The sequence below is a fragment of the Eurosta solidaginis genome, chromosome 1 (assembly GCF_040869045.1).
Source record: "Eurosta solidaginis isolate ZX-2024a chromosome 1, ASM4086904v1, whole genome shotgun sequence".
Taxonomy (NCBI): Eukaryota; Metazoa; Arthropoda; class Insecta; order Diptera; family Tephritidae; genus Eurosta; species Eurosta solidaginis.
The window spans coordinates 106767797-106839885 of NC_090319.1; the positions used below are offsets into that span (position 1 = coordinate 106767797).

The 72089-nt window shown below is 36.6% G+C and overlaps 1 protein-coding gene across 1 annotated transcript; it reads right to left on the minus strand.

Annotated features, from left to right (window-relative positions):
• Positions 1-11996: 11996 nt before the first annotated feature.
• Positions 11997-13516, minus strand: LOC137237228 (putative nuclease HARBI1). The gene is made up of 4 exons (XM_067760628.1): positions 13324-13516; positions 12824-13262; positions 12616-12760; positions 11997-12463 (listed from the first exon to the last, which is right to left on the minus strand). The coding sequence occupies exons 1-4, from the start codon at positions 13419-13421 to the stop codon at positions 12066-12068; spliced, it is 1080 nt and encodes a 359-aa protein (XP_067616729.1). The 5' UTR covers positions 13422-13516; the 3' UTR covers positions 11997-12065.
• Positions 13517-72089: the final 58573 nt, after the last annotated feature.

The following is a 72089-nucleotide window of genomic DNA, read 5'->3' on the forward strand; positions in this document are numbered from 1 at the left end:
GCACCACAACCAACATCAGCGTCAACTTCACCGGCAAAATCAACATCACCAGTAACCACGCCGGCAGATGCCCATGGTACGTACTCTGGCGGCCATGTAAGTAACAGCCTTGTATAGACTTAAAACTAATTACCCTACAAAAAAATTCTGGTCACGAAACTTACCCACGCCCATGCAAATGTGACTAAGCATATAACCTATGACTGTATAATAACTAGTCAAACGGCGTGGAATGACGAGAGCATTTTTGCAGGGTAGTTAAAGGAACTTCCAAGTGGTACTTAGAGGGTTTTATATACCCCGGGTAAACCATTCGACAAGGATCGATCTTTTTGTCAAAATTACGACATTTTTTTTAGAATTATCAACATAAAAGATGAAAGCATAGTTTAACGTGTTATAGAAAAAAAAAAAAGTTACACATAAATGATTGCCACTATTTAAGTTTAGCTTGTATTAATTATCTAACCAAAAGAATTACTATGTGAACACTCAGGTTTTGCAACCTGACAAGATGTTAAAGAATGCAACAACAGTTTAATATGCAAAATTATTTACACATTTTAAAGGTTTGTTCACAAATAAACAGGCAGTTTTGTCTCAGTCGGGTCAAGCAGCATTTACCTGTTAGAACGCTCAACACTAATTCCAACATACTCCGTTTATTTGTGAATGCATCTTATATATAATATATCAAACAAAACTCTTTAAATATAACTAAAATTGTATTCAGCAATTTACTAGTATAATTCCATTTACCTAATACCTACCTAAGCATTAGCTTTACATAAAAAAAAGCATACATCTTTTTTTTGATCATTTTAAGAATATATTTTGTCGCATTAAAACGTTTGAAGTTAACTCTATGAATTTTATTGATAATAAGCCGTCGCTATCACGCGAAACATTTTAGCGATTCATTTTGGAAGCTTAACCATAAATTTAATGAAAATTTTTTTTGCGACAGCAGCCATTCGTCGATTGTCGAGTATGCACGAATTGGCAAAAGGATTTTGAATTCAATTTTTTTTTTATATCTTACAAATGCAAAATATGTATATATATATATATACGTATGAATCCCTATTGCGGGCAATATCTTTCGAACAACAAGACGAAAGTGATTTACGTGCACGTAATACATATTGCTATCGCAATTTCATCTTTATTGCTTTTGGTAAACACTCTTTTAGTACATATTAGATATTATTATCATTATACTATGCGCATTAGCATTATACCGATTCGATATTAGGTTACACTCAATAATGAGTTCTACTATAACATCATAATAATTTTTGTAAGTGGAGAAAAAAACAGATAACAAGTGATTATCGTAATGATGTACTTTAACGGCAACCCCTTACGATAATAACCAAAACAGAACTTTATATATATTTTTTTGTTAACCAAACATAAGCAAATTAATTTAAATACCTTTGTTGTTAGAGAGCATAGTTTATATTTGGAATTTAGCTAATGCTCCAATAATTTTTCAAAGACAAGCTCTAAAATATTAATAATGAATGATAAATAAATTGTAATTAAAATGTGAATGCTGACTTCCTTGTTCATTTGGAAGGCATAGGGTAAGGCAGGTAAGGGACCACCAAAAATTAGGTGCGTCGGTGGCCATGGTTTTTGAGGGTGGGCTAAGTACCGGGCGTCGCAACAACACCCGCGGCGCCCCTCTATATATTCGGCCATTTTTGTTTATTTTCCTTTTGGTTCTTTTATTTTATTTTCAGCAGTTTTTTTTGAATTTTGATTTCAGAGTAGTAACCGGTCATGTCCGGTTCGGTAAATTTTTTTTGCGTCAGTTTTTTTTGAATTTTTTGAATTTAGATTTTGAATGCCAACGGTCTGTCCGTGACATCCGGTTCGGCCGGATGTTGTTTTATTTTGAATTTCAAGCGTTTTGAGTCGGTCTCTGCGCTTTTTGACAGCTAGTTTTGATAGGCATGATAGGAATTTTTTTCTGTTTATGGCGCAGGAACAGTAAGGTTGGCAAGGACCCGCCCCAGCCGACAATGACTAGCCACTGTGCACCACAAAATCATGCCGACCGCCTTCCTTACTGCTTCCATCGTAAATGCGATTCCATAACAATTTTTCACTTAATCTTGGCATTTTTTAATTTGTATAACAATCAAAAAATTTTTGTTTGGCAATATTACAGCTGATAAACAATCAAGTTTATCAAGAGTATTTCTAGGTGCGTTCATATAACAGCGTGTGTAAATGGATATAATTTTACACCTTATAAGTTTATATGCTTGCATGAGTCCCCCTATTGATTTAAAATTTCAAATGATTGCACAGTTTTACAGCTCTGGTACATGCATATGTCAAGCTGATATGAAAATACATGCATACATCCATGTATATAAATGTACTCCCGAAGTTAAATAACGCAGCGAATGCTATGTGTGTACGTATGTGAAGCCATGTGAGATATCCTATCTTTCAACTGCCTGACAGGATGTTCAATATGGCTACTTTTTAGCGTTTTGACAGGGTGTTCAATATGGCGGCGCAAAGGGCCGGCTATCTCCAGCGGGTGATAGAAAGAGATACAGAATGAGGCAGCGATAATCAATTACAAATCAGGTGATCCACTCCATTTGGAATTTTGACGTTATAACAAAGAGGGTAAATACAATAAGAGCCGTCACTCGTTATTTTTTTGGCATTTACTCGATGTATACTGAGAGGTAGTCGCTACTTTTTTTTTGGGCGAGATGTTTATAAATGTCTTCCATACATTTTCGTGGGGTATTTGTGTTTATTTTTCGACTGTATTTAATTAATTTATTTAATTCTCTTTCCAAAAATCACAGTTGCACAAGGGCCTACATAGCATGGATAAATGCGAGACAATTAAAAATGTCCCTCTCAGAAAACATTCGGCATTAATTTTTTCAATTTCCAGCGAGATATTCGCCACAAAATAACGAGTGACGGCACTTATTGTATTTATCCTCTTTGGTTGTAATTTCTAGCTTCCATGGTTAATGAAACAGCAGAAACGTCCGGATTAATTATCCCAATTCTTTATTCTTCAGTCGTCAATCCAATAATGAACCGGAAGTCCATCATCTTCTCTTTTCATCCTTTACAGTGATGTATTTTTGCTTTTTCTATGAATTAATTCCCATGGTTGTATTCTTTGCTTATTCTGTTACATTAGTTGACATGGTTCCATTTATGATCTTACAACTCGGCCAGCCTGAAACTGTATCGACCTCGATACATTATCTTACACCTCTATTAAGAATTTTCATACGATAGATGATAAACGCTTGCTAGCGTATCGTAAAAAATTAGCTTTCATATTGCGATTTCCACACGCCCGATAGATGTACTATTGTGAATGACAGCAGAGTTTTGTTTACAAATTTTTGTGAATCTATACGAAACAGATAGCAAAACAAAAGGTAAATAATAATTCATTTGCCTTGTACGTGAAAGTGGCAAAAGTTTTTAAAAGCTATAATAATAAAATGTTTATGCAACCTCTGTTACCTTTTATATAAACTCAAATGAACAAATTGACGAAACTTGCATAGATGCCATAGAAAGACGAAAATTGAGAGATGCTTCCAATCCTCTTGAAATGAACTCTACACTGTAAGTCCTTGACATACTAAAAGTAAAGAAAAACTTTAATAAACAAAATTGATGTCAGAGTATGTCTTAACAGAAATAGAAGGCAGTTTGTGCGCCCGTAAAAATAGGTCATTCATCCCAAATATTTTGCTGCCACTTTAATGTTTCTTGCCCAGGGTGTTGCAACAGAGTGTTGGGAATGAGGATATAGTTGGATTCTTTTGGATTATGTAATAATTTTATATTTACTTTTATTTAAATTATTATATTCATTTGTTGTCTTCAAGACCAACTTTATAATTTTTGTAAAATGTATATTTTACAAGTTATATTCAATAATTATAAATAGAAAACGGGTAAATTAGAAAGAAAAAATTCATAGACCGTATAGCCGACTATTTCAAAACCCATGACGGTTTATCATCAGCGATCCACATATTGAAGGCTTGACGTTTTAACGCATCAGTCCACCAATGCACTTTGCAAGTTTCTATTTATAACCCGTTTTCCACTCTTAGTTGTTTATATTCTTTACCACCGTCAATTGAGTGCACCAATCAGGTGCTATTATCTCTTTAGACGAGGATTTTCGTTGCAGCCCATATGGTTTTCCTTCAAGCTCTTGCTTTTTGTTAGGATTCCAGGGTGCCTTTTCCGTAGACTGAAAGTATATAATGTTATGTTTTTGTTTTATTGGTCTGTAAATAATTAATTATTATATAATTTTTTTTTGTCTTCAAGACCAACTTTATAATTTTTGTAAAATGTATATTTTACAAGTTATATTATATTCAATAATTATAAATAGAAAACGAGTAAATTAGAAAAAAACAAAGTTCATAGACCGTATAGCCGACTATTTCAAAACCTATAACGGTTTATCATCAGCGATCCACACATTGAAGGCTTGACGTTTTAACGCATCAGGCCATCAATACACTTTGCAAGTTTATGAAGAAAACAAATTAATATAATAATTAATTATATACAGACCAATAAAACCAAAACATAACCTTTTATTTAAATAGTTCCCAACGTATCGTGGAAAAATTTATCGATAGCTAGCGTAGAAAATTGAACAGCTTATGCGATAGTTAGCGTATGGCAATACCACGATAAACGATAAACGCTAACGATCGGATTTCACATGCTAGAATTTATTTCATAATACGGTAGGACAGATTACAAGCGTTTATCGTGTATCGTATGAGTTCATAATAAGGGTGTTAATTTCTTTTTTACTGTCATACATTTCTGAATCTGATACAATTCGCTATTTGTTTTCAGAGTTACAGCTCGCACTGTATTGACCTTGATACATTATAACTTAATTTCTATCTTCACTATCGTACATTTCTTAATCTAATACCTAATCTAAATCAAATACCTAATCTAAATCAAATACCTAATCTAATACAATTCGCTATTTGTGCTCAGAGCCACAGCTCGGCCAACCTGACACTGTAATGGACCTCGATACAGTATAACTTAATTTCTAACAAATATTAGTCTGTTTCTACTATGAAACATCTTCTTTGAAAACGGCTCACTAATACCTTCAACTCATAAAGTGTTTTGGCCGGTAACAGTAGATGTGCATTTAACACTACATTGCCTATGCCGTCTATTATGAAATCGATGATTTCAGTTTCGCAGTTTGCCCGTTTTCCTATTGTCTGCATGAATAGAACGTAGCAATTTAATGACTCCCTCTTTTTGTCCCACTTGCGTCTTGCCAACATCTTATAAACTTCGTTCCTCTGTATCGGCACGTCAAATTCCATCGTAAGGGCCTTTTTAAATCGGCAAAGCTTAACGCTTTGGTGGTGGTAAGGAAAACTTTGGCTGTTCCCACCAGGCAGCGACGAAAAGCCAGCAATTTAAATCGTTCGTCTACTCTTGACGACTCCATTACTTCTTCGAAATCTTGAAGAAAATGTTCCACCGTCACTGATATATCATCACCACTGAACTTGGGAATAGCATGCTCTATATCGGCAAAATCCAGTCTACGTTGCTGTTGTACCCCAGTACTAGCTCTTAACTCGTCGATTTCCTTCATTAATTTTAACATTTCCATACGTTTTCGTAGCGCCCCAAGTTCGCCATTCACACTTATGGTCGTGGCTCTTACGTCAATTGGGGCAGAGTTTGATGGGGCGGCAGCAAAAACATCGGAACAGCAGGTGTTGGATTGAATTCAAAACATCGGTAGTAGAGGCAGTTGGAATGGCAGTGGCGGCAGTATGAACGGCAATGGCGGCAGTATGAACGACAATGGAGGCAGTATGAACGTCGGTAACGACAGTGGCGGCAGAGGCATCAATAGAAACGGCAGCTTTTATCTCAAACATTTCGTCCGGAATGTTCTCCAATATATTCGTGTTCGGAGTGGTATTCATCGTATTTGCGGAGCTATTATCTCCCACGCCAACTATATTTTGCAGTAATCTGCGTAATTGTGTAATGTTGGCAGTAGGAGGGAAATCCACACTATTTTCAGTTAAAACCTTGAAAATGTTCTCTCGAGCATCCATTTCACAAAATAGTTGTTTATAATGGTACGCGAGGTTCGTTAGCACACCTGAGATGTTATTTCTAGCTTAGATGGTTAATGAAACAGCAGAAACGTCCGGATTAATTATCTCAATTCTTTGTTCTTCAGTCGTCAATCGAATAATGAACCGGAAGTTCACCATCTTCTCTTTTCTTCCTTTACAGTGATGTATTCTTGCTTATTCTATTAATTAATTCCCATGGTTGAATTTTTTGCTTATTATGTTACATTAGTTGACATGGTTGCATTTATGATCTTACAACGTCTATGCAGAAGATATCACACTTTGTTTGATTCACAATGTGTGAAGCATCATCACTCAACCGAATTTGCGTGCACAGTTGACAGCAAACAATCACACGCACGCACAAATCACACACAGAAGATTGTGCATTCACGAGTTCAAAATTGCTTCGTTCTGCCCATCTACGTCACACTTGACTGCTTCAGCGAATGACAGAAAAAGAGAAAAAACAAGAGCTGAAGGAAAAAGACGTAAAAATTGCCCTTGAAAAACAGATGTTTACATGCGCAATGCGCCACCTTTTATAATTCCATTATGACACGCACGCATTTTTTGGTAAAAATAATACTTTTGGCTGATATAAAGGAACCAAATATTTTTTTTTTTTATGCAGAACGAAGGTAAATATTTCAAAATTTTACGGCAAAGTAGAACTTTTTAAATCCATCCATCCGTTTATGAGTTATAGCTGGGTAAACACAAATTTTATGATATTTTACTACATTTTGACAATTTGCCACGCCCCTATAATATATATCCGCATGGTTTAATCATTAAAGGTTACCCATGTATCCCTAGACTACCCTGTGCTCTTCACATTCCAAACTCCTAAGTCGCTCCTAAAATGAAAAGTGTAATTTCTTTTCAAACTCCTTTCTGAATAATGAACAAAGCTTAAAAACAGTCTGAGTTTTACTTTTCAGAAAAAAAAAATGTTAATTGGGTATACTTTTTTAGTTCTCATAGTTTCTTTTGATAACATTCGTGATAAATTTAATCATTTTGCTATAAGTTTTGGGTAAATTACATATATAAGCGCAATTTTGTAACAATGCTGATTAATTGAGCTTTGTATTTAATTGCAGATGCCACAAATAAGCGCAAGTCCTGGTTGCTGTGCTGCCCCTATGCTAAAGACCCGCAAGTAGAGAACGAGGTGCTGTTTTGGCGCACTTTCTTGCTGCTGGTCAACATTTGGTTCGGCCGTTTGAACTTTCTGATCTGGTAAACGGAGCACTAAGCAACTTCCGGAAGTTCCGGCTGTGTGTAACTGCCAATAGTTTGAAGCCTAGCGTGTGTAGTGTAGTGTGACTGTTTCTTTGCAGCTCATGCCAATGCTGTACAAAAAAATATGTCCTTTCTTTTGCATGCGGGCCAGCGGCAAGTGATTGTGGCAATGATTCTAAAGATTTATTTTAAGGGGAGTTAAGTGTCATGAGCGCTACTTGAGTAAATGCCCAGAAGTCTTATTATGTAACTCTATTTATTATTTGATTTGAAAGCTTTTGAATCGCAATTGTCTTCGAATAGAATTACAGGATAACACCCCAGGACTTCTGCTTGGAAGATACTTGCCGAGTTTGAAAGACGGGCTGACAGCGACAGCTAAAGTTGCTGAGAAGACTTCAGCTCCAACACCGCGGTCCATCTAACCCTCTTAGGATTTATTTAAGACGCGTTATGCACACCATCGGAAAATGATGTCAGCAACTCAGTGTGAAATGTGACGAACAAGTTGTTTACTACGGCCACATTCTCTAAAAAGCCCTTTGCTAAAGCTTTATCAATCATCGTGCCTCAAAAGGGAATGACAAGATTAAAAAGTTGCAAGAAAAATCTTGTAGTGGAAAATTTCCTGAACGTGATTTGATGCTTCACTGTATTCCATTATTAGCTCTATTTGTTCCTCTGTCTATCCGAGTTAAAAATTTAATTTGCCGTTATGCAAGCTTACTAGTTCACTGTTTTAAACTTAAAATTTATACTTTATTTATTAAGGTAATCCTTCACACTACTTTGCATATATTTTTCTCGAATTTGTGCCATTTTGAAAAAGGGGATTTAATTTTTCCCTCTTCTCTGCTCCTTCTAAAAAGAACCACGAGTGCGGAGTGTCACACTTTTAAAAAAGTTACGTCCGAGACCTTATGTAATAGAATCATGATATACCCTCATATTAAATTGAAAATATCCATCTCACGTAGCTAAGCTTTCAAATAAAAAAAGGCGTTTTAAAATCAGAGCATTCTGTGTGAAGTGATGTGCGTACAATGACTTTTAGCGACTTTAATTGATAAGATTTATAGATTTTTCATCAAATTTTTATCACAATCGCAGCAATACAAATAACACGAAAAAATAATTGTGCTAATTGGTTCATTCACAAAAATCATAAACAAATGAGTCAAGATCTGGAATTGTTTTATTTGTAATCTAATTTGAAAAAAAAGTTTGATGACGTAGTTTTTCGATTTATTACTTTTCTCTCATATTTCGCTACCACTGTTCGGAGCATTTAAAACTATTACCTGAGTAAACGACTACGCCGGAGAAAAAATAAAATTTTCGGGGTATATTTTTTCTTCCTTTTTGAAAGCAGTCGAACAACTAACTTCAAATTGATTTGGTGGCTTGGCAATTCCTCCGATTGTGTTTTTGCCATGAATTGTTTCCCAGCAAAAAAGTTATCTGCCTTATCAGACATGTAGGATGACTAATTAATGCTCCCATAAGCACACCACATTCTGGAAGAAAAGTGGGCTCTATCTCCGTGGATATTTATCACGAAAAAATATTATTATTTTCGCTCTATCCATACATATTTAATGCTCTTTTAATGACAGAAGGTTGAAGGTTTCAAGACCGAGGCAGATTCCTGTAGAAACGATAATGGCGACCTGGTAGCTGACGTATAGAGTGTTGGAAGACGAAACCGATACCCCGATTGCCGATGATGAAAAGACGTTCCGGCATCCAACTATGGCGAAGTGAGAATGGCAGTATCACGGCTAAAAACTCACAAGGTGCCAAGTAATGACCGGATACCCGCCAGGCTGTTCAAAAATGGAGGCGAAAAGCTGGTATAAGATGAAGCAAAAAAAGTAGGTCTTGCAGTAAATGTGGACAAGACGAAGTACTTGCTGTCATCGTGGCCACGTCACTGTTGACGGATATAAATTCGAGACTGTGAAGGATTTCGTCTATTTAGGAAGCAGCATTAAAAGTCAAAACAATATCGGCCTAGAAATCAAACGGAGAATAACTCTTGCCAACAAGTGCAATTGAAAACAATTGAAAAGTATAGTTCTCTCTCGACAAACAAAATTCTCGCTCTACAAGTCACTCATCATACCTGCCCTGATGTATGGCTCGGAATTATGGAAGGTGTCGAGAGAAGATGAGACGGCTCTTGGAGTATTCAAGAGAAAAGTTTTCCGGAAGATTTATAGTCCTATCCGTGATGTCGACGGCGAGTATCGAAGGAGGTATAATGATAAGCTATATGAGCTTTTTGCAGATATGACGATAGTGCAGCGAATAAAAACAGAAAGCTTCGCTAGCTAGGTCATGTTATGCGGATGAACGAATAAGCTCCGGCAGTTTGTAAACAGAGGAAAGAGTAGACATTCACTGAGTTGGGAGAGACAGTTGGAGAAAGCTTTGACCCCCTTGGTGCTCCCAATTGGCGACTGTTATCACAAAACAGGGTTAGCTGACCTCACTGACTCAACGTACTCCATTTTTATATAAAACTTCAATAAGTGCTGTATATTGAATTTTAGCAGACTTTACAGATCGCGTCCGGACACATATTTTGCTTACATTTTACTACTTTCATTCTCATTCCGTGCGAAAAAAGTACAAAAACTGGGAGTAAAATGTGAACAAATATGTCTTAAGACACGAAAAATGAATTTGCGTCATTTCATCAAATCGTCACTTGTAAACAATCAGCTTTTCATACGTATGTTATGAAAACTTCAACCAAAGGATATTAGGTAGTAATACTATTTACTAGTAGGAGGTAAGGGCGGATCAAAATACCCCGATTGGAATAAAGTCTGAGCACTGCTTCAGCAATGAAACATGTTGCAAAAAGCGTGACGTCACACCGAGAAAATTTATTTCCCAGCCAACTATGATCTTTGTGCTCTTTTAATGCGGGATGTGTTTATTGGTTCATGCACAAAAACATTGATTTTAAATGTGTATTTGTGCACAAAACTTTTAACTAAACACAAAATTTTCATTTTCCAAAAAAAAAAAAAAAAACGGCCGAATGTCAAAAAAAAAAAAAACCAACGAAATAGAAACAGGATGGCGGAATCACCAGGGGGCCTACTCTGTATTGCGATGCGAAAGCAAAAATACGCGAAATCGCAAAATCGGTACTCTGTATCTTGACATTCGCATGCATATTTTGACTTTCGCATTCACATTTTGCCCATTCGCAATTTTTCTCCCTTTTCGCATTGCCGGCACTCTGTATTGCGAAAGCGAATGTCAAACAGGATTCATTTTCGCATTTTTCTTGCTACAAGTAATAGGCATTCGCATTGTACAAATATGTAAGTATTAATTGATGATTTTATAAATTGATATCTTTATATTCATTGTACATTCTTTTGAAAATATATAGGACAACTCAAAAAACAAAACAAACACAAAAGCAACAATTCGAACTCCTAGTGGACTTCATGGCAATACACCCAGATTTGGCCAAAGGGTTACTTAAAACACCCAACGCGAAAACAACGGCCAATAATTTGTGGAAAAAAGTAACTCGCCAACTAAATGCAGCTGGACCACCGATGCGTGATATCACCGGCTGGAAAAAAGTAGGTTGGGTGATATATGTGTACTTTTAATTCTATAATGGGATTGATAAAATTTATAGGTTTGGGCTGACTACAAAGTCCATTTGAAGGCCAAAATGCATCGCAATAAAACCAATATTGCTTGTACGGGGGGCGGCCCATCTGTTTACTCCGCACTCACGCCATTGGAACAGCAAGCTAGCGATTTGCTGTCGATGGACCAAGCAGTCGACGGGATAGCTGGCACGCGGGAGTTTGGTGCGCGGCAGGCTATGACGGAAGTACCAAGTGAAATTTTGGAACCTGCTTTTAATAACGACAGCGATTCGGTTGAAATGAGTGAAGAGGAGAACGAGGAACCTTTCTTGCTACAACAACAACAGGAACCTTGCTGCAGCCGATCGGTACTTACTCCACGCAAGAAGCAGAGTCTATTGGAAAGGCAAGTAGACAACCAAATTGAATACCAAAGCAACTCAGTAAAAGTGCTAAATGAGATTAATGACAATTTGAAAAACATTGCCAGAACGATGAGAATTACATTAAAAATAAAAAATAAAAAGTTAAAGTTCGCCAAAGAACTATTTGTCCATAAACAAAGAATGGACCGTGAAAATTTAAGAATCAGATTAAACAAATTAGAAATTAAAAAACAAATGTTGGATGTGGAGTTACAGACCAACAAAGCAATATCCAGAAAGTAGTATCAGATACACAACATTTTTTTTTTAAAGATATGTAGACACATAATTTATGTACTACCAGTGGCTTAGTTTTTGTATTAAAATTTCCTTTTTATTTTCTATTTATTTACGTATGTACCTGCACATACACAGTGCATTACCGAAGTATAGTTTGGTGCACTTTTCAGTATGTATGTTATTTAGATACAATTAGTATTAATTTTTATATATATACACACTTTGTAACCCTTACTTAAATAAAAGACTGAAATCGTGAATTTAAATAATACTGAATTATATTTAGTAGTTTAAGTTGTAGGCCTTAGCAGCCGTAAAAATACATAAATAAATAACGTTAAATTTAAACCACTTTTTTATAAAGCATTTCTATTGGAAATCATGTCATTTTTTATTTGGTCTCTGATACAACTAGCAATATTTCCCATTCTATGATTTTCCACGTTTTCTGCATTTATTACGTTCACTTCTTCCGGTTCAATTTCTGAACTGGGAAGATTTTCAACTTTGAACATTATACAAATATTGTGCAGGGCACAACAAACATTTAGTATTTGCACCACTTTTGCTGGAGCATAATGCAACTCTCTTGAGGCCAAAAGGCAGCGAAATCGACCTTTCAAAACACCAAAAACTCTCTCAATGAGAGACCTTCCCTTTGAATGTTTTTGATTGAAAAAATTCTCGTCAGAATCCTCCGCAGAATTCCTGTATGGGGTAAGAAGCCATGGTTCCAACGGATATCCTGAGTCACCTGCAGATAACAAAAACATAAAGGTATTTTTAGCTGAATAACATTCATTACCATTTATTATATGTATATATATTATGTTATATATTACATAAGTAACTATGTTAATGCGTGTATGCTACCATTACATTAAATCGATATATTAAAAAGCTTACCGAGAATTCGTTGGCCAGTATCTCCATTTTCATAGGCAGTCCTTAAATATTCGCGCTCAGCGGACAAGTTCCATATGTGCGAATCATGCGATGCACCTCCAAATTTACCATTGACCGCTCTTATTTGCATTTTGTGATCACATATCTAAAATAGAACAAAACATGTAGGCACAATAAAAGTAATCTTATTTAATCGAAATACACTTACGATCATTGCATTTATGCTGTGCTTAAGCTTTCGGTTAAAAAATAGATGTTCGTCTTTTGATGGCCTTATCATTTGAATGTGCGTTCCGTCTACAGCTCCGATCACACCCGGAATTCCGCATTTAGCATAAAACCTACGGTTGGCATCCTGTTTTTCGCGATTGCTCATTGAAAAAGTAATATGCTTTGGACACAATATCGTTTCAATTGCACTGAAAACTTCCAACATACAACTCGAAACGGTTTGCTGTGCTAATCCCGCGTGACGGTCTTGGCCAATCAAGTGTTGGTATGCGCCCTGACCAAGAAACTTCAACGTTGTAGAAACTTTTATTATTTCAGGAACTGCCGTTGCTCTCCGTGGGGTTTTCAACTCACTTTTAATGCTATTTAGCACATGCAAAAAGGCTTCCTTATTAAGCCGAAAATTCTGCACAAAACTAATGAATAGAACATAAAGCAATAGTATATGTATGAGTAATTTTGTAACGTTTAAATTACCTTTGATCGCTGAGACTCATAATGTTGGAGTTGTCCCTTATAATCCTCCTATCAATTCTTTCTTCATTTAAATCGTCCCATAATGCTACAGAATCCATTTTTTAATTTGTTCAACAAAAATTAATCTTTAGCCGAAATTGTAATCGCCTTGTTTGTTTTGTTCTCTTTCTTTGACTTTGGTCAGTGATGCATACTCAAGCAAAAAATTTGCGAAAAATAAAAAAGCGACACTGTTAGCAATGCGATAGCGCTACAGAGTTCCAATTACCTTTCGCATCGCAATACAGAGTAGGCCCCCAGGTGGAGCATATGGAAAAAAACAACATGTACGCTATATGAAACGGTACGCGTGTATTTTCAACGGGTAGACGCGGGTAAAATTGTTATCCACATTTAAAAAAATAGGATTAGAAGCATAAATAGTCATTAAAAAACTACATTTTGCTGCTTAGCATTGCCACCTAACGGCAGTGCATAAGGGGATACTTAGGCCCAGTACGAGTTTATATTACTGTTAGCTTTGAAAACAATTAAAAACTCATGTTAACTGAGCGCAACTTCAACTTCAGTTCAAGCTTTCAATCAAAACCCGGGCATAATAGGGAGTGGTATTTGTAGGGTATTAGTAATGGATTAATTTTATTAATTTAACTTTGGAAATTTATTACTTTGAGTTTTTGTAATTTTCAATATGTATCGAAATGTTATTTTCAAATGTTGAATTCTGTAATACAAAAAATTTTCATTCCTTGAAATTTGTTAAACAAAAAAAAAATTTTAAAATTGTAATAAATTATAATCGAAATATTAAAAAAAAAAAATGAATTTTTCTTTGTAACCAAAATTTGGCGATCCCGCCTGTACGCCTAAAAATGTGCTACTACAAACTAATATAATTAATTACTTACTTACTTAATTGGCGCTTAACCGTCTAAACGGTTATGGCCGTCCAGCAAGGCGCGCCAGTCGCTCCTTCGCTCCGCCAACCGGCGCCAATTGGTCACACCAAGGGAGTTTAAATCGTTTTCCACCTGGTCCTTCCAACGGAGTGGGGGCCGCCCTCTACCTCTGCTTCCATCGGCGGGTTCCGATAGAAACACTTTCTTGGCCGGAGCATCATCTTTCATTCGCATAACATGGCCTAGCCAGCGCAACCGCTGCGTTTTAATTCGCTGGACTATGTTGATGTCTGCGTATAGCTCGTACAGCTCATCGTTAAATCTGCTTCGGTACTCGCCGTCGCCAACGCGTAGATGTCCATAAATCTTTCGAAGAACTTTTCTCTCGAACACTCCCAAAGCCGCTTCATCTGCTGTTGTCATGGTCCATGCTTCTGCCCCATATAGCAGGACGGGTACGATAAGTGACTTGTAGAGTATGATTTTCGTTCGCCGAGAGAGGACTTTACTTTTCAATTGCCTACCTAGTCCAAAGTAGCATTTATTGGCAAGATTGAATCTTCGCTGGATTTCAGTGCTGATGTTGTTGCCAGTGTTGATGCTGGTTCCCAAATAAACGAAGTCTTTTACTATTTCGAAATTATGGCTGCCAACAGTAGCGTGGTTGCCAAGGCGCGTATGCGCTGACTCTTGGCTCGATGACAGCAGGTACTTCGTTTTGTCCTCATTCACCATCAAACCCATCTTTACCGCTTCTTTTTCCAGTCTGGAGTAAGCAGAACTAACAGCGCGGGTGTTTAGGCCGATGATATCAATGTCATCAGCGCCTAAAATCAGGCAAAAGAGAAAATAATTGTCAATATGTATCCAAATGTTATTTTTCAATGTTGAATTCTGTAATATCAAAAAATTGTCATTCTTTGAAATGTGTTAAAAATTATTAAAAAGATTTTAATAAATTATAATCGAAATATTAAAAAAAAGAATTTTTCTTTGTAACCACAGTATTATCCACATATATGTACGTATATAATAAATGTATGTCAGTTATTGAGTTGAACGTTATACTATGTCTCCACGGCACCAAGATTAAGTTTATTTAGGAAGATTCTTAAATTAAGCCGAAATTTTCTCGAAATTAGCTAATTTCGTTTTGTGAAAACTGTCAAACGAAATTAGAAATTCTTCTTATTTCATCGAAATAGGACCGAAATTATGTGCAATTTACTGAGCGACTCTGTGGTCGATTACAATTTACACAAAATAATCGATGGTCTGCCCGCACTAGCTGTCAAATTTCAAAAACATACGTTTATCTTGAACGTTTTAATTCGGCTGTGGGGAAAAAGAAAACAAATGTTGTTTGAAATTATGCAAAGGAAGAAGCATAATCGTATGGACAGGAATGGGTAATAGTCTAGTTGAGGGGTCGACTGCTAATACGCTACCAAAAATATCGAGGGAAGTGTCAAAAGACGCGTATTAATCTAGAGAACACTAATCCGATGGCGGAAAAGAAAAATTTTATCTCTGTCCGGAGATATTTGCAGTTGAAGTTGGCGATTTGCATGTGGTTGTTGTTGTGTTTGTACCCACAAAAAAAATTGTGCATCACCGTGGCGGTAGCCAAGGTTATACCACACACCCGGACTTGGCATGGCGTAGCCCAGGGTTATTTTTTATAAGCGCGGCCGAAGGCCGCCAACGCAGAAAGGTGTTCTGCGCAAAAATACTATGGATCCGACCCCCGGTTTCGGAGGTACCCGCGGGTCTTTTTTCGGTTTTTTGTTAATATCTTTTGAACGAGTTAATATTTTTATTTTCCGCCATCGGATTATTAATACTGATGACAATACGCGTCGTTTGACACCTCTCTCGATATTTTTGGTAGCGTATTACCAGTCGACCCCTCAACTAGACTATTACCCAGGAATGTAATTTACGAAATCATACTACCGAAATCGTGTACCGTGTAGACATCCCTGCAAAAATTGTTGGATTACGTGTTCCATTTCCTTCATGTTGGAGTACTCTAACAATACTCCTTTGCATTGCGTTTGCGGGCCACCATCAGCCGATCATTGCTCGTTTTTTAACGACCGTGATCACGACACGATGACGATCGAACAGAGTTGCCAAAAGTAAAATATTGCATACAAATAACTCATAATAAAATTTTACTATTGCAACTCTGATAAAATGTAACCGCGCACTGGTTTTATGCATGGTTCAATTATATACAGGTTGGCTCATCTCATCAGCTGATTTTATTTATGTCATTGCATGGTCGAAGGGATTGTCAAAAGGAGATGGCAAACTCAAAATGAAACCAACACATTGGCAACATTTTACTTACACATACAAAAACTGCTAACTTTTATGTTTCCATTCCATACCATTCGCACCAACACCAATACACACATTTGGACAATTTGAACAGACATATTTTGTTGCTTTACAGATGAGCCAACCTGTATATAGTTGAACCATGGGTTTTATGTATACATACAAGAGCTGTAAAAGTGTGCAATCATTCGAAATTTTAAATCATTGATTTAAGAATGCTGCTTCTTCATTCTTTGTTAAGGAATGTGGTTTAAAAGTGAACCCATTCTTCATTCAGTAGTGGGAAAAAAGAATGCACTCTTGAACTCATTCGAAGAAAGAATGAAGTAATTGAATGAAACACAAACAATTTTCAACATAGAATAAAGCGGCAATTACCCACCGACGTGTGCCGTACGTACGGACGTTTGTCGTACGAAACACGTTTGAGCGAACCCTCAAGCCCGTAGGAATCAATGTGTGCGTCTGTGTACATGTACATAACATATTTCTGTGTATTGTTTACAGAAAAGCACTATTGCCATTGACCATTTTGCATGCATGCTTATGGAAACACCAACTTTTTCCAATTTAATTTTTGATGTTGTAAAAGGCTGGAATTAATATTAAATAGATCACATATTTATAATCTGCACTTTTACATAATTATTTCGAATTATTTTCACAATTTTTCAAATTTAATTAGGTGTTTTTGCACAAAACTGCAAACGGTCAAAAATTAGCGCACAAAAGTTTACTAGGCAACTCTGTCTAGTGAGAGAGAAATCAGCTGACACGTTCTTACAGAAAAAATCAAAATTGTTTTGATTTCTCGTTCCGGACTACGTACGTACGGGCGTTGCACGTCGGTGACTTTTCGTTTACATTGCACACTCATAAGATAGGTCGTGTCAGCTGACTAGTTTATGGTACGTACGTTCGTAAGTAACTGCCGCATAAGCATTCAAATGAATGCAGCCCTTGGTGAGTGTGCACACACTTTTCTAGTACCAATCAGTTATGAAAAATGTCGTACATGCACAAAACCCGCTGAAATATCACATGGTTGCATTGAATTAAAGCCACTTCAAAATATCTACACAAAAATTTAATTATTGGTTGTGATGACCAGTTTTTTAGATATTTAAATGGTAATAAAGCACAAAGAAGTTAACTGGAAAAGTTATCTTATTGAAATTTTCTTAAAAATTTATAATAAAAAAGCAAATGACAAAGAATCCAACATCTCTGTTCCGAAAATTGTCATCATTCTAAATAAGTGTTGCCAATGTGGCATATAAAAGGCTTGAAGGAAAAAGTACTAATCTACATTTGAACGTCCTCAATTGTTGATTAAACAATTGAAAGGTATATATTACAAAAGCTCTTAAGTTCCTTCATATTGTCACGGAATTAGCATCACTAAGCTATACCATCACTAAGGCGATGCTAAAGCGCCAAATACACGACACGAACATTTCCGCGAACATTCCCGTTATGTCATGTTTCTGCGACCTTTTCTGTCGTGTATGGTGGTGTTTGCCAGTTCGCGCAAATGTTCGCAAAAAATCAAAATATTTTAATATTTGCGCGAACTGTTCGTGCGTGTATGGCGAAATAGCTCATAATCGCTGTCTGAAAGAGAACTAATATTCGGCCAAAAGTTCGTATGGTGTATGGCCAAAGCTGCGAACAAAATTGTGGAATGATCGCGGAAATGTTCGTGTCTAGTATTTGGCGCTTAAGGCCATGCTGAGCGATATTTACGTCAATAATCAAATCATGTATACACATATATAAGTCAGCCGAGAAATGTCACACACAGATGCATTTACTTATACGCCTATGTGTGCGCGAGAGACTGTAACCCTGTAAAAATCGTTGGATCATGTGGTCCACTGGAGAACATACCATTATACTCCACTGTAATGCAGCAATGGACCAACTCATGTTTCTACACGAACATATTGTACGCCGATCATTGCTCGTGTTTAACGATTGTAATCACTACACGATGTTTGTTGGACTGTGGGTACTCCATGGATTACTCTGATGTAATGCGGAACTGGAGTATATGGTCCAGTCCTAGGACATCGCAGTGTTAATTGGACCATATTTTTTGTATGAATTGTGGTTAATTTTGGAGCACTCGCTTGGTCCATAGCGAGTACTCCATACATGCATGCATGGAGTACTCGCGATTTTTGCAGGGAAACTATAAACATTCACATCAATAATTCAATCATTATGTCCACACATATGTAGGTACACGCAGCTGAGACGCAAGGCACAACCATATGCAGACATCTTATTTGAGATGCTCCTAAATGTAGGCAATTATAATTGTGGAAGTGTCGCTCACACATACAAGCATGGGGTATGAGAGAAGCTATAAAATCGTGCAATTTTAGATATAGCTGAGAAGTTTGAGAGCTCATGGACAATGCTAGTAAATTCTAGAAGATGCGAATGAGGAAACTAGAAAGTATAAAAGGCCGCAGATGTAGAGGCGCTTGAATTCAGTTTGATTTGAGATTTCGATTAAGACGCTATCTAGCGAGCAAGATCATTATTATTTTGAATAGTAGACTTTGATTTGAGCTATCAATCAGTTTGGTTATTAAGCAAGCTATTCGTTGCACAGTTTGAGTGTTATTGTGAAGTACTTTAATAAAGGCCATTTTGCATTATTACGTATTGGAGTTATTTATTCAATTTAGTGATCGAACTTAGCAGAAGGTTGCAAATAAGAGGATTTGCAAGTAAATTCGTTACAATTGGTGTCAGAAGAGGAATTGTTCAATAAATTCCAGAGGGCAACAAGGACATGGTAAAGTTCAGTGAATTCAAGATCCAGCAACTGAAGAAGGAGTTGGAGAGCCGTGGATTGAATACAAGCGGCATTAAACTCGAACTTCAGGCACGACTACGAGAGGCAATGGAATTAGAAGGAATTGACGTGGAAGAGTATGTCTTTCATCTTGATGGCGATGAGACAACAAAATTGGAGGAGAAAAATGAAACACCGCAGACAATGGCGAACACAGACTTGAACATGATATTGGCTGCAATATCGGCACAAATGTCCGAAATGTCATCACAAATATCCACCAACATGTCATCACAACTGGAAGAACAGAAGACATATATGGCATCCAAGATGGAATCACAGGAGACACGTATTGCAGAAATGTCATCTGAAATAACAGTGAAGATTGAAGCACAAGAGGCACGAATATCCGAAATGTCGGCGCAAATTTCAGCACAGATATCATCGCAGATCTCTGCTCAACTGGAACAGAAAGAAGGACGTATTTCCTCGAAGTTGGAGGCGCAAGATACAAAAATTTCACAGTTCGAAGAAAAAATCGAGGCCGAGGTGGATGCTTTGAGAGGACGTATCGAGCAGTTGCAACTAAATCGCCCAGCAGTTTCAGCGAGTAATCCAAAGGTAAAGACACCATCCTTTGACGGTTCTGTTCCTTTTCAGGTCTTTAAGCTACAGTTTGAGAAGACCGCAGCAGTGAACCACTGGAATGCTGAAGATAAAGTTGCAGCTCTGTTCGTGGCACTGAAAGGGCCTGCCGCGGAAATCTTACAGACTATTCCAGAGTACGAACGGAACAGTTATGACGCATTGATGGCTGCTGTAGAACGAAGGTACGGAAGCGAACACAGGAAACAGATGTATCAAATAGAATTGCAAAACCGTTACCAAAAAGCTAATGAGACTTTGCAAGAATTTGCTTCGGATGTTGAAAGGTTGGCTCATTTGGCAAATGCGGACGCACCCGTGGAGTACACCGAAAGGGTAAAAATCCAGAGTTTCATAAATGGCACACGGGACGTGGAAACGAAGCGAGCTACATACGCAAACCCAAAGCTGACATTTGCTGAAACGGTATCACATGTATTGACTCAGGAAACGGCCTCACTATTGAGTAAACCAGCATACAAGGCTCATCGTGTGGAAGTGGAAAGACCAGATTGGGTAGACACAATTTTGGAAGCACTGAAGGGATCACAACAGAAAAATGACGGAGTTATTAAATGTTTCAAGTGCGGCAACCCAGGTCATATTGCACGACATTGCAGCAGCGGTCCCAATAGCTCCAACAATGTGGGTGGTCCTAAACGCAGAGCAGAAGGTGATGAGCAAATATCCAAGACCACTCAATCGTTAAACTAAATCGAGTCAGCCGCAAGGGGCGACAGCTGGCTCCCGCAATTGAATGCCCCATAATCTCTATCTCGCAGATTGGAAGAAGATCGAGCAATCATACTATTGGAGGACATGTGGACGGAAAGGAACGTTTACTGACTGTAGATACGGGTGCATCTCATTCCATCATTCGAGCGGATTTAGTCAACAAAAAGATAAGACCATTGCTTGGAGCAAGATTACGTACAGCCACGGGAGAGGACACCCAGGTAATTGGAGAAGTAGAATGTGAAGTCGCAATTGTAAACGTCACGGTAGTACACAATTTTATAGTGGCAGAAATTGTTGATGAAATCATAATTGGAGTGGACTTCTTAATCGACCAGGACATCAAGATCGACATGCAAAGCAAGACGATGCGATATAAAAACATGGATGTACCACTTAATTTCGGCTACGAGAGAGGCTACAGCAGTAAACGAGTGCTGGTGGAAGAGAGTCAGCAAATACCACCAAAATCCGAAGCAGTCATCTGGGCAAAGGTTGATGGAGATTGTGGGACAAACAAATTGTGGATTGTCGAAGCAGCAAACAAATCAGCACTAAACATACTTGTAGGAAAAACCCTGGCGATGACAAAACAAGATGGACGTATTCCGGTAAGAGTACTCAATGAGTTCAAGTCACCACTCAAACTGACTAAAGGAGCTAAAACAACTGCTCCTAAAGTACGCGAACATATTTGACCAGGATGATTCTAAACCAGGCCGCACCAACGTTGTGAAACATCAAATTGACACTGGAGATGCGAGGCCGATCCGTCAAGCTCCACGTAGTGTTCCACTGGCGAAGCGGGAAGTTGTGAGTCAAATCATTCAAGAAATGAGCGACAGCGGCGTCATCGAACCATCAGCTAGTCCATGGAGCTCACCGGTAGTACTTGTAAAGAAGAAGGATGGAAAAATTAGGTTTTGCGTGGACTACCGGAAGTTGAATGACGTAACGAAAAAGGATAGCTACACATTGCCAAGAATTGACGCCACTCTGGACTCGCTATCTGGTACGAAACGGTTTTCCACGCTGGACTTGAAAAGCGGCTACTGGCAAGTGGAGGTGAAGGAGGAAGATAAAGAGAAAACAGCCTTCAGTGTTGGGGATTGTCTTTGGCAATTAACAGTGATGCCTTTTGGACTTTGTAATGCACCAGCTACTTTTGAGAGACTCATGGACCAGGTACTGAAAGGACTACATTGGAAAATATGCTTGGTGTACCTGGACGACATCATCATATTGGGCAAGAATTTTGATGAACATCTTAGGAACTTGGAGGAAGTTTTCCAAAGAATAGCTGGCGCTGGTCTGAAGTTAAGTCCCAAAAAGTGTGCGCTGTTTAAAAAGGAAGTAAATTATTTGGGTCACAAGGTAACGACAGAGGGCATCTGCACTGCGAACGAAAAGATAGAGGCTGTAAAAATTGGCCAAGACCACAGCACCTACATGAATTAAGAAGTTTCCTTGGGCTGTGCACATCTTACCGCCGATTTGTACCAAATTTTTTCAGCGTAGCCCATAGCCTCCATGAGCTTACAAGAAAAAATAAAGCTTTTGAATGGAAGAAGGAGCAAGGAGTGGCTTTCCAAACATTGAAGGAGCGTTTGTGCACTGCCCCAATGTTGGCATATCCGATTCCAGGAGCAACATTTATTCTAGATATAGATGCGAGTGGATATGCTATAGGAGGCGTTTTATTACAACTGGTCGATGGACAGGAGAAGGTAGTTGCATATTACAGCCGTTCGATTGGAAAACCAGAGAGGAACTACTGTGTTTCGCGGAGAGAGCTGTTGGCATTGGTAGAGTGCATTAAACATTTTCACAAATACCTCTACGGCTAGCGATTCCGTGTCAGGACAGATCACGCAGCGTTGAAATGGCTTCTGCAGTTCCGTAATCAGGAAGGACAATTGGCACGGTGGATCGAGCGACTACAAAGCTATGACTTTTCCATTGAGCATCGAAAAGGTAGTACCCATGGAAATGTCGATGCAATGTCACGAAGGCCATTTAGTTTGGAATGCAAGCACTGTTCAAAGGCCGAGGCTAAAGAAGACATTATAGATGTCCGGCTAATGACTATAACGTGTACGGATGAATGGGACAAGGAACAACTAAGAAAGCGTCAGCTAGAAGATACAGATCTGTCACATGTTATGCAAGGGCTCGAACGAAACGAAAGACCAAGCTGAGAGGGATGTCAGCAGAGAGTCCCATTGCGAAGTCATATTGGGCACAGTGGAACAGTTTAGAATTGATATCCGATTGCTTGCATCGAGTATGGGAGAGTGAGGATGGTCAATGCAAGAAGAAACTGATAGTTGTTCCCAGAAAGGGGATTCCTGACGTGCTCAGCGATCTGCACAATGGTCCAAGTGGAGGTCGTCTTGGAATCACGAAGACACTCGAGAAAATTAAGCAGAGATTCTATTGGGTTGGGTGCCGTCAGTCGGTCACCGAGTGGATTGCCAATTGTGAGGTATGCAACAGAGCGAAAGGGCCCAAAACCCGAAGTCATGGCCAGATGAAGCAGTATATTTCAGGTGCACCATTTGAAAGGATCGCCATGGATGTCGCAGGCCCATTTCCTAATAGCAACCGCGGAAACAAATACGTACTGGTGGTTATGGATTATTTCAGTAAATGGCCAGAGGTATACCCAATCCCAAACCAAGAAGCAGAAACAGTAGCAGAAGTGGTTAAAAACGAATGGGTTGCAAGGTATGGTGTACCAATGGAGTTACATTCTGACCAAGGCAGGAATTTTGAATCAGCTGTGTTCCAAGAAATGTGCAAGAAGTTGGGCATTCGAAAAACACCGACAACTACATTGCATCCTCAGTCCGATGGTATGGTGGAACGTTTCAATAGAACATTGGAGGAGCATTTAAGGAAAGTAATATACAAGTACCATGAGGACTGGGATACACACATATCATTATTCTTGATGGCCTACCGATCGGCAGTACATGACACAACGGGCCAAACTCCCGCAAAGGTAATTTTTGGCAATGACCTTCGACTGCCAGCTGATTTGAAGTATGGGATAGATGCCGATGCGGAGAGGAATGTCAAGAAATCCACTGTTGTCTTGGAAGAAGAGCTGAGAGAGATGCACGATCTGGTAAGGCAACGAGAAAAGATTATGAGTGACAAGATGAAAGCGAGGTACGATAAAGCAATTAATTCAGAAGGGTTTCAGGAAGGAGATTTGGTGCTGCTATACAACCCACAACGAAAAAAAGGTTTGTCCCCGAAATTGCAGTGTAACTGGGAAGGCCCATACAAAGTTGCAAAACGGATCAACGATGTAGTGTACCGCATACAAACCACTACCAAACCACGAACTAAAATGAAAGTGGTTCATTTGGAGAGATTAGCAGCGTTTAGATCGAGAGATTTGTCTGATCGGGACGATCAGACTTAGGTGGAGGGCAGTGTCACGGATATTAGCATCACTAAGCTATACCATCACTAAGGCGATGCTAAGGCCATGCTGAGCGATATTTACGTCAATAATCAAATCATGTATACACATATATAAGGCAGCCGAGAAATGTCACACACAGATGCATTTACTTATACGCCTATGTGTGCGCGAGAGACTGTAACCTACAAACATTCACATCAATAATTCAATCATTATGTCCACACATATCAAAAATTTTTGAATATAAAGATATTGCATGCGCGAACTTCGGTGGAAAGCAGCGGAGCGTAACAAAATTCTAGTAGGTCCCTTTCACCACACCATAAACTTTAACACAATTTTTAACATAATTTAAGCACAGAAATACACTGATTGGAGTTTTAGAGAGTAAAAATGTGAATTCTGAACACATTAGCTGAATAAAAAGTGTACAAGTAATTGTTAAATAACAAATACAGACAGTGGTAGTTTAACAAATTCTGCTGTGGTAAGTGGTGAATGTGACCTACTAGAATTTTATGAAGCTTGCCTCACACGATTTTTCGTCTATGCAATGTCTCTATATGATATCGTTTCTGCACATATGTACATAGGTACACGCAGCTGAGACGCAAGGCACAACCATATGCAGACATCTTATTTGAGATGCTCCTAAATGTAGGCTGTAAGGCAACCATTATGATAAGTGTTGAGTGACCATAACATCAATCATTATATATTAACCACGTCAATTTTTTGACCACACCAATCACTCACAATGAGGGTTACCTTCCTAAGCGTCACTTTGAATGACGCCAATTAATTTCGCGCATTCAACTCGTCAAGAAGCAACAATTTAAGCAGCTCACACATATACATATATATATGTGTTAAATTTCTAAATTTGTGAACATTTTTATATTCAACAAATAAATTTTAAAAAGACGATACTTAAAAAGTAAAGTTCATCAGTTCTTGTGTTTTATATTGAAATCGGTGTGTGTGCGAGAAGTCTACGCAATTAGTATTGTGTGCCTTACTTAAGTTGCGTTAAAGCGTTTGGGCGATAACCTGCGTCAACTACGACGCAAGAATAAAGATGACCACGATGGTCATCTTACATGGCGACCGTGGACATGCCTGCGGCAAAAGGTGGCGCCGGGGAAGAAAAAAAAATTCCCCGCAGTACAAAATCAACTTAACTAAAGATTTTTAAAATAAAATATGTGCGTGGTGGTTATGAAAAAGTGCGGTGGTGGTTGTACCAAGAAAAGAAATAAATTTACAAACACAAAATAAATAAGACGATACAAATTACAAACATTTTTATTGCGAAACGTTATATGAAGTAGCATCTAATTTAGTTTTGCCATAATTTCAAAAAATTTACAAAAATTACAAAAAAATATACAAAATATATATAAAATTCCAAAAAAAATTACATAAAATCTCAAAAACACAAAAAAAAAAAAAAATATAAAAATTCAAAAAAATACAAAAAAAAAAATTACAAAATTTCAAAAAAAAAAATTCAAAAAAAATATAAAATTACAAAAAGACTACAAAAATTTTTTTTACAAATTACAAAAAAAAACTACAAAAAATTAAATACAAAATTTCAAAGAGACTACAAACAATTTTCAATAAAACTTCAAAAATACAAAAATCATAAAAATTCAAAAACTACAAAAAAAATTATAAAATTTCAAAAACTACAAAAAAAAGTATAAAATTTCAAAACCTACAAAAAAATCATAAAAATTTCCAAAAAAAAAAAGTTATAAACTACAAAAATTAATACAATTTCGAAAATAAAACTTTCAAATGGTAAATAAAAACCAAAATTACATATACTTTTACAAACAAAACGTACGAACAAAAGTTGCGGTGGTACATGCACAAATACATATATACATGTATGAACAGAAATTTTGAACTTTTGAAAATGCTGTACCACGCCATAAATCACAACCACCCGCTACGTCTTTAATACGCACTACCGTTAATAGCGGTAAAATAATGCCAGTTACTCAATACCATAAAATCAACCAGAAAAGCATACATAACAAAAGTGAGAAGAAAAAACCAGTCAGCAACAGCATCACTTTGGACGGCAACAGCTACATAGGCAAGGAGCGGAAAAATACCAACAACGCATACACCAGCAAGCAGGAAAACACAAAGAGCGGTACAGTAGAGTAGATTAGAACATACGTATATATCTAATATTTCATATCTGTGTACAAATAGACACTTTGCTTCTGTATGTAATCTTCTTCAATACCTGTATACTATGCATGTAGCAAATCAAGTTGACACTTTTGCCTTTGTACATATGTACTTTTTCTATAAACATTTGTATACTATGCATGTAGCAACAAAAAGTGACACTTTGTTTCTAACCATTTGTATACTGCGCATGTAGCAACACATTTTTTTTCTCTAAACATTTAAATATCAAAAACTTTTTATACTCAGTTGAGCAGAGCTCACAGAGTATATTAAGTTTGATTGGATAACGGTTGGTTGTACATATATAAAGGAATCGAGATAGACATAGACTTCCATATATCAAAATAATCAGGATCGAAAAAAAATTTGATTGAGCCATGTCCGTCCGTCCGTCCGTCCGTCCGTCCGTCCGTCCGTCCGTTAACACGATAACTTGAGTAACTTTTGAGGTATCTTGATGAAATTTGGTATGTAGGTTCCTGAGCACTCATCTCAGATCGCTATTTAAAATGAACGATATCGGACTATAACCACGCCCACTTTTTCGATATCGAAAATTTCGAAAAACCGAAAAAATCCGATAATTCATTGCCAAAGGCGGTTAAAGCGATGAAACTTGGTAGATGGGTTGACGTTATGACGCAGAATAGAAAACTAGTAAGATTTTGGACAATGGGCGTGGCACCGCCCACTTTTACAAGAAGGTAATTTAAAAGTTTTGCAAGCTGTAATTTGGCAGTGGTTGAAGATATCATGATGAAATTTGGCAGGAACGTTACTACTATTACTATATATGTGCTAAATAAAAATTAGCAAAATTGGATGAAGAACACGCCCACTTTTTAAAAAAAATTTTTTTTAAATTCAAATTTTAACAAAAAAGTTAATATCTTTACTGTATATAAGTAAATTAAGTCAAAATTCAACTCCAGTAATGATATGATGCAACAAAATCCAAAAATAAAAGAAAATTTCAAAATGGGCGTGGCTCCGCCCATTTTCATTTAGTTTGTCTAGAATACTTTTAATGCCATAAGTCGAACAAAAATTTACCAATCCTTCTCAAATTTGGTAGGAGCATAGATTCTGTGACGGTAACTGTTCTCTGTGAAAATGGGCGTAATCGGTGGAAGCCACGCCCAGTTTTTATACACAGTCCACCGTCTGTCCTTCCGCTCGGCCGTTAAGACAATAACTTGAGCAAAAACCGATATATCTTTACTAAACTTAGCCCACGTACTTATCTGAACTCACTTTATCTTGGTATAAAAAATGGCCGAAATCCGACCATAACCACGCCCACTTTATCGATATCGAAAATTACGAAAAATGAAAAAAAATGCCATAATTCTATACCAGCTACGAAAAAAGGGATGAAACATGGTAACTGGATTGGTTTATTGACGCAAAATATAACTTTGGAAAAAACTTTGTAAAATGGGTGTGACACCTACCATATTAAGTAGAAGAAAATGAAAAAGTTCTACAAGGCGAAATCAACAGCCCTTGGAATCTTGGCAGGAATACTGTTAGTGGTATTGCATATATAAATAAATTAGCAGTACCCGACAGATGATTTTCTGGATCACCTGGTCCACATTTTGGTCGATATCGCGAGAACGCCTTCACATATACATCTAAGGGCCACTCGCTTTCAAAACCCTCATTAATACTTTTAATTTGATGTCCATATCGTACAAACACATTCTAGAATCACCCTGGCCCACCCTAATGGCGATATCTCGAAAAGGCGTCCACCTATAGACCTAATGCCCACTCCCTCTTAAAATGCTCAGTAACACCTTTCGTTTGATACCCATATCGTACAAACATTCTAGAGTCACCCCTGGCCCACCCTAATGGCGATATCTCGAAAAGGCGACCACCTATATACCTAATGACCACTCCCTCTTAAAATGCTCAGTAACACCTTTCGTTTGATACCCATATCGTACAAACATTCTAGAGTCACCCCTGGCCCACCCTAATGGCGATATCTCGAAAAGGCGTCCACCTATAGACCTAATGCCCACTCCCTCTTAAAATGCTCAGTAACACCTTTCGTTTGATACCCATATCGTACAAACATTCTAGAGTCACCCCTGGCCCACCCTAATGGCGATATCTCGAAAAGGCGTCCACATATAGACCTAATGCCCACTCCCTCTTAAAATGCTCAGTAACACCTTTCGTTTGATACCCATATCGTACAAACATTGTAGAGTCACCCTTGGTCCACCTTTATGGCGATATCTCGAAAAGGCGTCCACCTATAGAACTAAGGATTACTCCCTTTTAAAATACTCATTACCACTTTTCATTTGATACCCATATCGTACAAACACATTCTAGAGTCACCCTGGCCCACCCTAATGGCGATATCTCGAAAAGGCGTCCACCTATACACCTAATGCCCACTCCCTCTTAAAATGCTCAGTAACACCTTTCGTTTGATACCCATATCGTACAAACATTCTAGAGTCACCCCTGGCCCACCCTAATAAAGATATCTCGAAAAGGCGTCCACCTATAGACCTAATGCCCACTCCCTCTTAAAATGCTCAGTAACACCTTTCGTTTGATATCCATATCGTACAAACATTCTAGAGTCACCCTTGGTCCACCTTTATGGCGATATCTCGAAAAGGCGTCCACCTATAGAACTAAGGATTACTCCCTTTTAAAATACTCATTACCACCTTTCATTTGATACCCATATCGTACAAAAACATTCTAGAGTCACCCCTTTCCCACCCTAATGGCGATATCTCGAAAAGGCGTCCACCTATAGACCTAATGCCCACTCCCTCTTAAAATGCTCAGTAACACCTTTCTTTTGATACCCATATCGTACAAACATTCTAGAGTCACCTCTGGCTCACCCTAATGGCGATATCTCGAAAAGGCGTCCACCTATAGACCTAATGCCCACTCCATCTTAAAATGATCAGTAACACCTTTCGTTTGATACCCATATCGTACAAACACATTCTAGAGTCACCCCTGGCCCACCCTAATGACGATACCTCGAAAAGGCGTCCACCTATAGACCTCATGCCCACTTCCTCTTAAAATGCTCAGTAGCACCTTTCGTTTGATACCCATATCGTACAAACATTCTAGAGTCACCATTGGTCCACCTTTATGGCGATATCTCGAAAAGGCGTGCACCTATAGAACTAAGGATTACTCCCTTTTAAAATACTCATTACCATCTTTCATTTGATACCCATATCATACAAACACATTCTAGAGTCACCCCTGGCCCACCGTAATGGCGACATTTCGAAAAGGCGTGCACCTATAGACCTAATGCCCACTCCCTCTTAAAATGCTCAGTAACACCTTTCATTTGATTCCCATATCGTACAACTAGAGACACCCCTGGTCCACCTTTATGGCGATATCTCGAAACGGCGTCCACCTATGGAACTAAGGATCACTGCTTTTCAAAATATTCATTAACAGCTTTCATTTGATACCCATATCGTACAAACATATTCTAGAGTCACCCTTGGTCCACCTTTATGGCGATTTCTCGAAAAGGCGTTCACCTATAGAACTAAAGCCCATTCCCTTTTAAAATACTCATTATCACCTTTCATTTGATACCCATATCGTACAAACACATTCTAGAGTCAGCCCTGGTCCACCTTTATGGCGATATCCCTAAATGGCGTCCATCCATAGAACTATGGCCTACTCTCTCTTAAAATACTCTTTAATACCTTCCATTTGATACACATGTCATACAACCACATTCCAGGGTTACCCTAGGTTCATTTTCCTACATGGTGATTTTCCTTATTTTGTCTCCATAGCTCTCAACTGAGTATGTAATGTTCGGTTACACCCGAACTTAGCCTTCCTTACTTGTTTGAATGTGCATTAAAAATCATTTTAAATATACGGCCACCAAATGCATATTATCACGCATATATTACTATATTTTTTCTTTATCGAACATTAATATATATAATACCAAAAATTTCCAATCTAATTGCCAAAATTTTGCGATAATTATTCAAACCTTATCAATTTTGAAAAATTCTCATTGACTTTAAATATCAACATAGACGGGTTACAGTCAATCAGAGTAATGGTGAAAAATTATTTTTATCGGTGAAAGCTTACTTTTCTCTTTTTCCAATCATTTCTTCGAAAATTGAACATAGTGAATACCATAAATATTTACATATTCCTCTCAACAAATACAGTGCTATCCAAATACAGTGCTATCCAAATATTTTAACAACTCCTTCGAAGTATCACACGAATACAGTGTATTTCAAATATTTCAACATACTTTACATTTGCAACTCTTTTCACTCTGTCCATCATATACAGTGTCTTTCAAATACTCCAACAGTTTTTTTTTCTTTGCATTATTAAACGAATACAGTGCGGTTAAAATATTTCAACATTCACTTGCATTTACAAAGTAAGTCATAAATACAATGCCTTTCGAATATGCGGATCTTTACCATTTACCAATTAACTCATCGATTTTGAACATTTCGAATATTCTCTGATTTTTACAAAAAATCTTTCTTTTAAATTGCAAACCACAATTACTGAGTGAATGAATAGTTTCAAATTCATTTTTGTATAAACAGTGCCTACAGCGTTAATCTTAACATTTTTTTTTTCTCGAATTTTTTTTATAAATTAATTTTTTCTGCTACGGAGGTAAACATTTTCAATAAATGTAATAAAGTTTTCAGATGTCAGTTGTCAGATGTCAGATTTTGATTTCAATTTCAAAAATTTACGCTCTAATTTCACTAAAGTTACTAAACGAGTTTTAAATAACCGATCTATCTCAGCAAAAAAGTCAATAGAATATGAAGATGCTTTAATTAAAAGCTATAACGAAATTATAATACAAGTAAATTCACACTTTGAAAATCGAGATAAGCCTAGTTCAATAATCGAAAGTTTGTCAAAGTGCAGAGAACAACTCACTAAATGTTTTTCTAGAATTAACTGCAATATTAAAATACCCAAGGATCTTTCTGAATTAATACAAGAAAGCGAATCAAGTTCTGATTTTGATACTGAGGAAGAAATGTCTGACGCACCGACAACTTCAGCATACAAAGCTAGTATTATCAAAAAAAGTACCGTATCTTTTCTTGAGGATTTCGCTGGATTTTCCAATTCGCTTCACAATAATAATTTAGATACAATTAGCGAAGAACAACCAACGATGGCGACTCCAGAGCAAAAGAAAACTTTTATTACTATGTGTGCATCCATAATTAGAGAAAACTACAGCGGCGATCCGCTTTCACTTGCATCCTTTATAGATAAAATAGTTTTGATAGAAGATATGATGGACGAAAATTTGACAAACACTTTCATTTCGTTTATAAAATCCAAGTTAGAGGGAAAAGCGCGTGAGGCAATTCCAAATGAAGTAACAACAATTCAACAAATAAAAGATGCGTTAAAAGGTAGAATAAAACCTGACAACTCAAAAGTTGTTGCAGGAAAAATTGCATCTCTAAAAGTTTTTAATAATAATCATACTGAATTCGCCAAACGTGTTGAGGAACTTCCCGATGCTTTAGAACGATCATTAGTTATAGAAGGAATGACTCAGGAAAAAGCGCACGAAATGGCAGTCGAACAAACCGTCAACGTTTGTCGGCTTAATACTCGCTCAGACCTAGTAAAATCAATTTTAGCGTCAACTACGTTTACTGATTCTAAGGATGTAGTTGCGAAAATGATCGTAGAACAAAATAACCAAACAAGTGAAAGGCAGGTATGAGCGTTTAGATCGCGTTATAACAGGCAAAATAGTAGTTTTCGAGGTAACTTCAGGTCAAATCAATATAATAGGAACAACTTTTCGAGGTACAACAACAATTTTAACAGAAACAACAATAACAATTATAGGCATAATAACAACAATAATTATAGCTCGTGAAGTAATGGTAATTTTCGTAATAACAATAGCAGGCCCGTAAACAGAAACAACAGCAATAACAACAGTAACAACAACAATCGACGTTCAAATACAACAAATAACGCTAGTGTTCGCACTTTAAACGCCAACGGCCCTCAGGAGCGAACACTGGGGGACCATAATCTGAATTAAACAACGTTTTTCAAAATAAATCAATTTAATGTCTAAACCTGAACTACTCAGATTTTATCGAATTGAATTGCAATGACTCTTTTAAAACATGCACTTTCTTAGTAGATACACAGGCTGATATATCAATTATAAAACTGTCAAGTTTAAAACAAAATACTTCCATAAATAACAACAATATTATAAATATAACGGGTGTTACGACAGATACAGTTTCAACATTGGGTACCATTAAAACAGAACTTTTTTATTCAAATTTTTCAATTCCACATACATTAAATGTAGTAGATGACAAATTCAACATACCGTCAGATGGTATTTTAGGCAAAGACTTTTTGAAAAAATACAATTGCATAATAGACTATGCAAACGAGAGCATAACAATTGACATTGGCAAAAATATTCATAAAATTTCAATTTTACATAATACAACTGATAATACATTGGTAATTCCTCCTAGATGCGAAGTTTATTGCTTATTTAAGCTGAAAAAATCTAAACATCCAGTTTTTATAAACGCACAGGAAATTTGTAGTGGTGTGTTCACCGCAAAGTGTATTGTTAACACTAACAATCCGATAATAAAAGTTTTAAACGTCACCGACGAGGTAAAATACGTAAGAAATTGTAACATACTTACGGATGAAATCACCAACTATAACGTGTATAAAATCAATGATCTTTCAAAAGATTCGAAAAGGTCAGAGGAATTAAAATCAATTTTAGAAAAACAAATACCAAATTATGCCAAACCAAAACTTCTCGATTTATGTCTTAAATATGATGACGTGTTTGCACTAAAGACCGATCGAATGACGCTTAACAACTTTTATGAACAGAAATTACGATTGACAGATACAAATCCTGTTTACATAAAAAATTACCGTTTACCATACTGTCAGAGAGAGGAAATTAATAGACAAGTTGATAAATTATTACAAAACGATCTTATAGAACACAGTTATTCCAATTATAATAGCCCATTGATACTGGTGCCAAAGAAAAATCCAAATGGACAGAAATCCTACCGCATGTGTGTCGACTTTAGAGCCGTAAACAAAAAATTGATAGCAGACAAATTCCCACTTGCACGAATAGACGATATTCTTGATAATCTAGGCAGAGACAAATATTTTTCTACATTGGATTTGTATTCAGGTTTTCATCAAATTCCTTTAAATAAAGATTCCAGAGACATCACCTCATTCAGCACTGATCGTGGTGCTTTTCGATGGAAAGTTTTACCATTCGGTTTAAACGTAGCTCCGAATTCATTCTCAAGAATGATGTCAATTGCCTTTTCAGGAATTTCTCCAAACCAAGCCTTTTTATATGTCGATGATCTTATAGTCATCGGGTGCAGCGAAGCTCACCATCTTAAAAATTTAGAACAAGTCTTTCAAACATGCAAAAAATTTAATTTGCGTCTAAATCCCGAAAAATGCAACTTCATGCGTTCAGAAGTCACTTTCCTAGGACACAAATGTTCGTCAAAAGGTCTACTTCCAGACGATTCCAAAATAATTGCAATAAAGAAATATCCGAAACCTTGCGATAAAGAAGCACTAAGACGATTCGTGGCATTCGCCAATTACTACCGATGGTTTATACCAAATTTTGCTTCAATAGCAGCATCTTTAAATAAGCTTAGCAGAAAAAGAGTATAATTTAAATGGGATGAGTCATGTGATATAGCATTTGAAAAACTTCGAAAATCTTTAATTTCTCCTCAAATTCTCCAATACCCAGACTTCAAAAAGGGAATTTATAATTACTGTCGACGCTTCAAAAATTGGTTGTGGTGCCATTTTAAGTCAAAATAAAGATGGCATTGACTTACCAATTTGTTTCGCGTCCAAATCATTTAATAATTCAGAACAAAAGAAATCAATAATTGAGTTAGAGCTTTAAGCTATATTTTTTGCAATAAAACAGTTCAGACCATACGTCTATGGCACACACTTTACCGTCAAGTCCGATCATCGTCCATTAGTTTACTTGTTTAATATGAAAGACCCCTCTTCAAAACTTTCACGTATCAGACTTGAACTGGCAGAATACAACTTCACTATTGAATACATAAAAGGCAAAACGAACGTAGGAGCAGATGCACTCTCTCGCATCACAATAGAAGAAATTAAAAATTCAGGTAAACCAATTTTAGCAGTACAGACAAGATCACAGACAAAACAAGAACAATTAACGCAACAACAAATAGTCAAAGAAGAAAAAGTTAAGGAAAACATAAAATTACAAGTTTATGATAATTTTTCAAACAAATTTTCAAAGAAAATACCCAGAGTAAAATCCCAAATAAATTATGATAAAAGTAGTAAAATTACGAATTTTGAGATAAATGCGCATTTAAAACACAAAAAAATTGAGTTAATTAAGGTTGCGTGTGCTAACAAAATAATACATTTAGATGAATTACTTTTGAAGCTACAAAAAGAAGCTGGCAAGCGCAATATTAATATAATTGAATTGCAAAAAAATGATAATCTTTTTAACTATTTTTCGATATCAGATCTGAAAACTACTGGGAATAAAATTTTAAAACGTTTAGAAATCATCCTAATCGAACCCGTAGAAACTGTGACAGATGAAGACAAAAAACAACAACTTATAACAAGTTACCCTACCGACCCAATTTTAGGAGGATATTTCGGTAGCAAAAAAGTTTATGCAAAACTCAGAACCAAATATTATTGGAAAGGCATGACGCGCTATATAGCGAAATTTGTTAAAAACTGTGAAAAATGTCTTTTGAATAAGGTTAAGCCAAAAACAAAAGAAAATTTAGTCCTAACCGAAAAACCCTGTAAGCCATTCGACATTGTTGTAATTGACACTATAGGACCCCTACCTCAATCCGATAATGGTAACAAGTTCGCTGTCACCATTATATGCGATCTCAGCAAATACTTAGTAACGATTGCGATACCTGATAAAAGTGCAAAAACGGTTGCACCAGCTATTTTTGAAAATTTCATAATATATGGCATTATGAAAACAATCAAAACTGATTTAGGTACCGAATACAAAAATGAAATTTTTTCAGAGTTAACAAAACTATTAGAAATCGAACATAAATTTTCCACAGCGTACCATCATGAAACTCTCGGCACAGTAGAGCGAAACCACAGAGTTTTCAATGAATATTTAAGATCTTTTCTAAATCCCAATTTTTCCGACTGGGATGTTTACTTGAAATATTTCACTTTTCTTCATAACACAACAACAAACACAGTATTCGATAATAAATTCTCACCATATGAATTAGTCTTTGGCAAAGCAGCTAATTTACCAAAGGAACTGCAAACCGATAAAATAGACCCGATTTATAACATAGAAAACTATTCGAAAGAAGTCAAATTTCGATTTCAAAAAACTCACGAATTAGCAAAAAAAGCAGTTACAGAACACAAATTAAAAAATCAAACCGGATATAACAAAAGTTCACAACCAATATCTGTCAAGATATTTGACAAGGTATTGCTTGAAAAAGAACCCCGCGACAAGCATAGTAGTATCTATATTGGTCCTTATACCGTAATAGGTATTGACGGTGTAAACGTCACGTTAATTGATGACGAAACGAAAAAGGAAAAAATAGTACATAAAAATAGAATAAGAAAAATTAATTAAATTAAATTTTAAAATTCAAATATAATTTAAAGTTAATTTCTATTGATAAATTAGAATATTTTTTTTTCTCTTACAAATTTGAAAAAAGTTAACGAAATCAAATAAATTTAAACAATCATTAAAAATTAAGAATTCATACAGTAGAATTAATACACAAAAATAAATTTTTTTAATTATAAAAATTAAATTTAAGTCCTACTTTAGAACTAAACTTTAGAATTTAATTTTTAATTTAGATGTAGATTTAAATTTAGTTTAACAGTTTTGAACTTTTATTAAGATAAACTACATCACGTTTGGGACAGAAGAATTTGGCCAATTCTTCTTTTCCAAAGGGGGATGATGTAAGGCAACCCTTATGATAAGTGTTGAGTGACCATAACATCAATCATTAAATATTAACTGTAGGGTTATATTTATATTCAACTTTAAATGTACCTACTTTAAATGAATTGAATTTTTTTGTTCTTGTTAATTTTTATTTTTCAATTGTAAAATATTGTCTTTCAAAAATTTTCATTCGGTTGAAATATTTAAAAACGTTTTGTAACATACTTTTAGGAGCGGTTAAATAAAAATATTTTATAAAATAAATAGTGCTTATTATTAAATAGTGATTTATATATTAAATACCACATTGGTGATCTAGCCAGCCAAACATAAAAACCGTCCTTCAAAAACAACGAATCAAATTTTAATTCTTGTATGCTGTATGAAATAATAACGCCACCAGTTGATGTTCAGCAAAAATCGATTTATTCTCTTCCTAGTTATATATTATGCGAGTGGAAACCATATTGACTTCCGAAAACGATACCATAGTTCTGTTTACTATATCCAACTTATTACGTTTTTATCAGCAAATTCTTAAACAAATTGTTAAAGGTGGTGCACTTGAACAAACTTTAATTGATTTACAAAAGACCAGTGAAGAGATTTATTTAAATTCACTTTCAAATAAAGTGCGTAACATCTTGCAACGTCCAGCTCTAACTCGCTAAAAGTTTTGTAATTCGTACCTTTAAACTAGTGTGAAGTGTCCTCACTACTCGAAGAATTATCTGAAAAACAAGTTGAAAATATATACCAAATATATCGTGAACATCACAAGAGCCCTCTCTAACGCGTATTTGACGTAGACGTGGTGGTCCAAAAACTAGATTCACTTCTATAAAATTAGTTTATTTTCAACTGCACGACGTCGTCTTCGTCATATTTTTGGATTGTCATTATTTCAGACGTTACCGCTGCATCATTAACATCAGCCTTTCAATCAAACATTGCAAGAGCAACAACAACAAAAGCTACAAATACAAAACAATTAAAGCCATTGCACAATACATTGTCTAATTTCATCAATCAATTTTAAAGCCATTGCACAATACATTGTCCAATTTCATCAATCAATTTTAAAGCCATTGCACAATACATTGTCTAAATTCATCAATCAGTTTTAAAATCATTGCGACAAATATTTGGCGAGCTGTATCTAGTATTAATATTATTTATATGTATCTGTATATGTATCAAAATAGATTAATAATTTGGGTTTTGTAAACGCTCCTTTCCGGACATTTTTATTTCTTCCTATAATATAATTTTTGTAGTTATTTCTATGAACAATGTTCCATTCACCATCAAATAATATACGTACATCTACACCACGAAATCAAGTAAACGATTCACTTATTGATTTGGATAATGAAAATTATCAAAATGATTTACCAAATCCATATGTGAATCAAAATAATGAAATTTTTGCTACATCGGTAAAACTTCCCCAATTTTGGACTAATTGCCCTGAAGCATGGTTCATCCATGCTGAAATGCAATTTAGTTGAAAGAACATTACTCAGGAAGGGACAAAATATGAATATGTCATAACTGCACTTCCACAGGATGTAATTATGACAATTCTTGATTTCATTCAAAATCCTCCTGAAAATGACAAATTTTCTGCATTAAAGAAAATTTTAATTGAACGGCACTCATTAAGTGAGAATGCCAAATTAGATCGAGTGTTATGCGATTCAGAAATGGGAGATCGTAAACCTTCTGAGTTTTATCGGTCTCTAGCGCTCTCTGGAAACAATTTTAGCAAAGAAATTCTTAAAAAGCTTTGGATAAGGAAGTTGCCCAAAAATTTAAGTATTATTCTTACTAGTTCGAATTTGAATGAAATAAGTGAATTAGTTAAATTAGCCGATAATATTTGGTAAGTTTATAATAAAAATGAAATAGCCTCAGTTAGTAATTTTCCAAATTCTAAAAGTGAAAATGCAATTATTTCAAATTTGGTTCAAACAACTAACATGATGTGCAAAAATTTTGAAAAATTGTCATTAGAGATCAGTGAAATTAAAAATCAGATGAGTCAAAATTATTCAAGGACCCGATCTTTTAGTAGGAATCGTTTTAGAAGTCCTTCTAGATATCGATCAAAGTCTCGTGACAACCCAAATTGGCTCTGTAGGTATCATTATAAGTTTGGTAATCAGGCTTTGAAGTGCGAACAACCATGCGCTTTTAAAAATAATAGTTCGTCAAACTAAAGTTATCCGTTGTTACGGCGACAAACAACGGACATTTAGACACCTTTACACGTCGCTTAATTATTTTTGATAAAACAAACAAACTTAATTTTTTAATAGATAGTGGAGCAGAAATTTCAGTGCTTCCGGTTTCAAAATCTTCAAGTTCGAAAAAGTCATCAGATATTATTTTAACTGCAGCTAACGGTTCAACGATTTCGACATACGGTAAAAAACTTTTAAATATTAATTTAGGACTGCGTCGCGAATTTCCGTTCACGTTTTTAATAGCGGATATAGCTAAACCAATTATCGGTGCTGATTTTTTGTGTAAATATGGTCTCTTAGTTGATGTTAAACGCAAATGCTTAGTAGATCCGATAACAAGTCTTTAAGTTAACACAATTTCATGTGTTTGTAATGTTTCGCTACCAAAAGTTTTCGCTGTTGATAACAAATTTACAAAGTTACTAAAAGAATTTCCTTCTTTATTTTCTGAACCAGATTATTCACAACCAGTTAGACATACAATAGTTCACAGATTAGTCACTGAAGGAAATTTGCCATTTTCTAAACCAAGACGTTTAGACCCCATTAAATTCAAAGTAGCTAAAACTGAATTCGATTTTTTAGTAAAGACAGGGATATGTAGACCTTCTAATTCAGCAGTAGCATCTCCTTTACATCTTGTACCCAAGAAGGAGTTAAATGACTGGCGTCCTTGTGGAGATTTTAGAAGATTAAATGTCGTAACAGTTCCTGATCGTTATCCTTTGCCCCATGTTCATGACTTCAACATGAATCTAAGAAATAAGAAAATATTTTCAAAATTAGATTTGGTAAGAGCTTATCACCAAATTCCAATGGCAGAAGAGGATATCTATAAAACTGCAATAACTACGCCTTTTGGCATGTTTGAATTTGTACGAATGCCTTTCGGGCTTAGGAACTCCGCGCAAACTTTTCAACGATTTATTAATGAAGTAGTTAATGATTTGGACTTTGTTTTTACATATATTGATGATCTCTTAGTGGCAAGCGAAAATGAGGAACAACATTTCAAAGATCTTCGCGTACTATTTCAGCGCCTAACGGAGTACGGTTTAAATATAAAGCCAAGTAAATGTACTTTTGGCGTAACAAATGTTGACTTTTTAGGACAAAATATTTCTGAAACGGGAATTAGACCCTCAGAAGAAAAAGTTTTAGCCATTCGAAATTTTGATCGTCCAAAATCTACTAAGCAGGCACAAAAATTTATTGGTATGGTTAATTATTACCATCGATATATACCAAAATTAGCAGAGTTTACGACAGTTATCTATGATTTAATTAATAGCACAAATAAGAAGCGAGACAAGATTTTAATTTGGGACGATACATCTAATAAAGCTTTCGAATGCATTAAAGAAAAGTTTGCATCTGCGATATTGTTAAATCATTTTAACAAAGATGCAAAACTTTCTTTAAATGTAGATGCATCCAATACGGCAATAGGTGGTGTCATACATCAAACGTTTAATAATAAGTCAGAACCACTTGCATTCTTTTCAAAGAAATTGTCTCCATCCGAAATTAAATATAGTGCATTTGATAGGGAACTATTAGCTATTTATTTGAACATTAAACATTTTCGTTACCTTCTAGAAGGACGTGAATTTACAGTTTTCACAGATCACAAGCCTCTTGTATTTGCTTTAAATTCAAAAACAGAACGCAGTCCAAGACAGACTAGACATATGGAATTCATTGCTCAGTTTACGAATGACATTAGGTATATTAAAGGACAAGAAAATGTTGTAGCTGATACATTATCTCGTGCGTTTAAAGTAGAAGCGATTAATAATTCGGACATTAATTTAAAAATTTTACAAAGTGAACAACAACAAGACAGTGAATTAAGCCAACTTACCTCAGAGCAAACATTTTTAAATTTGAAACTAATAAAAATTCCTGTTCTTAACTTTAATATATGGTGCGAAGTGTCAGGAGAAAATCCTAGGCCTTTCATTCCAAACAATTTAAGAAAAATAATATTTGATATGTTACATGGGATTTCACATCCTGGTAGTAGAGCTACACGTCGTTTGATAGTTAAGAAATATTTTTGGCCTAAAATCAATAAAGATATTAATACTTGGTCTAAAGAATGTATAAGTTGTCAAAAATCGAAAGTACATCGTCATACAAAATCTCCAGTTATGAAAATTCCAATTCCAAAATCTAGATTTGAACACATTCACTTAGATATTGTTGGACCCTTACCTGTTTCAAAAGGATATCGTTACATATTAACTATAATTGATAGATTTACACGTTGGCCAGAGGCATTCGCACTAAGAGATATTTCTGCAGTTACGGTTGTAAATAAATTTTTTAAAGAGTATATTTCACGTTTTGGAGTTCCATTAGAAATAACAACAGATCAGGGATCTCAATTTACTTCAAACTTGATTTCAGAATTAACGAATCTTCTTGGAAGTCATCAAATAACAACTTCTCCTTATCATCCCCAAGCTAATGGAATGATAGAACGTTTTCATAGATAGCTTAAATCTTCAATAATGGCTAGGAATGGATCCAGAGATTGGTATGAAGAGTTACCAATAGTACTTATGGGTTTGCGATCGATTTTTAAAGAAGATATTTCAGCAACACCGGCTGAAATGGTTTATGGACAAAATTTAAGATTACCTGGTGAATTATTTGTTTCAACTACAGAGAATATAACTTCAATGGATGTTTTAAGTAGTTTGCGTGAACATTTTAAAAATTTTAAATCAAATTTGGACCATCATCAAAATTCTAGTAGTATTTTTGTTCCAAAAGATTTAAAAGATTGTCATTTTGTTTTTGTACGTGTAATAAACAAACATTCCTTGCAACATCCGTATGAAGGTCCTTATAGAGTTATTGAAAAAGATATTAAAAGCTTTAAAATTGAAATAAACAATGAAATTAAATCTATTCCTATTGATCGTTTAAAACCAGCAATGATTGATAAAATACAGATACCTAACACAAAAACAAAAAAAAAAGTTACTTTTAATTTATTTAACATTAAATCTCCGGAAGGAGGAGTATTGTAGGGTTATATTTATATTCAACTTTAAATGTACCTACTTTAAATAAATTGAATTTTTTTGTTCTTGTTAATTTTTATTTTTCAATTGTAAAATATTGTCTTTCAAAAATTTTCATTCGGTTGAAATATTTAAAAACGTTTTGTAACATACTTTTAGGAGCGGTTAAATAAAAATATTTTATAAAATAAATAGTGCTTATTATTAAATAGTGATTTATATATTAAATACCACATTAACCACGTAAATTTTTTGACCACACCAATCACTCACAATGAGGGTTACCTTCATAAACGTCGCTTTGAATGACGCCAATTAATTTCGCGCATTCAACTCGTCAAGAAGCAAAAATTTAAGCAGCTCACACATATACATAGATATATATATGTGTTAAATTTCTAAATTTGTGAACATTTTTATATTCAACAAATAAATTTTAAAAAGACGATACTTAAAAAGTAAAGTTCATCAGTTCTTGTGTTTTATATTGAAATCGGTGTGTGTGCGAGAAGTCTACGCAATTAGTATTGTGTGCCTTACTTAAGTTGCGTTAAAGCGTTTGGGCGATAACCTGCGTCAACTACGACGCAAGAATAAAGATGACCACGATGGTCATCTTACAAGGCAATTATAATTGTGGAAGTGTCGCTCACACATACAAGCGTGGGGTATGAGAGAAGCTATAAAATCGTGCAATTTTAGTTATAGCTGAGAAGTTTGAGAGCTCATGGACAATGCTAGTAAATTCTAGAAGATCCGAACGAGGAAACCAGAAAGTATAAAAGGCCGCAGATGTAGAAGCGCTGGAATTCAGTTTGATTTGAGATTTCGATTAAGACGCTATCTAGCGAGCAAGAGCAGTATTATTTTGAATAGTAGAGTTTCATTTGAGCTATCAATCAGTTTGGTTATTAAGCAAGCTATTCGTTGCACAGTTTGAGTGTTATTGTGAAGTACTTTAATAAAGGCCATTTTGCATTATTACGTATTGGAGTTATTTATTCAACACTTTAGTGATCGAACTTAGCAGAAGGTTGCAAATAAGAGGATTTGCAAGTAAATTCGTTACAATATATTCTTCCTAGCGGTTTATGGTCAAATACTGTATAGATAATGGTTTGCGGTTTCCAAATTGCAACAGCAATATACTATTTTTCTCTATTTTCTAAGAAAAACATTCTTCTAAACAAAATAGTTTGTAATTACAGTCATTTAAAGTAGGCTCTATAGGTAGTTGTAGCTTTGTTTATAGCAAAGAAAATTAACTTTGAATACAAATCTGCTCAAGTAAGATAGAATTCAACCTACAAATGCCGTGCAAATAGGCAGAGGGACTAATGCTCCTTCTCAATAACTCGGGTCCTATATTTATATTCCGTCAAACACTGTCAAAACATCAGATGTAAAAAACTTTAATCCGATGAAGCCAGTCAATCTCTTTATGGGGAGGGAAATTAATAACCTCTGAAGAGTTTCTCATTTTTTTTCGTGACACATATGAAGGAAAACTGGGAAGGTGACTCAGGTGAATGGAAAAAGTCTGAATCGCCGTAGGACGATGCCATGCAATTAGACATATATTTATCGAAATTCTCGGAATTAGGAAGCTCCAACGAAACCGCCGATAGATCTATGTACTTTGATGTATTTAAATTTAAACAACTTAAACTCAAGTATCTGTTTTTGTTATATTACACTGGACCACGAATTTCAACTTTTTCTCTTTACCAGAAACGCCATTATGAAATTCGTATGTAAAATCACCCCCTGATTTCGAAAATTGCGTTCATTTTTGATTCTATGGTACCGTTTTTGAGATATTTTTGCAATTTACCGTTATTCGAAAAAACCAAAAAGATGGCTCCCTTTAATTACGTATATCTCACGAACGGGTAAAGCAATTGCAAAAGAGTATAAAGAATCGGAAAGACGATAAAAGTTGCTATAAACACATGATACATTACTTTTTGCTCAACGAGATATTTTTCGAGATATTAGCTTATCATTTCAGATTTTTGTTTTTTTTATGAAAAAATATGAAAAAATTACTTTTTGCGAGGGCAGCATTCCAAAACCACAACTTTTTATACAGATATTTTTTCTTTACGTAAAGATCTGTTTAATTAGAAAAAAGATAAGCTATCATCGAAGAAAATCGATGTAAAACTACGTAAGTTATAAGCGATCAAATAAAAATACCCAGGTTGCGCAACTTCAATGTATGTATACATACATATATTAAAGGTATAAAGTGCAAATGGGATATTATCCTGATAAACGAATAACACCATAACAATGATAATACTTTTTCTTTAAATAAATCAAATAGTACTTTTAATACTCGAATTGTTTTATAGTAGGTAGAGTTGTTGCATCGAAAGGAAGAGTGGTTGGATTCGAAACCTGCTGTAGGCATGTAGTTATAAACATGTATTTCCGTCACTTATGGGTAAGTATGCAGGTAGATTTTCAAATTATAAGACACAGAAAATTTTTAAAGCCTACATCTAAAGCAGGTAGTATTTTACTTTTCCCAGCTTCGTATAAAAAGGAACCTTTCTGTCTAGGTAAGATTAGATTTTTTCAATTTTATTTTTGTTCCGAGTATAAATATGAGTTAATGCGCCTTGAAACCTCAAAACATCTGCAAGGCTCGCCGGAGATAGTTCAGTTCATAAGTCAAATTTCAAAACCGTGGTTTATTAAAAAAAATAAAATGAGTAAAAGGACGCGAGAATTTGTGTGTAATAACGATCCAGATATGTTCTGTTTCATGTCATAAGGCGACGACGAGTGTTCTCAGATCATATGAAAACTTTATACTCCAAGTATTTTGGCATTGAGCCTAAAAATGCTGATAAACCATGGACACCGAACACTTTGTGTACATCGTGTCGAGTAGAACTGATTCAGTCGGAATCAGGACAACAAATAAAATTTGATACAGCAATGATATGGAGAGAACCTACTTGCCATTCAATAGAGTGTTATATTTGTCAAACAAAAGTACTTGGCGTTGGAAGATCAAGAAGAGTAACCTATGCCAGCGTACCTACAGTGCCATTACCAGTACTACATTCAACGGCAGTTGCGGATCCAGTTCCATTGTCAACAGTTATATCTGAGTGCGGGGAATCAAGTTGTACTGAATTTCGCATGGGAAACGAGAGAAGCGTTCTGTCACAAGCACAACTTAATGATTGGATAAGAGATTTGGAACTATCCAAGGAAAAGGCCGAGATCAACACTTCTCGTATGCAACAATTTAAATTTGTGTCATCCGATGTTAAGGTGATATATTGTAGAACTCGTCACGAACCATCTTCCAAACACTATACCAAGAAAGGCAGTATGTGCTACTGCAACGACATTCCTGGTTTATTCAAAGAGTTTGGTCAAACATATGATTCAAAAGACTGGCGATTGTTCATAGACAGCAATAAACTGAGTTTGAAGGCTGTATTATTGCATATTGGTAGCAAACAGCCTTCTATCCCGACCGTACATGCAGTAAATACAAAGGAAACCTACGAGGAAATGCAAAAACTACTCAAATTCATCAAATATGAAGAGCATGATTGGAAAATATGTTCTGATCTCAAAGTCGTTGCAATGCTATGCGGTCTACAAAGTGGCTACACCAAGCACTGCTGCTTCCTTTGCAAGTGGGATAGCCGAGCTCGTAAGGACCACTACGTCAGAAAGGATTGGCCGGAAAGAGTCGAGTTTACCGTTGGTTTGGATAACATCAAATACACCCCTCTTGTCAAGAAAGAGAAAATCATACTTCCACCCTTACACATCAAGCTCGGTCTCATTAAAAACTTTGTTAAGGCTTTGGACAAAGAAGGCGGAGCATTCGTCTATTTGAAAACAATTTTTCCAGATATTTCTCAAGCCAAGATAAAGGAAGGTATTTTTGTTGGACCACAAATAAAAAAGTTGATCAACAATAATCAATTCAAAAGACTACTCTTATCAGTTGAGGCTGCAGCGTGGGAAACCTTTGAAAAGGTCGTTGCTTCTTTTCTCGGTAGACACAAAAGCCCTAACTACGAGCAGATAGTGAACGACTTAATCAATAATTATGCGAAAATGGCTTAAAGGCTTATTAAAATTAGTTCCCCAAAATTCTATAACTTGTTTACCTAACTAATATTTTCTTTCCAGGCGTAAATATGTCCTTAAAAATTCGCTTTCTGCACTCACATTTGAGCTTTTTTCCGGCAAATCTTGGCGACGAAAGTGACGAACATGGCGAAAGATTTAATCAGCAAATGAAATTAATTGAGAATCGATATCAAGGATACTGGGACGTCGCAATGATGGGTGATTACTGCTGGTTTCTCATAAGAGAAACCGATCCGAAACTGAATAAGCGTCAAAGTAGAACACATAATTATTTCGACTACATAGTAAAATCAAATAAAGATTGTTATAATATAGTATAAACATAAATAAATTTAAAAAAAAAGTTAAAAATTTGGGTAATCTCGTTCATAAATTGAACTTTTAACTAAATAGAAACAGAGCATAGCTAGATATTTCACTCTTCTTTATACCATACATACGTTTTGAGGTATACGTTGAAATTGCGCAACCTGGGTATTTTTATTTGATCGCTTATAACTTATGCAGTTTTGTATCGATTTTCTTCGATAATAGCTTATCTTTTTTGTAATTAAACAGAGCTTTACGTAAAGAAAAAATATCTGGATAAAAAGTTGTGGTTTTGGAATGCTGCTGTAATTTTTTTCATATTTTTTCATAAAAAAAACAAAAATCTGAAATGATAAGCTAATATCTCGAAAACTATCCGGTTCAGCAAAAAACAATGTATAATGCGTTTATCTTTCCGATTCTGTAAACTCTTTTGCAATTGCTTGACCCGTTCGTAAGATATACGTAATTAAAGGGAGCCATCTTTTTGGTTTTTTCGAATAACGGTAAATTGCAAATAACGGTACCATAGAATCAAAAATTAACTCGATTTTCGAAATCAGGGGGTGGTTTTACATACGAATTTCATAACGGCGTCTCTGGTAAATTTTGGCCGTCGAGCAGTGTTATTGGCAAAAGATATCCACAAGTTACTCTATTTGGTCAATGCACAATGTGTTCATTTACCATATCCATTTTACTACAATAGCAAAATAACTAGGACATATAGAACCATTTTGACATACATATAGCAAGAAAGCAATAGATTGTCTTTGCGAAGTTTAAAGAGAAACTGAAAACAAAGAAACATTTACTGGCTTATTTCGATGATTTAAGGCAACTGCAGTTTCACCGTGTGATTCGCGGTTCGAATATCAGTGAAGCCTTTGATAACATTCGAAATTGACTGATGGTGATTATGTGGCAGTTTTCGAAATGTTAAAATCGCAGTATGCCAGTAATTTTTTCTTTCTTTTCAAAAATAAGGATTGAATATTCAATTATCATAAACCGGTGTTAAGCTCATGAATTCTTAAATATTATACTTGAATAATTAGAAGGGGCTATTATTTCTATTGATAAATTTTACGCCTTTTTCCACCCATCTCCTAAATTGATTTAATATATCTGATAGCAATGAAAGCATACAAAAAAAGAACCCAGGGGAAAAAGTATTTAGTACTGAATGGAAAAAAAGGGTGCATTCATTTCAAGTTTACATTCATTAAAGATTGGGAATGGTTCCTACATTCCCACTCTATATTGAATTATATTTTACCATTCAATAACACACACACTTAAGATTTTAGTTAAGGTATTTTGAGCCATTCAGGAATGGAGATTTATAATATGCAACCAATAAATCAAAATTTTTTTAAAGAATGCTGAGAGAATGCACACTCAATTGATTCAATCTTTTTACAGCTCTGATACATACTATAGTATGTATAGAGAAATATTAGTTTCTTTATTCACGCAAATGCTAAATAACATAAGAATATTCGTAGTATAAAATATGAAAGCTGTATTGCCCCTTTTCATTTACTTTCATTTTAAATTAAATTCACTCCGATAATTCTTTCCGACACAATTCCTCTTTAGTATTTTGACATATGATCCTCTGTGGGTGCTCCATGGAGTACTACAGTGAAAGTACTTTGGAAAGTACTCTCACGTATGTACTCTATGGAATACTCACAAACAAAGCGAGAGTGGGATCGCCTACTCCTCTCCTAGGACATCGCAATGTTAATTGGAGCACATTTTTTGTATGAATACAGATTAGTTTTGGAACACTCCTATACTCCTAAAGGAGTATTCCTTACATTATTTATGGAGTACTCGCGTTTTTTGAAGGGATAGTGTTACTTGCCATCATCCAGTGAGTTTTACAGCTCCGGCTCACGCTCAATTCTCACGGGAATGCTCTGGATCATTGAGAGACTTGAGAAGCAGATGTCGTGATATTTTCGCACACGTGAAATGTGATAGGCAGATGACGTCGCTGTTTTTCATTTAACTCATGCGGCGAAAGGCTAAGCAGCGACATCTATTTTTGAAAAAGTAGGTTTATTTAAGGCAGCGTTACCAAACTAAAGACAAGTAATTAACAAATTATCTGGCTCACAAATTGAACCAGATTTCCATCTGGATTTATCTGGCTCAAATCGTTGTTGTTGCATTTACATGCAAAATTATTTATCTGGCTCAGGATTTTACCACCGGATGATGGCTACTGTCTTTCGCGGCACAAAATAGATTTCGGGATCGACTTCTGATGCCGTTATGATGAAAAGTTTAACAGACTCACTTGGAATTGAAAGTAATAGTCTCAAATGTGTTCATCTCTAAAAATCCTTATAAATTTCCAGCAGCTTTATTTGTCGGAAGTAAGACATGTACATAAGCAATACAAATTCTATCAGAAGATCCACTAAAAGCTCTTTACAGCTGAGTTACATGATGTATCTACTAATTTTACAAAAATATGTAAGGGGATAGACGGCCGACGCGGCAATCGGGCTTATACCCGAAGATGCTAGTACCTAAGCAAGGCGGATTCCATGTACATATTGCAAATAACAATAAATACAACATTCCTCTAAATTTAAAGAGGTTGATTTTTAGTTAAAACCAGCAACAGAGCCAACAGTAACAATGTTTATCAAATTTAGAATACCATTGTTTTATCGAAATTGTTGCATATATAACTTATATAATACGAAAGGTTTGGTGTACTTGTTGCAGTTATAACACTTGGTTCCATATAACGGTTTGTTTTTACAAAATCCTGTTTAAATTTTTTTGGATGGAGGCGTCAGCAATATGATCATAATTTTTAATACGGCTTTACTTATGAAACCAAACACTGAAAATATCCAAATGAGAGAATTTTGTTACTAAATTCAGTAAGGACCCATATACATTCAGCTAATACGTTAATGTGAAAAAGTACTGGGGCGAATGTTGACATCACTATGCTGTTAGTAAATAATCACAACAACAAATACAGTAAGCAGCCAAACTTATGTACATGCACTCACATAACCAGCAGCTCGATGTGAAGAGATATCTCACACACACACATCAGCCGAAGTTGTTACTCACACATACACACGCATATAGCTCAATTACCAAGCAGGAGACAGTGGCGTAGATAGGGGGGACTAAGGGGATCGATCCCCCCATGGGAAATAGAAAATACAATTTTTGAAAAATTTTACTTATACATATTCATGTATGCATTCATTTCTCCAAATGCCATTAATATTCTGGCAGTATTAAATCATTTATATCACTCTAAAATTAGAAAGAAAAAATCTTTTCATGCCAGTTATGAATTTGTGTCACGATGCCACCCAGGCCCGACGAGAGGGGAGGGGGAATGTGGGGATTCCACCGGGTCCGGGGTTTCTCAGGGGACCCGAGATTTAGAGGTACTAAAAATTATGTTTTTAATTCAGGAGTGTCTTTAGTTGTTCCATGTGCAAATTTTAAGCCGAATTTCAAAATCAACGAATATTGATAATGATTTTTTGCCTGGGCCTTCGAACAGTGAGGAGACAATAAAAACACCAAACAAAAATGTACGTTTACATGAATCCGAAATCGAAAAGTTTTCGTGGTGACACTGATGAAGGTTCATCTTCAAAAAGTCTTCCAACAATACCACCAACTCTGTATCAAAGTCCAGATTATTTAAACGACTTCGACATTGGTACCGTAAATAATCAGTTTTTGCGATCTGAAGAAGTCAACGAAATAATTCGTCGAGGTCATCAAAAGTGTCCTGTTATTTTTCCACGTGATTGTCATGACGAGGCATTTCCAACCTCGTTGTTAAACAGAATCTTGCCAAATGGAGAGAAAGTAAGGCCTGACTGGTTAGTGTCCAGTGCCAGTAGCAATGCTTTTTATTGCCTACCATGTCGTCTATTAAGCACCAATACTTTAAATCGACCTAAAATTTGTTGTGCGGATATTCGAAATTCCGAGTATGGAAGAACCTATACGATAAACTGCCATCACACGAAAATACTCAAGATCAAATTAAATGTTATATCCAATGGCGAGGCGATCTATACAAAATCTAATTCAAAAGGAGGCTACAATTGATACACTTATCATTGAACAGCTAATTACTGAAACTCAAAAGTGGAAAGAAATTTTATATAGAACTTTGGATACTATTTTATTTTTGGGTGAAAGTGGCCTAGCTTTCAAAGGCGAAAGTATATATCTTGGTGAACGAAACGATGGACATTTTTCGGGCATCTAAGACCTCATAAGCCATTATGATCCGATACTTAGAGATCATTTGTAGAAAGGATTTCACAACAGCAGCACAAACGTTTACAAGTTCACTATCTTGCCCCAGACATTCAGAACGAGTTTAAAGAAATTTGTGCAAAGCACGCGAGGGAAACTACATATATTAGATCAGGCTAGGCAAGAAAGCCAAGTGTTTTGCTATTATCGTTGATCTATGCCTGATGCTAGTCACGTTGACTACGTTCATTTTGCGTTAACTCCTTTTCAATTCGAAAGCAACAAATTTTACAATTCAAATCGGGTTTTGGCTTTCGTGAATTGCCATACTCTAGGTAAACATGAAATCCCATTAAAAGATTGTCGTGCACAAGGGTACGGTAACGGCGCCAATATGAAAGAAGCTTCAACGGAGCACTACGTCACATTCTCGACAAAAACTCGAATGCTGATTACTCGCCTTGTGCAACCCACAGTCTCAATTTATGTGGTGTTGATGCTGCAGAATGTTGTACGGCTGCAATTACTTTCTTCGGAGTTGTACAAAAATGTTTTACTATTTTCAGCAGCACTCCACAAAGATGGGACATCCTCAAAAAAATGTACCGAACTCTCTTCATAGTCTTTCAGCCAAAAGCCAAATTTGACTGCGCAAGCATACGGAGATGTTACCGGCATTCTCAAGTACATCAACAAGTTCGAATGTATCTTGCTGTCATCAATTTGGTTCAATATACTTACTAGGATTAATGAAAGAAACGTGGTCCTCCAAGCTAGAGACGCCACCACAGATGTTGAGATCCGACATCTAGATTCCTAATTAGCTGATTTGACTTTAATCAGGAACCAATGTGAAACAATTTTAAACGAATGCAAAACAGTTGCTATTCAATTGAACAAAGTTTCCGGACATTCGAAAGAGAAAACCCAAAAGACGTTCTGAAGATAATTTAAATGTGATGATTATGGATGATTCAGAGTCTGATTCTAAAAACAATACATTCCTGGTGATCGTTGATTCGGTAATCACTGGCATTACTGAACGATTTGCAGCTATGAGAAATTTGAGCGAGACGTTTTCCTTTTTGTGGCAATTTGAAGACATGGATGAAACTACGGTTTGGGCGAGTGACGCAAAATTTGTCGAAAAATACAAGTCGGACATTTCTCAAAGCTTAGAATGGGAAATAATTCACTTGAAACACATTTACGAAGCAAATTTTGATAAAGGTCTGTCACCATTCGAATAGCTAAATGCCATCTACATATGTTCAAAATCTGTATACGATTTTCCGCAATATTTGTGTTGTGTTACGGATCTTTCAGCGTCCTTGCAAAAATCAAAAACTTTTATAGATCGTGTTCATCTCAAGAGCGAGTTTCAGGACTTGCCACGCTTTGTGTTGAATCCGTTTTGTCAAGACAGTTAAATTTTGATATCATTATAAAAAATTTTGCAATGAAAAAAGCAAGAAAAGCCACTCATTGATATCCGAACTTTCTATATTGAATAATTAAAATTTATAATCATCATTATATTTATCAGAAATGTATTTGAAACAATATGTGGCTATTAAAAGAGAATTTTATTTTTACGTTACAATAAAATAGTATAAATAGTAAATATTCTGTGTTAATTTTATTTTCAGCTCTGAGTCCAAAAATCATTTAGTTGATGTGGCAAAAATTCTTTTTGATGTAATCCATCAACAAATGATTCATGAACGTCACTAATGCAAATTAATCAAATGTATTAGTGGATTTTTTACAGAGGGCCCGTAAATTGTTTAGTCCCGGGTCCGGATTTTCTCTCTACGGCCCTGATGCCACCCGACTACACTACTATACACAAAGTTGCGCGTCTCCGAATCGCATTCATGAACGAAGGAGAAGAGTCTGGCTCACGCATGGTTCAACTATATACAGGTTGGCTCATCTGTAAAGCAACAAAATATGTCTGTTCAAATTGTCAAAATCTGTGTATTGGTGTTGGTGCGAATGGTATGGAATGTAAACGTAAAACTTAGCAGTTTTTGTATGTGTAAGTAAAATGTTGCAAATGTGTTGGTTTCATTTTGAGTTTGCCATCTCGTTTTGACAATCCCTTCGACCATGCAATGACATAAATAAAATCAGCTGATGAGATGAGCCAACCTGTACATAATTGAACCATGGGCTCACGTGTAAAATTTTGTAGTTTTCCGTAGGAAAACGTAAAATGTGACTACTATAATCAGCTGACTCGGTCGACTTAAGCGCCAAATACACGACACGAACATTTCCGCGAACATTCCCGTTATGTCATGTTTCTGCGACCTTTTCTGTCGTGTATGGTGGTGTTTGCCAGTTCGCGCAAATGTTCGCCAAAAATCAAAATATTTTAATTTTTGGCGAACATTTGCGCGAACTGTTCGTGCGTGTATGGCGAAATAGCTCATAATCGTAGTAATTTCTGAACGGAACAGACGTGTGTGGAAAAGTAAAATGGACAATAAAAAATTTCTGAGTGAATTTATTGAAATGTATAAATCTTTGCCATCATTGTGGCAAGTAAAAAGCAAAGATTATTGTAATAGAATTAAAAAATTTTTACGCTTAATTGCCACAGCGAGCAATATTGCTGCAGCACAATTGTTGTCCGTATTCATCGCTGTCTGAAAGAGAACTAATGTTCGGCCAAAAGTTCGTATGGTGTATGGCCAAAGCTGCGAACAAGATTGCGGAATGTTCGCGGAAATGTTCGTGTCGTGTATTTGGCGCTTAAGTAAAAAATTTTCTCTGCCGAGTTACGGTATCGCGATCTCTGTCTCGCTTCAAGCCCCGTCACATAAGCGGTTTTCATATAGATGCTTCTTATGCTGCAGTTACCCACCGACGTGTGCCGTACGTAACGACGTTTGTCGTACGAAGCACGTTTGACCGAACTCTCAAGCCCGTAGGAATCAATGTGTGCGTCTGTGTACATGTACATAACATATTTGTGTGTGTATTGTTTACAGATAAGCACTGTTGCCATTGACCATTTTGCATGTATGCTTATGGAAACATCAACTTTTTCCGATTTTCCGGAATACATTTTAAATAAGTATAAATAGATTAAATATTTATAATCAGCACTTTTACATAATTATTTCGAATTATTTTCACAATTTTTCAAACTTTAATTAGGTGTTTTTGCATAAAATTGCAAACGGTCAAAAATTGGCGCACAAAAGTTTACTAGGCAACTCTGTCTAGTGAGAGAGCGATCAGCTGACACGTTCTTACGGAAAAAATCAAAATTGTTTTGATTTCTACGTTCCGGGCTACGTTTGTACGGGCGTTGCACGTCGGTGAGTTTTCGTTTACATTGCACGCTCATAAGATAGGTCGTGTCAGCTGACACGTTTTTGGTACGTACGTTCGTGAGTAACTGCCGCATTACTCAACCTTATGCTTTATGAGTAGATTGCACTTATTTTGATAGAGAACCGTAGATTGAGCGACATTGGCGCCATCTGATATGAAAAAGTAACCAACTTGCAACTTTTGTTCCAAGCAAAGCATAAGAAGAGGAATTTGGCATTTGGTTTGGCTAAGGGTGCTGGCACACTTTGCAAGTGAAATTATTTTTCCCACTCGTTGGTAACTTTTCTAACATTTTTTGCAATGAATACGACACAAAATTTGTTAGCAAGTAATTTGTTGTATAGGGAGAATGTTCATAACAGTGCTTCGCGAAATTTTGCATGTGAATGTGCAAGGCGAAATAAACATCAATTGCCAAAGTCTGAAGTTCCTTCATGTTTATAAAGGCAATATCTTGGTTGATGGTGGCGATGTCACTGGAATGCATAAGCTTGTGTCAAACGCATCTATATGAAACATTTCATTGTGCCGCGGCCTTTCAGTTTACTTATGTCCGTTAAACAATAAGCACGCCCAGAAGCCAGTGACAAACCTATTTTATATGCCCCTATTACCGTTTACAACTCAACTCTGGTTGAGTTGAAATTTTGCAATTTGGTATTACCGATTACAACTCAACCTGTCAAAAAAAAATTTCGTTTGAGTTGTCTAGTGTAACAACTTTTTGTGGCATTACCGTTGTGTTGGTGTAGTTGTCAAAGACGTCAAAATCTGACAACTGATTACTAGCAGTTGTCTTAGAAAATTTTGCAGTTGTTTGGTTGTTGTTTGGAAAGAAAATTATAAAAAAGAAATGGAAAGCGGGTAATTAAACCTTTTAAAATTAATTTAGACAAATTTTATAATCAACAATTTTGTATATATTTATAGAAAGAACAAGATTCCAACGAAGGATCAAATTGAAAGACTGATTGAACTTATGCATAGTGTACAAGTACAAGTGTGTTGACTTATCTGTCAAGCATTCTGACAGGCACTCGCTGGATTCGGAATGACAGCGAATTCAAAATGGATACCATTACCGAATGCGCCGAATGATTGAAAAAGTCGATACGATTGGTAGTCAAAAATGTTGTCGTTGAGACCAAAAATGCGACTCTAGACCTGAGATTTCCATCAGGTGAGCGAGGCTGTTTGTAGTTTTGACGTTTATCGCTTAGTGAACACACTTGTATAGGTACACTCAAGGCGAATTCATTACAGGTGGTGTTATCCCGTCAGCTGATTGCTTCTTCTTGATAATTTTCCATACAAAGCCTTGTACAACAAAATGTCAGTTAATCGAAATCTATGAAAATTTTCTTTTGACTTGACATTCATCTGCACGGCGAATTGATTGAATTCGCTTTGCCACCACCTGGTATAGATTCGCCTTGGGTACACTATGAACTTATGGAGCGACATCCCGAAGTTGGACGAGGCAAGCCGCAGTCCGGATGCAGCCAAAATAGAGTGAAGGAATTATGGGAGGAATTCGCCTTAGAGCGCAACAGTTTGGGACCACCGACAAGAACTGCATCGGAGTGGACACGTTTATGTAGAGTTGTGAAAATAGATGAACACATTAAAAGCGCATTGACAATTTACATATGTATACATATATTTGTCTTTTAGGTTTGGGTACATTATAAAGCGAATTTAAAAAGAAAGCTTTCCAACAACCGCAACAATCTTGTTGCAACCGGCGGAGGTCCGTCGCAAGAAAAATCCCTAAGCCCGCTAGAGGAAAGTGTTGCGCAACTGATTCAAATAAGAAGCCAAGTTGCACCTAGTGGTCGAGCTTTCGGGACGGAGAATATGCCACCGGCTAGCGATGACGAAGAGCATGTTGACACCATGTCTGCAGCCGCGTCCACGACTAGGGAGCCCACTGGTTCAAACGCAGGCGAGCTTCCCACTCCGTCAAGATCACGAAATCATCGGCGTGGCAATGTTGAGACTGAGCGTCTGGAGCTTCTAACCAAGCAGACAGAAACGCAAAAAAAACTTTTAAAAAAAATTGATCAGCTGGAGAGGACAGCACACAAAATTGCTGGAGATTAAGCAAAAAAAAATATTTGCTTTACAAGAAGCAAGCACAGGAAGCAAGCGAGCTATGTGCATTGAAGGCAGAAAGTGCAAAGCTAAAAATTAAAAAATTGAGCGACTCAACAAATATGTAAACATTTTAGCTATTTTTTTTCACAATGAAAACCTCTTTTTATTTTGAGCAGAAATATTTTTACTTTTATTCTATTTCGGCCTTTATTTTGTAAATTTTTATAAAAATTTTTTCGAGCTCTAGGCCATGTATATGTAAATTAAAATACCAAAAATGCTTGTTTTACATATAAATTTTATATTTGTCAAATTTATTTTTATCAATTTATTTTAATCGATTTATGAAATCGAAATATCGATTAAAATAAATTGATAAAAATAAATTTGACAAATATAAAATTTATATGTAAAACAAGCATTTTTGGTGTTTTAATTTATATATACATGGCCTAGAGCTCGAAAAAATTTTTATAGAAATATTTTTAGTTTAAAGTTCTTAATGAAAAGATATTTTAGTTTCTAGTTCTACTTTTCCTGACATGAAGTGATATTTTACTTTACATTTATAATAAGTTTTAGGAACATTTAAATAACGCAAACCTGAGTGAAAAAAGGTCATTTAGTTTTAAGAGCCATGAAGTGATATTTTTGTTATGAGTATTTATTTTACCCAAAACTTTTGAAATAAAAGACTGAATGAATTACAAATTGATTAAATGGATAACATAATATGATTTCGAATCATTCTGGCGGTATCCTCGGTTTCTCTTTCCACACTAACATGTTCATTGCTTATGTCCGCATCAAAAGTAGGTGGTATATCTTCAGGAGGCTCCACTCGAAAGTGTTGGCAAATATTATGCAAAGCGCAACAACAATTCAAAATTTGTTTGGCCTTTTCAGGTGAATAATGTAAGCCACGCGCTGATAAAAGACAACGAAATCTGCTCTTTACTACTCCAATTGTTCTCTCTATAATCTTTCGGGCCTTTGAGTGTACGGTATTGTAGCGAGATTGCGGAGAACCAGATTCTGCCATGCGAAAAGGAGTCATTAAATAAGTTTTCAGAGGGTAACCAGCATCGCCTTAAACAATGGATCTTAAAATATTTATTTGTATATTTAATAACAACCAGTCCTACCCAATATCCAAGAGTTACTGTGTACGTTTCTCTCCAAATGCACCTTTAAGTCACTTAAATTAAAAACAAATGAGTCGTGATTAGCGCCTGGATGCCTGGCATCCACATACCGGATGGACATTTTGTAATCGCAAAGCTGAAAATAAGTTTGTCAATAATTTGGTTCAAAATTATTAATTGCGTGTAGGTTTTTACTTACAATCATGAAGCTGTAGTAGCCTTTCCTATTTAGATATAAATGTTCCATTTATTTTATTGGTGAAATTATGGGAACGTGAGTCCCATTGATACAACCCACTGTTCCTGGGAATCCAGTTTTAGAATAAAACACGATCTTTAAAGCGCTTTGCTCCTCTGCAGTCATTTGAGTTTTAATCCACTTCGTACAAATATGCTCCTCAATGATATCTAAAACCTCTTCGACAACTATAGATGTTATAGGTTGTACCAGTCCAACACTAAAATCATTTCCAAAGCATTTTTGATAGCTGCCGTCAGCAAGGAATCGGAGTGTAGCGCATAATTTTAAAATAGGAGGTACAGCCGTCCCTAGAACGCTTTTGCGGAAATGGCTCTACATTTCGTTTAGTAAGGAGCAAAATGCTTCCTTACTTAACCGAAAATAGCTTACAAATCTGCAAAATAACTACATTAGAATCTTATCAATTGTCACTTGAACGTTTTCTTACTTGGTGCTTGGTAATTCCAAGGGATTAGAGTGATCGCGTAAATATTTTCTTATTCGCTGCATATCAATTTTTTCACCATTATTTTCATCATCATAAAATAATTCTATGCTAATATCCATTTTGCTATTAATAAAAAAATCACTTGCAAATGCTTAAATTTTAGGCACAAATTGATCAGCTGTTCATTTATCTGTCAAATCATCACTTTCTTAGCTTGGCAGCACCAATTCAACTTCAACTGAAATAAGTTGAATTCGTAATACCAAACAGGAGTTGAGTTTTCTGAAAGTTGATTTGTTTTAATTACAACCCAACTAAGTTGAGTTGTGTACCGTAATAGGCCCTATAATCACGTTCGGATTGTTGTTTACGTTGCTATCTAATGATGAAAAGATTGTTAGTTGCAAGAACACCCTGTGCTAAGAATAGCGAAAATGAAAAAAATGCAGAATTATCAACTTCGAAGAGACTTCGTTGGCAAAAGTCAAGCTGCAGTGAAAATAAGGTTAACCGAATTTCACTGGAGGAAAGTGAAGAGAGTGTTGAAAAATTCACCCTTCAAGAAGTTGTACATAGAAATGACATCGGAAATTTTGCCGACACACGTTTAAGTGAATCCCATGGTTCAACTCATAAAAAAATGATTGGGTTATGCGTTTCCGTTCCTGTAAAAGCTCGAAGCTCGAGGATTAAAGTTTTGTTATAAATGGCTGGAAGAATTTTCATGGCTTGCCTACTCAGAATTGCACCAGGGTGCATTTTGTATTTCATGTGTAGAATTCGCTAAAGGTGCTGGAAAAAGATCACAAACTTTGGGTCAATTAGTAAAAACGAAATTCTACAATTGGAAAAAAGCAAAAGAAATAAGTTTTAAGCATTTTTATACAATATATGATGTCTTTCAATATTCTTTGGACACAAAAACCCAAATTTGTTCACTTATATTTTACAGGCGAACGAGAGGACAACAAAATGTAATTCATTTTTTGTTTTGAAATTTGATACTCTTATAATTATATGTCCTTTTATTATTCGAAATAAATCAACAAAAAAGGCACAATCTGAAGCTAAGTGGAAAAAAGGGAAATTCCTGTATTGCTAAGTATGTAAATTCTATTTTTTATGACAACGTATCAGTCGACCATCCATTGTGGACAAAGCAACGGTTCCAAAATGTTGAGCACCTCACTGAAACTAGATTGGCTAAGACTTCATGATGCTTTCCAACGCATGTTCCCTATGCGAAAAAACGAAGACATATACTCAACTTTACAATTGGTGGAACTCCAAATTTTTGCTTCAATGGTGGCAAGGATTTGGTAAGAATATCTAGCAAATATTAGAATATCAGCTTGTTTACCCTGTAATATTGGCGAAAGCTAATTGAAAAAAATTAACTTGTTATTCAAAAGTGCTGAAAATAGTAATTTTAAGCTTACAGTGAATCGTTTAGCTCCAAAGGGTTAGAACTGTCCCTTAATTGCCCCCGAATCGCTTTAACATTTACATATATTCTCCTCGCGCTCAATCAATACCAACCTAAGTGCAATACTAAACTTTATTTTATACATTTCTTATTTCTATTTTTGTTGTATTTTAAGGAAATATATTTTTTCACTGCCAATTCACAATAGAGCATCAGCTGTTTCGAAGTGAACTTTTGTTCGCCCGAAATTGCCGATATGCGGAAAAAGTTCACCCGAACAAAAGAAGTGAAGGCGAACACTTGTCAAATTAAATCCCCTACCACAAAAAGCTATCTATGCCTCTGGCAGGAGATACAACTATTATAGAAGGCGAAACGTCTAGACCTTAGTAGAAATATGCGGACGAGGCAACAGAGAGTATAAAAGCAGCGCAAGCTGGGGAATGACTAATCAGTTTGATTTAAACATGCTTTTGTGAAGTACGTGATATTGAAGTATAATTGTTCTACTCTCAAAGTAGACTAAATAAAGACCATATTGCAATACTGAATATTGGAGTTATTTATTCGACAATTCAGCGATACGAACGTTAGCAGAAGGGGTATAACTATTCGTTACAGTTCTAAAATTTGCAAATTTTACTCCTGAAAAATGAAAAAAACATGTTTTCGGGGACAACATTGTTGAGAAATTTTCAGATAGCCGAATGATAAAAGAAAGAAGAATTTAGAACAAGACAATTGACGCCTTACTTCACTTGGTATTCCACCATGGATGGCTTGTTTTTAATGAACATGGTTGTATTTCTTAGTTGTTTGGAAGGATAGTGCATTGAAATCATACTGTGACGAATATGAGTGACACTAAGTGATATTCACATCCCTAGTCTGATGCTAAATAAATGAAGTCACAACAACAATAAAGCAGACAGTGACTTGTGTCTACATAAACGAATCAATTATTATGTCTACACATATGTACGTACACGCAGCTGAGAAGCAACGTACGACCACATGCATATATCTAAGATACTCCCGAAAGTATGCAATGAGAGAAGCTATAAAATCGTGCAATTGTAGTTACAGCTGAGAAATTTGATAGCTGATGGCCAACTAGTAGATTCTGGAATTGGAAGCGCCTAGAAAATGCGAACGAGGAAATCAGAGAGTATAAAAGGCAACAACAGTCGAGGCGCAATAATTCAGTTTTTGATTAAGCACGCAATCTGTCGGGCAATAGCAGAGTTTCATTTAAGCTATCAGTCAGTTTGGTTATTAAGCCAGCTAGTTGCAAAGTATGAGGGTGGGGCCGTGTGTAGAAGTCCACAAAAGTGGGGAAAGCTTCTGACCGCCATTCACCTGGGAATGGCCAGAGCGATTGTTTTGCACAGGGATGCACCTTAACGTTAAGCTAATCGTTTATCAAAAAATTTCCACCGTTTCCGTTGAAACACTTCGAAATATTATCGATAAAGAAATTATCAAGATAAATTGTATCTCGTTTTTAACCGAAACGAAAAGCTTTCGTTAACGTTAAAAACGTTAACGAAAACGTGATACTTTATATTTGAATTGTGCTGGCAATGCTATAGCCATGGTGAAGCCGTAAGGTGGCAACAACGAGCGCACATACACACACAAACTCTATGTAATTTGTTTGTGTAATTCGTTGGTGGTAATGTCAAAAATACTCTGAGAAATGTTCGTACTGTCAAAATTCATGAGAAAAGTTGCAATCAGCTGGGATAATGCTTTCACCTTTAATGACTCCGCCATCAATCAGCTTTGCCAGCATAGTTTGAAATTAATAATCAACATAAACGATTTGATTTCGTTTTGATATGGCAGAAAACGAAACGAAATCATTTCGTTAATTTGACGATCTTAACGTTAATAAACGAAACGAAATGACTTCGTTTCGTTTATTAACGTTGATTATCGTAACGAAATGATATCGTTTCGTTGGTTAAGCATGCCTGGTTTTGCATGCGGTTCAAGCAGCTCACTACTGCCGGTCGCTTGCGGCCAAGTATCCTCTGGGTAGCACCCGTTTAGCGGTGAGCTAATGTGAGAAGGCGCCAACCTGGCTAGGCCACTCTGACATAATCGGTTTAAGGGCTAGCCGGGGGAGATCTCATCGGCAGCGTCTGTACACCTCTAGGTGCGACTGCAAGCGGGCGTCTGTCTTGGAGCAAGCGGCTCGCTATATAAACGTGCCAAGTAATATTTTCACCCCCGCTGAGCGGGTTGTGCGCTGGGCTTGGGACCCGCCACGTAAAAACATACTTCAATGAAATATAACAACAAGCCTCGGATAAATACACTCTCTATTGATGACGACCATGGCAAACGTTTGAAGGACAATGAATTGAGGGCATGCACCTGGAACGTCCGCTCCCTGAATGGGATTGGTTCAGATGCCCGGCTGGTTGATGTCCTCGTTGAAGCAAAATCTGACATCACCGCCATCCAAGAAATGCGTTGGACGAAGCAAGAACGAATGCAGAACTTAACCGCACTGGAACAATATACTATAAAAGCGTGCAATTACTGGCATATGCTGATGACATTGATATCATCGGCCTAAACACCCGCGCTGTTAGTTCTGCTTACTCCAAACTGGAAAAAGAAGCGGTAAAGATGGGTTTGATGGTGAATGAGGACAAAACGAAGTACCTGCTGTTATCGAGCAAAGAGTCAGCGCATATGCGTCTTGGCAACCACGCTACTGTTGGCAGCCATAATTTGGAAATAGTAAAAGACTTCGTTTATTTGGGAACCAGCATCAACACTAGCAACAACATCAGCACTGAAATCCAGCGAAGAATCAGTCTTGCCAATAAATGCTACTTTGGACTAGGTAGGCAATTGAAAAGTAAAGTCCTCTCTCGGCGAACGAAAATCATACTCTACAAGTCACTTATCGTACCCGTCCTGCTATATGGGGCAGAAGCATGGACCATGACAACAGCAGATGAAGCGGCTTTGGGAGTGTTCGAGAGAAAAGTTCTTCGAAAGATTTATGGACCTCTACGCGTTGGCGATGGCGAGTACCGAAGAAGATTTAATGATCAGCTGTACGAGCTATACGCAGACATCAACATAGTCCAGCGAATTAAAACGCAGCGGCTGCGCTGGCTAGGCCATGTTATGCGAATGAAAGATGATGCTCCGGCCAAGAAAGTGTTTCTATCGGAACCCGCCTATGGAAGCAGAGGTAGAGGGCGGCCCCCACTCCGTTGGAAGGACCAGGTGGAAAACGATTTAAACTCCCTTGGTGTGACCAATAGGCGCCGGTTGGCGGAGCGAAGGAGCGACTGGCGCGCCTTGTTGGACGGCCATAACCGTTTAGACGGTTAAGCGCCAATTAAGTAAGTAAGTAAGTTGCAAAGTATAAGTGTTATTGTGAAGTACTTTAATAAAGGCCATTTTTCCATTATTCAATATTGGAGTTATTTATTCAACAGTTTAGTGATTCGAACTTAGCAAAAAGGGCAAATAAGAGGATTTGCAGTAAATTCGTTACAATTGGTGTCAGAAGAGGAATTGTTGAATAAATTCCAGAGGACAACAAGGACATGGCAAAGTTCAGTGAATTGAAGATCCAGCAACTGAAGAAGGAGTTGGATAGCCGTGGATTGAATACAAGCGGCATTAAACTTGAACTTCAGGCACGACTAAGAGAGGCAATGGAAGCAGAAGGAATTAACATGGAAGAGCATGTCTTTCATCTTGATGTCGACGAGACAACAACAAAAATTGAAGAGAAAAACCAAACATCGCAGACAGTTACGAGCACATACTTGAACATGATATTAGCTGCAATAACTGCTCAAACATCGACAGTGGCATCTCAGCTGGAAGCGCAGGAGACACGTTTAATATTCAAGATGGAAGCACAGGAGGCACGCATTTCAGAAATGTCGTCACAAACGTCATCTCAACTGGAATCGCAGGAGATACGTTTAACATCCAAGATGGAAGCACAGGAGGAACGCATTTCAGAAATGTCGTCACAAATTTCATCTCAACTGGAATCGCAGGAGACACGCATAACATCTAAGATTGAAGCACAGGAGACGGGTATTTCCGAAATGTCGGCACAAATTTCGGCACAGATATCATGTCAGATCTCCACACAACTAGAAGAGCAGGAAGTACGAATATCATCGAAACTGGAAGCGCATATGGAAGAAAAACTAACCCAGTTTCATGAAGGCTTCAGTGGGCGACAGACTAAAATAGAGGCAGAGATGGATGCTTTGAAAGATACGATCCAGGAATTACAATTGAACCGCCAGTCTTTCCAACGTCTAATCCGAAGGTAAAAACTCCATCCTTTGACGGTTATGTTCCTTTCCAGGTCTTTAAGCTACAGTTTGAGAAGACCGCAGCAGTGAACAACTGGAATGCTGAAGATAAAGTTGCAGCTCTATTCGTAGCATTGAAGGGGCCAGCAGCCGAAAACCTACAGACGATTCCTGAAGGAGAACGGAACAACTATGAAGCATTGATGGCCGCTCTTGAGAGACGTTATGGAAGCGAGCATAGAAAACAGATATTTAAAATTGAGTTGCAAAACCGTTACCAAAGAGCGAATGAGACTTTGCAGGAGTTTGCCTCGGATGTTGAAAGGTTGGCACATTTGGCAAATGTGGACGTATCCGTGGAGTACACCGAGAGGGTAAAAATCCAGAGTTGTATAAATGGCATACGGGACGTAGAAACGAAGCGAGCGACATATGCAAACCCAAAACCCACATTCGCAGAAACGGTATCCCATGCACTGACTCAAGAAACAGCGTCGCTTTTGAGTAAGCCCGCATACAAAGCTCATCGCGTGGAAGTGGAAAGGCCAGACTGCGTAGACACAATTTTGGAAGCATTGAAGGATACGCAGCAGAAGAATAATGATGCAATCAAATGCTTTAAGTGTGGAAAGCCAGGACACATTGCGCGTTATTGCAACACCAACCCTAACAGTTCCAACAATGTGGGTGGTCGTAAACGCAGAGCTGAAGGACATGAGCAGATCTCCAAGACCAATCAATCGTTAAACTAAAGCGAGTCAGCCGCAAGGGGCGACAGCTGGCTCCCTCAATTGAATACCCCATAATCTCTATTTCACAAATTGGAAGAAGGTCAAGCAATCTTACTGTCGGAGGACATGTGGATGGAAAGGAACGTTTAATGACTGTAGATACGGGTGCATCTCATTTCATCATTCGAGCGGATTTAGTCAACAAAAAGATAAGATCATTGCATGGAGCAAGATTGCTTACAGCCACTGGAGAAGACAGCACGGTTCTAGGAGAAGTATCATGTGAAGTCGCAATTGGGAACGTCACGGTAGTACACAATTTTATAGTGGCAGGGATTGTTGATGAAATCATAATTGGAGTGGACTTCTTAATCGACCAGGGCATCAAGATCGCCATGCAAAGCAAGACGATGCGATATAAGAACATGGATGTACCCCTTAATTTCGGCTACGAGAGAGGCTAAAAGCAGTAAACGAGTGCTGGTGGAAGAGAGTTAGCAAAAACCACCAAAATCCGAAACAGTCATCTGGTCAAAGGTTGATGGATATTGTGGGACAAACAAATTATGGGTTGTCGAAGCAGCAGATAAATCAGCACTGAACATACTTGTAGGAAAAACCCTGGCTATGATAAAACAAGATGGACGTTTTCCGGTAAGAGTACTCAATGAGTTGAAGTCACCACTCAAACTGACCAAAGGAGCTATTTTGGGAAGATGCCAAGAGGCTGAAGTAGTTATTAACTGTGAACAGCTCCAGGAACACGTTTCAGCTGGTAATACTGATCTTTCAAATGACATCACGGCATGGACGCAGGGGCTAGTGGAAGCCTATCAGAGTAAGGCAAAACAACTGCTCCTAAAGTACGCGAACATATTTGACCAGAATTGTTCCAAACCAGGCCGCACCAACGTTGTGAAATATCAAATTGACACTGGAGATGCGAGGCCGATCCGTCAAGCTCCACATAGCGAAGCGGGAAGTTGTTAGTCAAATCATACAAGAAGTGAGCGACAGCGGCGTCATCGAACCATCAGCTAGTCTATGGATCTCACCGGTAGTACTTGTAAAGAAGAAGGATGGAAAATGAGGTTTTGCGTGGACTACCGGAAGTTGAATGACGTAACGAAAAAGGATAGCTACCCATTGCCAAGAATTGACGACACTCTGGACTCGCTATCTGGTACGAAATGGTTTTCCACGCTGGACTTGAAAAGCGGCTACTGGCAAGTTGAGGTGAAGGAGGAAGATAAAGAGAAAACATCCTTCAGTGTCGGTGATGGTCTTTGGCAATTTACAGTGACGCCTTTTGGACTTTGTAATGGACCAGCTACTTTTGAGAGACTCATTGACCAGGTACTGAAAGGACTACATTGGAAAACATGCTTGGTTTACCTGGACGACATCATCGTATTGGGCAAGAACTTTGATGAACATCTTAAGAATTTGGAGGAATTTTTCCAGAGAATAGCTGGCGCTGGTCTGAAGTTAAGTCCCAAAAAGTGTACGCTGTTTAAAAAGGAAGTAAATTATTTGGGTCACAAGATAACGACAGAGGTCATCTACACTGCGAACGAAAAGATAGAGGCTGTAAAGGATTGGCCAAGACCACAGAAACTACATAAATTGAGAAGTTTCCTAGGGCTGTGCACATATTACCGCCGATTTGTACCAAAATTTTTCCATGAGCCTATATGAGCTTACAAGAAAAATTAAAGCTTTTGAATGGAAGAAGGAGCAAGAAGTGGCTTTCCAAACATTGAAGGAGCTTCTGTGCACTGCCCCAATTTTAGCATATCCAATTCCAGGAGCAACATTTATTCTAGATACAGATGCGAGTGGATACGCTATAGGAGGCGTTTTATCACAACTGGTCGATGGACAGGAGATTGCGTTACACGGAGAGAGCTGTTGGCATTAGTAGAGTGCATTAAACATTTTCACAAATACCTCTACGGCCAGCGATTCCGCGTCAGGACAGATCACGCAGCATTGAAATGGCTTCTGCAGTTCCGTAATCCAGAAGGACAATTGGCACGGTGGATCGAGCGGCTACAAAGCTATGACTTTTCCATTGAGCATCGGAAAGGTAGTACCCATGGGAATGCCGATGCAATGTCACGAAGACCATGTAGTTGGAATGCAAGCACTGTTCAAAGGCCGAGGCTAAAGAAGACATTATAGATGTCCGGCTAATGACTATAACGTGTACGGATGAATGGGACAAGGAACAACTAAGAAAGTGTCAGCTAGAAGATACAGATCTGTCACATGTTATGCAAAGGCTCGAACGAAACGAAAGACCAAACAGAGAATAGATGTCAGCAGAGAGTCCCATTGCGAAGTCATATTGGCCACAGTGGAACAGTTTAGAATTGATATCCGGTTGCCTTCATCGAGTATGGGAGAGTGAGGATGGTAAATGCAAGAAGAAACTGATAGTTGTTCCCAGAAAGAGGATTCCTGACGTGCTCAGCGAGCTGCATAATGGTCCAAGTGGAGGTCATCTTGGAATCACGAAGACGCTCGGGAAAGTTAAGCAGAGATTATATTGGGTTGGCTGCCGTCAGTCGGTCACCGAGTGGATTGCCAACTGCGAGGTGTGCAACAGAGCGAAAAGGCCCAAAACACGAAGTCATGGCCAGATGAAGCAGTATATTTCAGGTGCACCATTTGAAAGGATCGCCATGGATGTCGCAGGTCCATTTCCTACTAGCAACCGCGTACTGGTGGTTATGGATTATTTCAGTAAATGGCCAGAGGTATACCCAATCCCAAACCAAGAAGCAGAAACAGTAGCAGAAGTGGTTACAAACGATTGGGTTGCAATGTATGGGGTACCAATGGAGTTACATTCTGACCAAAGCTATGACGCAATTCAAGGTGATTTTCGAAATATTCCTGACGAATATTTTCGTGACAAAGAAGCACCATCACCATCAGAAAGAAGCACCATCACCATAGCAGTTGCGTAGCAAGTCACACCAGCTATCCATGTCTCGCAATAACCGATGCCAATTGAGAGTACCAATGGAGGTAAAGTCTTCCTCCACCTGCCTCTCCAAACTCAGTGAAGGTCTGCCTCCTCCGCTGCTTCCAAACTGCGGTGTGGACTGAAATACTTTCTTGACCGGATGGTCTTCGTCCATTCGCATAACAAAAGCCAGCGAAGGCTTTGGGCTTTTATTTGTTGCACTATCTTCATATTTGCTTAAAGGTCATCTTCAAACCTCTTTTGATATTCGCCGTCGACATCACAGAGAGGCCCATAAATCTGCCGGAGAACTTTTCTCTCGATACCGTTCGTTATTCCGAGCCATACATTAAGGTAGGTATGATTTGAATTTTAAAGTTCATCTTAGGACTGTTCCGAACAGAAAGTACACACTTTATTTTGATTTTGATTCAACGAGTTTGCACTTTTTTTCTTCAAATTTCTTCTAATGGAAACAAGCATATTTAAATTAGTTAATAATCAAATGAAGGAAGCAAATAAAATTGATCCCTTAATTTTCGCATACCAGTTTTAATTACCTTTTCGGGACAAGTAACCTTTGATTTTGTTATTTTTTTTTTCCAAAGTTGTTTGGCGGTACCGATCAAAAGACTTAGTTTACATTTAACAAGGTTAGCTTTATTTTCGTACTTAACTCCCTTCTCTTTTATTTCCTGCTTCCAATCTGCATCTCTAAAATTTGTTCATAACTACCGATTATCTAAGGGAAAGATTTATATGGGAAATCAAGTTATTTAGTTACTGATTAGGAGTTAAGTAAGAATATCAAGATAATCTTGTTATATGTAAACTAGATCCTAAAGCGGTCTATGGTAAGTAGAAGGGTGACAGCGAACCTACACACCAAATACAATTTACTCAAGTTATAGAATAAACACCTCGAATAAACATGATACCTATTACGAGTTTACATACCTCTCTTTTTAGTGAAAGAATAGGTTAGAATGATAGGAGTAACTTTGTTCACGCCTTTTCTGCTTGGTCGATCTGTAAAACTCCCGCCTTCTTTTAATTTCGTCAAAGATGATTGGGACGTCTACGGTACAAGCTTTGAGGTATGCGTCCTTGTTTAGCTAGATCAACCTCTTCTTCATTTCCATCTATTCCCATATGTCCGGGGGAGGCAATATAGAAGTATATTTCTCCCTATCCGAATTTTTTCAAGAAATTGCTTAGGTTAGGTTGAACTGGCCGGTCAATAAGAACTCCCATATACTGAAAGTGTCCGTAGTGTTGCCAAAATTTGTTTGACGACCAAACGTAAGAACCCCAATCAGGTGCCAGGACTTATGTTATAGAATAGCTCCGTCCTCCTGGCAAATACTAGAAGTTTTCTAAGACCTAGCTTAATTGCTACCTCGAGACCTGGCAACTCTGCCGCCCTTAATAGCTGGTGCCTTAATTTCGCGAGTGCAGTATATGAACACATAACGTGCTCTACCGTTCCTTCCTGCAGTTCGCACTTTCTACATTTGAAGGAATTGCTTAAATTCTAACACAATTTAGATGTGGATGCTTAGCTTTCAATATAAAATTTGACACGGTTGCAGTTTAAGCTTTGAATTTTTTTTATTGATATTAGAGAAAAATTGTAAAGTTTACAAACGGCTTATGGTCACTAGGACATGTTTCTGAATTTCACTTCTCCATCAGCTAGCTTCTCGGGAGCTGAGTGTTGAACTCGAATCTCCAACATTCACACCAGTGTAAAGGCAGATGCCTTTTACCACTCAGCCATATGAATGTCCCCCTGCTCGCTTTACAATTGGTCTCTAAGTATTGCCTTTGTTGTTATTCCTTTTTTAATCATCATTTAGGTACATTAGGGTGTCCCTTATATGAACGAAATATTTCGTTTTGCAATTATCAAAACGCATACCCTCTAATTCTGTTTAGTACACAAACCTATGCTTAAATAACAAATTTTAACTTTCCACGTAAGTTTTAACCCGTGCCGACATGACCTCAAAAATAGCAGTTTTTGTCTTCATCTAGTAGCTGGTTTAACGAAAATGTTTATTTTATATATTGGTTTCCGATCGGTTTGATTGATTTTCATATATTTTTGGTAAGCTTTTCCGATCTACTCTGAACTAGTGCAAATAAAACAATTTATTTCACTTTACAGCTCGACGTTTCGCCAAATTTCCTTGGCTTCTTCTGGAGCAATTCTGTATTTATTAACAACAAAAACAACAACATTAATTTGAAATTATCACAATTACATATTAACATTTAACATTGATTTATAAGTTTTCACATTTTCACTTACATTTGAATTACGGCATTAAATTAAAGATATAAAACATAATTTACAAGAACAAAGGTTAAAAAATATAGAAGATTAAAAATATAAAATAAAAAAATATAAAACGATACCATCTACTGTGGTACACTTGTTATACTAAAAGTAAAATGTTATAAACATAATATGTAAGTGGCAGCGATACCATCTAATTATATAAATTCGGCTAATCGTGTACCCAAAGCGCGCTTAGTTGTTCCTATATAAATTTTGTTGCATTTTTCTTCGTTATTCCCTTTGCATTCTATTTTGTAAACCACATTGCTTTGTTGTTCTCTGTTTATAGGGGTTTTTGTTTTTGTAAAGCATCTTAATAATGTGTGGTTGAATTTGTAAGCTATTTTGATGTTCTGTTGTTTAATTACGTCTTGTGTTAAATTTTCTGTTAGCCTGGGAATATGAGTGACACTGTGATATTGTTTTGTTTCATTGTTTGTTGTTGTTGCTAGTGATTGGTTTTGTTGAATTTGATTTAATTTTTGCTCTATAAGGTCAGATATAAGGTAGTCAGGATAATTATTTCTTTTAAGCGTCATTTGTATTTTCTTTATGTTGTCGTCATGAAATTGCTGATGGCTTATAGTCAAGATTTTGTGTATGGGGTTTTTGGCGGTGTTAATTTTATATTTTCGTGGTTGTGATGAAAAAAAGTTTATTAGGCGCCCAGACGCTGTTGGCTTAGAGTACCAGTCTAATATTAAGTTATTGTTTGTTTTATGTATGCGGGCATCTAGAAAAGGTATGCTGTTGTTTTTTTCCATTTCCATCTTGAATTGTAGTCTGTTATGGTATTGGTTCAGCGTTTTAAGTATGATATTTGCATCATCTCTTTGGATAATGGCAAATATGTCGTCCACATACTTTACAATGAACTTAATGCCTTTCTGTTGCTTTTTGAGCTCCGAGTATGTGCTATTTAAAAGATCATCCATTATTATATCCGCGATCGTGGGGGAAAGTGGGTTACCCATCGGCATTCCAAAAGACTGGCTGTATATATTATTGTTGCATATAAAGTAATTGTTGTCCTTTAAGCAAAACTCTAAAATACTTTGAAATTTATTCCTCGGTATGTTGGTATTGTTTTGAATCTTGTCCCATTTTTTCATGATTATCTTTTTAGCTAGGTTCGTCGGTATGTTGGTAAAGAGGGAGATAACATCAAAGGATACCAAAACATCTTCATGGCTAATGATCGTATCTTTCAATCTCTCTTTTAATTCAAATACATTTTTGATGTTGTACTCCTCTGAAATTAAAGTTTTTAAGATTTTTCCTACATGTTTGGATAAGTTGTAGCATGGGACATTAATGGAGGACGCTATAGGACGCAAGGGAAAATCGGGTTTATGTATTTTCGGTAGCCCGTACAGTCTTGGAGCGGTTGCCGCTGAGCTGGATAATTGTTGCTTCTCTCTTTGTGTTATGTATTTTCCTTTATAAAGCTCCTCAACAATATTGTTGTTTTTCCTTTGTAATGTATTTGTTGGATCGACTCGAATAACTTTGTATGTATTCTTGTCGCCTAGTACTTCGTCAATCTTTTGAGTGTAATCTGTCTTTATTTATATTACATTTATTGCTTTGTTTAAAGATGCTACTGGAAATTTATATTAAACATTGTTTAATTTAAGTATTATTAATAGAATTACTCAGGACACTTTCTTCTTAAGGTTTGTTTTTTACAATCTGAATAAATATTTCTATGTTCTTGCACACAGCGTAAAAGGAACAACTTTTGTTCTTCTTCTGTGGTTATCAAAGCATGAAAGTCTTGCATAAGTTTAACAGCTCTTTCAGCTGTGTCATTAACCACTTTTAAGCTCAAAATATTCTTTTTTGCTTCTACATAGGCTACATTTTTTTCCACGAAGGTATATTTTCCTGAAGGAAACTGCAGTCAACATTTAACCTCAAAATATATTTTTGCTTCTAATAGTAATGATATGGCTCAAAGATTTTTTTAAAACAAGAAAAAAAGTTTAGCATTTTGTAAATAGTGAGCACAGCTTAAAAATATATTAATTAGTATTTACCATATAAAGATATAGACGTTTCATCCTTCGATGGAACGTATCTCTTTCCGGAATCACCAAAGCTTTCTCTTTTTAAGTTAATTACAATGTTGTTCTTGGTTTGTTCATCAACGTCGTCGTCAAAAATTGATAGCAGGGTTATTCTTCCAATAAATACCACAGGTGTTGACTGAATTTTCCTAAACCTGCTTTGGAAATCAAATTGTCCACTCTTTCGTAATCCTTCAGGGTCTTTAAAAAGAGTAAGTCTTGATTCGGCGCGTGTTCACTGCTAAACTGCATCTTAGCCAGGGCTTAACATAAACTGTCACAATGAATAAAGAAATATCTCTAAGCGCTTGTTCGTACTTGACGTTAATTTTAAATTGAGACTGCAACAAACACATCTTTAGAGAGTAAATAGCTCTTCCCATCCATCGTGCTTGATGGAATACGCCTGGAGGTCTGATTTTAATTTTATTCTCCGAGTTTCCTCCCAAAAACGAAGCTTCGACTGTTTAATTCGAAT

Excerpts from the sequence above, each read along its gene's own strand:
- LOC137237228 (XM_067760628.1), bottom strand. The coding sequence starts at position 13,421 with ATGGATTCTGTAGCATTATGGGACGATTTAAATGAAGAAAGAATTGAT. Across the intron at positions 13,263-13,323 it reads ATGAGTCTCAGCGATCAAAG|TTTTGTGCAGAATTTTCGGC; the intron begins GTAATTTAAACG and ends TCTATTCATTAG. Across the intron at positions 12,464-12,615 it reads TACTGGCCAACGAATTCTCG|GTGACTCAGGATATCCGTTG; the intron begins GTAAGCTTTTTA and ends TGTTATCTGCAG.